The following is a 72,089-nucleotide window of genomic DNA, read 5'->3' as shown; positions in this document are numbered from 1 at the left end:
GTTGTAGTTATTATTGTTGTCGTTGTTGGATAGGACAGAGAGAAATGGAGAGAGGAGGGAAAGACAGAGAGAGGGAGAGAAAGATAGACACCTGCAGACCTGCTTCACCACCTGTGAAGCGACTCCCCTGCAGGTGGGGAGCCGGGGTTCGAACCGGGATCCTTATGCCAGTCCTTGTGCTTTGCGCCACCTGCACTTAACCCGCTGCGCTACAGCCCGACTCCCAGGTGACACATTTATATATGAATGTGGGCTCATCTCAGCCCAGTGAGGGCTTAAAATTAGATAGATGATAGACAGATGGATGAGAGTGGAGTTGTACTACCTGGGGTAGTAACTATACATCTGGTCTGTTTATGATAGCTTTCATTTCATTTCATTTATTTTTACTATTAAACCAGAGCACTGCTCAGCTCTGGTTTATGGTGGTACTGAGGGTTAAACCTGACTTCAGAGCCTGGCATGAGAATCTTTTGCATAATCATTATGCTGTCTCCCCAGCCCTTATGGCAGAATTTTAAAAGATAACTGTTATTGAGTCTATTATCCATGTGTCTCTAGTGGATTTTGCACTGAAGGTTCTCCAGTGGTCTGACTCAGAGATGGTGCGGCTCCAACTGTGGGATATTGCAGGTAAGCCAAGAGACTGGACATGGGCAAGGGGAGGGAAATCTGATTTAATCCAGAGGCTCTCAGAGAAAAAAGGAAGCTTGTTTGTTTGTTTTCTGAACCTAGCTGCTCTGAGGCGATGAGAGCTGAATAGATGTGTTTTTGTTGTTGTTGTCTTAATGTAGTTACAGTGGTAGGGGAGCAGAGGCTCATGTGGTGCTGGGGTTTGAACTCAAAACCTCATGCTTGAGAATTTAGTGCTTTATCCATTGCTACCTCCCAGGCCATGTTCAACAGATGATGTATAGGTGCTTTGCCTTATATGTTATAGAGTACACTGGTGGAGGGCTGACATCACAGCACTAATAGATGCCCCCACAGGAAGTATGGGTATGTTTTTTCCAGAATTTCAGCTAACTTTGGTGAGAAATATGATTCTCTAGGAAACACAGACAACAGTAATAAGGACAAGGGACACAGTGCACCAGGTTTTCATGCCTGAGGCTTGGATGTTTTAGGTTCAATCCCACTACCATTAGCCACTATAATCTCTGCTCTGGTCACACTTTCATAAAAAAATTTTTAAAAAGCAATAAATCTTTGTTATTTTTCAATAATTTTTAAGGACAACAACCCTTACTATGTATCAATTTTTTTTTCCAGAGCACTACTCAGCTCTGGCTTATGGTGCTGTAGAGGATTGAACCTGGGACTTTGGAGCCTCAGGCATGAGAGTCTGTTTGCATAACCGTTATGCTGTCTACCATTCACCCCCAAATGCTTTTCTAAGCAGTTTTAAACTTACTTCACAACTATATGATAAAACCCATAGTTTTTGCATACCAGGGCTTTGCACCTGCTTGATTCCACTACCCCTGGCAGGTAATATATATATATATATAATTTCCCTTTTGTTGCCCTTGTTTTTTTATTTTGTTGTAGTGTTTATTGTTGTTATTGATGTCATTGTTGTTACATAGGACAGAGAGAAATAGAGAGAAGAGGGGAGACAGAGAGGGAGAGAGAAAGACTCCTTCGAACCTGCTTCACTGCCTGTGAAGCAATTCCCCTGCAGATGGGGAGCCTGGGGGCTCAAACCAGGACCTTTACACTAGTCCTTGCACTTCACGACACGTGCGCATAACCTGCTGCACTACCACCCGACTCACCCTCCCCCTTTTTTTAATGTTTATTTTAATGAGAGATACAAAGTGAAAAACCAGAGCACTGCTTAGCTCTGGCTTATGGTAGTGGTAGGGACCTTTGGGGCCTCAGGCAAGAAAGTCATTTTGCATAATCATTATGCTGTCCCCCAGTCTTTTTTTTCTTCCAGGCTTATCATTGGGGCTCAGTGCCAGCAGGGATTGAACTGAGGATCTCATGCTTTATCTGATGCACCATCTCTTGGGTTTGTTTTGGTTTTTGGTTTTTCTTTTTAATTTCAGATAGATCCAGAGAGGGAGGGAAGGAGAGAGAGAGAGACCGAGAGAGAGAAGAGACTCCACTGCTCATGAAGCTTCCCAAAGTGCAAAGAGTACCAGGGTCCTCTCTCATGCTAAAGTTTATCTACTGGGGGAGCTCTCTCCCAGATCCCAAATCAGCAGCTTTTGAAAATAAGAAGCCTGAAGCACTAAAACCTTGACTTGGCCAAAGTTTGGAGAGTAAATAACAGAACAAAGATTTATTTTTAAATCAAGTATCATTGCTTTCTGAGGAAGAGTAGGGATTTAGAGCTGGGCACTCTTGGTGCTGACTGTGGACTGTCCACTTGTACACAACAAAGGGCAGTTGTCAAATAGGGTTCTGACCCTGGTTTCCATGGTCACCTTTTAAAAACCCTCTTAGATCCAGTGAGAAGTGCTGGACTTGGAAGCATGAGGTCTGAGTTCAATCCCCAGCATATACCAGTGGTTCTTTCTCTTATTCTCTAGCTGGTATTAGTAAATAAAAATAAGAAGGCTAGGTGGTGGTGTACCTGGTGAAACATACATAGTACTAAGTTCAAGGACCCATCCAAGGATGGGTCAAACACCCAGCTTCCAACCTACAGGTGGGGATGCTTCACAAGTGGCCAAGCAGGTCTTCAGGTATATATCTTTCTATCTTTCTCTTCCCCTCCTATCTCCCCCCTTTTCTCTCAGTTTCTCTCTGTTCTATCAAAAAAAAAAAAAGACTGCCAGGAGCAGTGCATTTATAGTACCAGTACTTAGCCCCAGCAATAACCCTGGATGCCAAAAAAATTAAAAGAACTCTCTCTTCTCAGGACAGGAGCGTTTCACCTCTATGACACGACTATACTATCGAGATGCCTCTGCCTGTGTCATTATGTTTGATGTCACCAATGCCACTACCTTTAGCAACAGCCAGAGATGGAAGCAGGACCTGGACAGTAAGCTCACGCTGCCTAATGGAGAACCTGTGCCCTGCCTGCTTTTGGCCAACAAGGTAGGTAGGCATTATAGGAAAATGCCCCAACTTCTTTCTGTTTAGTTTTCTTACTTTTTTCTTAGTTATTTCTAATTCATCCTCGATCTTGGCTAATTCTGTTTTCTGCCTTAGGTATTCTGCTCTCTCTCCCCTCTGCTGTTTTTCTGTAAGTCAACTATTCTGCTACCCTGTTCAGATACTGTGTTGTTCAACTAGTTGTGCTCTTAACTCAGCTATTTCAGCTTTTAGCTCTCTAATTACCTTGAAATAGAATTTTCTTTCAGAATCTCATTTGTTGTTTCCCCATTTCTAATGATATTACTTTCCAAAGCTTTGGAATTATTGCATTGATGGGGTTTTGGATATTGTACTCATTCTTATGTGCTTCCACCTTTTTGGGACTTTTATATAGGCTTTTGTCCTAGTTCATTTCTCCAATGTTTCTTCTTGGTTTCACCATTGTATTTGGTGTGTTATGAGGTCCCTTCTTCACTACTTTTCAATCCACTGATCACACTTGCCTGGATTGATATGTGTCTAAATAAGTACTTAAGAGTACGCAGTTGCAAACTTAATAATTGTTTCAATGTTATTTCTTTTTAAAAAAATTATTTATTTATTCTCTTTTGTTGCCCTTGTTGTTTTTATTGTTGTAGTTCAATGTTATTTCTTTTTTTAAAGATTTTATTTATTTATTAATGAGAAACATAGGAGGAGAGAGAAAGAACCAGGCATCACCCTGGTACATGTGCTGCCAGGAACTGAAATCAGGACCTTATGCTTGAGAGTCTGATGCTTTATCCACTGCGCCACCTCCTGGACCACTCAATGTTATTTCTATCCCTGAGGTGAAGCACGGTGTCTGTTAAACTTTCTTATGCTGTTATGTTATTTATCTTCCCTGCAGGCTATGGGAGCCTGAGGGCTTTTTAACTATAAGTAGATTTTTTTTATCTTAATCACTCACTTGTGACCAAGAGTTAAAACAGGGTGGAGGATTGATAGTACAGTGGTTATGCAAAGAGACTCTCACACCTAAGGGTCCAAAATTTTGGGCCAGTCTCCCACTCCACTACTAGCCAAAGCTGAGCCAAGCAGTGCTCTTTGGCATTATGTGTTTCTTTCTTTAAAAAAAAAAATCTTTATTTATAAAGACATTCAGAAATCAAGAGGGAAGGGGAGATAGAGAGGAAGAGAGACAGAAAGACACCTACAGCCCTGCTTCACTGCTTGAAAAGCTTTCCCCCTGCAGGTGGGGACCAGGAGCTTGAACCTAGGTCCTTGCACATTGTAACATGTGCTCTTAACCAGGTTTACCACCACCTGGCCACAACTGTGAGTTTCTGAAGGCAGTTATTCACCATGTTTCCTAATTTTTTTTCGTGTTTCCTAATTTTTAGGAGAACAATGTGGAAAGGCTCCTACTATATAGTCATACCTCAGGACCACCGGGAGTATAGATTTTCTCCTGAATCACCTGCCAGTTCTCTGAGCCCTGCCCCCCTACACACACCCCATATTAGTATAGGGTTTCCCTGCTGCTGTTCCAGCCTCTGAGGGGAACATCAGTGGAGACTCACAGTTGTAAATTGTTGCTTTATGGTGACTTTCTCCTTACTTCAGCAGTCTTTTTGTTGATAAAACTCAGACCGGAGGTGATATGTCAACTGGCAAACTGCTGGACTGGTACCAGCCACTCCTGAGTATGTATAGGCTTTTAGCCCCAGGAATCTCTCTTTAAGCCCCTTTCTGCCTGTGAGCCACATGTGTTTGTGCTCACTTGTGGTTTGATGAGTTCCTGAAGTGATCTTAATCTTACCTTGTTGCGTTTTCAGGTGATCCTCTTTGCTATTCCTAGTTGATCCCGGACAGCAAAATGCAGCAGCTGCTACTCCATAGCCATGCCTCCAGAAGTCTGCCCTAACCTTTCTGGAGTTAAAGGGTAGCCATATCTGTCTGATTCTGAATGTCCACCTTCCTTCTCACCTCTATTCCCTTTCAAGGAATGTTGAGACTTTTTTTGGAATAAATGTTTATAGTAGATTTCAGCACACAGGAAAATGTTCTTTACCACAGGAGGTGCATGGTGTTACCTCCTCTCTCATTCTCTTTGCCAGTGTGACCTCTCCCCTTGGGCAGTGAGCCGAGAACAGGTTGACCGATTCAGTAAAGAGAATGGCTTCACAGGCTGGACTGAAACATCAGTCAAGGAGAACAAAAACATTAATGAGGCCATGAGGTGAGTGGGTAGCTCATGCTGTTCTTAGGGTAGACATGCAGAATTACCCACATTCCCATGTGGTCCCTTAAGCCCTTTGACTTGTTTCTGAGTGTACAAGAACAGAGTGAGCCATAGGAGTGCCAGCTTCTGCCCATCAGGGATGTTGTCTTTTCTCCAGAGATGACTGGTGGCAGAGCTATTTAAACCTTAACCTTGTCATGTTACCAGATGGTGATAGGACAAACAATGTCTGCAATTGCTCACTTTCCTCCATCCAGCTTCTCATGTGGCATATTTTGTCGATTTGTTTTCTAGAGTCCTCATTGAAAAGATGATGAATAATTCCAAAGAAGATGCTTTATCTTTGTCCACCCAAGGGAGCTACATCAACCTGGAAGCCAAGCGCTCCACTGGATGGACCTGCTGTTGAGTGTTTGGTTTCTTTTACCTCCTGGTTCTAGGTTCCATCTCTTTTCTTTGGCAGCCCTCCCCCTGCCATTTTACTAAGCACACTAGGGACAGTTTCCTAGCATTTAGAAGAGACACATGGGGCCACATGCATTTTTGCACCTCCTAGAGGTCGGTTCTCACTTGCTGCTGCTTCACTGATCCAGCCAGTGCCTTCTGGATGAGAAAGGTCATCTCCTCCCTCTATTGGTTGTCTGGGATTTTCTGGGAAGAATTGGAAGACAGCATCTATGTTTTAAGGATCCTCAATCTCACCTGCTTTTGAACTTACTTTTGCATATCATGTATGTTGGTAGTATAATCTGATGTGACTTCAGGTTGTAAGGAAAGTGAGATGAAAGGTCATTTCCCAAATTGTAGATGTCATTCCTTTCTGTCTTCTCGGACTTCAAATTAAAAACTTCAGCTTCTCAGGTGCAGAACGACAGGGGATTGGATGTCTATAAGTTTTGGACTATTGGAAGAAATTCTCAAGTCACAAACTTTATTTTTTTTAATTTATTATTATATTTTTTTGGTCTTGGTTTCAAGAATTGTCAAGGCATTAATCTTGTATATTGAAAGTATTTCTTCCAAGAGATTAATTCTCACATTAGGATTATTTTTAAAGTGGTTCCCTACCATTGGGGTGCAGAGTGGGAAGATTTTCAGATTCCTGGGTTTATGTTTTACTGCAAGTGACATCAGTTTGTGGGGTATCAGGAATCTGAATGGGAGAGGTTAACAGAGCAAACTCCTATGGGCAGCTTGCTAATGAGCACTTTGGGGACCTTACATACTTAACCACAGCCATAAGAAATAGATATTATTATGTCGTCCAGGAGGTGGCGCAGTGGATAAAGCATTGGACTCTCAAGCATGAGGTCCTGAGTTCAATCCCCGGTAGCACATGTACCTGTATGATGCCTGGTTCTTTCTCTCTCCTCCTATGTTTATAATCAATAAATAAATAAAATCTTTAAATAAAAAAAGAAAGAGATATTGTGTACAGACCATGACCTAGGGGTGGGAGGTGGCACAGTGAGTAAGGAATTAGACTCACAAGCAGGAGGTCACAGGTTTAAACCATGGCATTGCATGTGCCAAAGATTTCTGGTCCTTTCTCCTTTTTTTTATTAATAAAATATTTTAATAAATTTTAAATAAAACATTTTAAGATTTCTGAGTCCCGATCTCAAATCAACTGAATAAAAATATCCAGGGATAAGGCCTGGGAATGTGCTGGTTTTCTGATCAGTCTGGTTTAGAAACCACTGTTGGAGGGCATGGTGGGCAGTGGCTCACCTGTTTAAGTTCATATAAAACCATACACAAGGAGTCAGCATATCAAAGACTCAGCCTATGGTCTGTGCACTAAAAAGTTTGAGACATTCAATCAATTTTTCCCCTCTCATATTAATTAAATAGTGATTTATATGACTATAAATTAATGGGAATGTACATAAACACCATTCCCACCACCAAAAGACTGTCCCACCTCACCCCTCCATCCCCCGCTGCCCCCATGAAGCTGAACATCCACGCTCACCCTCAACCCAGGGTTTTTACTGTGGTGCCCTACTCCAAATTCAGTCAAATCCCGCTTTGAGTTTCCCTCTCTGTTCTTCTTTCTCAACTTCTGTTGATGAGTGAGATCATCACATACTCATCTTTATCTTTCTGACTTAGCTCACTTAACATAATTCCTTTGCTGCCCTTGTTGTTGTCATCCTTATTGTTATTTTTACGTTGTTGTTGTTGGATAGGACAGAGAAACTGAGAGAGGAGGGGAGACAAAGACAGAGAGGGGGAGAGAAAGACACCTGCAGACTTGCTTCACCACTTGTGAAGCGACTCCCCTGCAAGTGGGGAGCCAGGTGTTCAAACCAGATACTTACAGCAGTCCTTGTGCTTCAAGCCATGTGTGCTTGACCTGCTGTGCTACCAGCCGTGGAAATGTGACCATTTATAAAATTCAAATATGCTGGGGGTGGGGGGTGGGTGGTAGCACAGCAGGTTAGGGTGGGGGGTGGGTGGTAGCACAGCAGGTTAGGGTGGGGGGTGGGTGGTAGCACAGCAGGTTAGGGTGGGGGGTGGGTGGTAGCACAGCAGGTTAGGGTGGGGGGTGGGTGGTAGCACAGCAGGTTAGGGTGGGGGGTGGGTGGTAGCACAGCAGGTTAAGCGCACATGGTGCAAAGCACAAGGACCGGCTTAAGGATCCTGGTTCAAGCCCCCAGCTCCCCGCCTGTAGGGGAGTCACTTCACTGCCTGTAGTGTCTTTCTCTCCCCCTCTGTTGTCTTCCCCTCCTCGCTCCATTTCTCTCTGTCCAGGAAGTGGCACATCAGATTTTCAAGCATGAGGTCCCAAGTTCAATCCCTATATCACATGTACCATAATGATGCTCCGGTTCTCTTTATCTCTTTCATAATAAAATAAATGAAATATTTTTTAAAAAATTCAAATATGAGGGGGTCGGACAGTAGCTCAGCAGGTTAAGTGCTGGTGGTGCACAAGGACCAGCATAAGGATCCTGGTTCCAGCTCCTGGCTCCCCACCTGCATGGGGGTCACTTCCTAAGCGGTGAAGCAGGTCTGCAGGTGTCTTTTTCTCCCCGTCTCTGTCTCTGTGTCCCCTCCTCTCTCAATTTATTTCTGTCCTATCCAACAACAACAACATAAATGGCAAAAAATAACAATAAGGATGACAACAAGGGCAACAAAATGGGGAAAAATGGCCTCCAGGAGCAGTGGATTCATAGTGCAGGCACTGAGCCCCAGCAATAACCCTGGAGGCAAAAAAAAAATTCAAATATGGTGGCTTAGGAAATGTGTTGAACTTAAAAGGATATATATAGTCCTGAGTTTGGTCCCTAATGTCACATGTGCTAGAGTGATGCTCTGAGCTCTGGTTCTATCAGTCTCTTCCTCTCTATCTCCTTCCTTGTCTCTTTCATGTTAATAAATACATATATATATGTTTTTTTTTAATGAATATATTTTCTCTTCTAATTTGCTGACTAAGAATTTATCTGTATTTTCAAGCATTGCTCAAGGCTAACCTGCCAGCCATTCTGGGTTTTTCTCTCCCAGTTTCTGAATACTGGACCTAATTAGAGAAGAAATTAATAAAAAGAATTAATAAAATTAATTCCCCCTTGTTGTCCCTATCCACTAAGAAAAGGGAAGGCAATTAAGGGAGAAGAAAATATTTATCTGATTATAAGTGTGATTATTCTAACAATAATTAGAAATTATTATTTGGATGCCTCCTCTGGGTAATATGGCTTGGAGCATGGATAATGTTGTAGCCCTCCCCTAGAGAAGTTTCTGTATTTGAAATAAGATGCTCCTCCAAATCACTTGGCTAGTCTTTGGCTAAAAAGAAAATACACTCCCTATACAGTGTTCTAAGATACTAAAGGGAACATTGAGAACGGAACTGGGATCCTAACTGCCCTGACTTTCTGCTTTGAGTAGAATAACTGAGTGACCAAACAAGGAGAGGCCCCTTAGGAATAAGTAATGATGGTTCTGATCTTTTTTCTCTTAATTTTATTTTTAAGATTTTTATTATTTGTCTACTTATTTATTGCCTTCAGGGTTATCATTGGGGCCCAGTGCTAGCACTTTGAATCCATTGCTCCTAGACACCATTTTTTTCTGTTTTTACTGGACAGGACAGAAATTGAGAGAGGTAGGGAAGACAGAGGGGGAGGGAAAGACAGACACCTGCAGACCTGCTTCACCTATTGTGAAGTGATCCCCTGCATATGGGAAGTCAGGGTACTGAACCGGTATCCTTTCACAGGTCCTTGTGCTTCGTACTATGTATGTTTAACCCCGTGTGCCACTGCCCAGCCCCAAGATTTTATTTATTTATTTATTTATTTATTTATTTATTTATTTATTTAGGATAGAGGCAGAAATTGAGTAGGAAGGAGGATAGATAGACACTTGCAGAACTCCTTCACCACTCAGGAAGGAATTTGCCTGCTGCAAATGGGGACCAGGGCCTTGAACCAGGGTCCTTGAGCACTATGATGTGTGTGCTCAACCAGGTGTATTAGCCCCAGCTAACCAATGTCGTTACTACTGATGAATCAAAATTACTCTGATATTTTTTTTCTTTATTGACTCCCTAGCTATTGCTAATGAATTACTGGGCTTCTCTTTTTTTTATTCCTGTTAACCTTATATATACTTTAAAGATTTGTTTGTGAGATAGAGAAGGGAGAGAACCAGAGCATCACTCTGGCACATGTGATACTGGGGATCAAACTTAGAACCTCATGCATTTAAGTCCAGCAACTTTAGCCATTTAGCAACTTGTGCCACCTCTCTGGTTACCCTACTAAATCTAGATTTAATTCTGTGTTTTTAAAAAATATTTATTAATGAGAGGGATAGACGGAGAAAAAGAACCAGACATCGCTCTAACACATGTGCTTCCAGGGCCTCAGGACCTCATGCTTGAGAGTCCAACACTTTTTGCACTGCGCCACCTCTCGGACCACTTAATTCTGTTTGTAAAGTGACCTGTCCTTCCATCCACGTGACACTGCCCCATTTAACATGCTGTTTTTTCCTGTCTGTCATTCTCCTTTTGTAGGCAGTGACCTACTTTTGACCACGACCTAAGGTCATGATTAGAAGGTATAGAAAACTCCATGCTGTTGCTTCACAGGCAGTGAAGCAGGTCTGCAGGTGTCTATCTTTCTCTCGCCCTCTCTGCCTTCTCCTCTCTCCATTTCTCTCTCTCCTATGTAACAATGATGATGACATCAATAACAACAACAATAACTACCACAACAATAAAAACCAACAAAGGCAACAAAAGAGAAAAGAAATAAAATAAAATATTTTGAAAATTAAAAAAAAAAACAAACTCCATGCTGGCAAGCGGGTGGTAGCGCAGCAGGTTAAGCACAGGTGGTGAAGGGAGTCGGGCTGTAGCACAGCGGGTTAAGCGCAGGTGGCGTAAAGCACAAGGACCGGCATAAGGATCCCAGTTCGAACCCCGGCTCCCCACCTGCAGGGGAGTCGCTTCACAGGTGGTGAAGCAGGTCTGCAGGTGTCTATCTTTCTCTCCCCCTCTCTGTCTTCCCCTCCTCTCTCCATTTATCTCTGTCCTATCCAACAACAGCGACATCAATAACAACAACAGTGAAACAAGGGCAAAAAAAAGGGAATAAATTAAAAAAAAAAAAAGGAAAAGAAAAGAAAACTCCATGGTAAGGGGTTGGGTGGTGGCACACCTAGTTGAGCTCACACACTACAGTGCTCAAGGACCAAGGTTCCAGCCCCCAGTTCCTACCTGCAGTTGAAAGCTTCACTAGTTATAAAGCAGGTATCTCCCTTTCTCTCTCCTCCTATCTCCTTTCCATCTCTCAATTTCTGTCTCATCAAATAGATATTCTAAAAAATATTTTAAAATCCTCCATGATATTCAAGGATATAACCTTCCTGAGTTATTGTGCCCTGGGTATTTGGGGGCGGTGCCCTTTTCCTCTCCTTTCCTCTTGGTCCACTTTTTATAGGAAGAGCTCTCAGATATCTAAAGGGCTTACTCAATAAAAACCGAGATCCCCAGACCGCAAGCTAGAATACGGTAAGACACCGTATAATAATGTGTTGGGAAGAAGTCTACATGGATTTTTTAAATTTTATTTATTTATTTATTTTTATATTTATTTTATTCCCTTTTGTTGCCCTTGTTGTTTTATTGTTGTAGTTATTATTGTTGTTGTTGTCGTTGTTGGATAGGACAGAGAGAAATGGAGAGAGGAGGGGAAGACAGAGAGGGGGAGAGAAAGACAGACACCTGCAGACCTGCTTCACCGCCTGTGAAGCGACTCCCCTGCAGGTGGGGAGCCGGGGTTCGAACCGGGATCCTTATGCCGGTCCTTGCGCTTTGCACCACCTGCGCTTAACCCGCTGCGCTACAGCCCGACTCCCTAAATTTTATTTATTTATTTTTGCAGATGTGGGGCTTTGCACATGCCCAGTTTAATCCTTCACAGCATGACTTTTTCATCCAGATAGAGAAACCACAGCATCAGAGTTTTACCATCCCCCACCACACAACCACGGCAAGATACACGCTCTACCAATGAGCTGTCTCTACATGGTTCTTTTTTTTAAAACTCAGCCATAAATACCAGAGCCCTGAAAATATATCACATATAACCTTTGTTCTTGTTAAAGAAAAAAAGAAAGAAAAACCTGTCATCTCTTTTACTTTTGTAAGCTTTATTTATTTATTTTTAATAAAAATATTCCTTTTTTAAATTTTATTTTATTTATTAGATATAGACAGAAATCCAGAGGGACGGGGAGATAGAGAGGGAGAGAGGAAGAGAGGGATACCATCAACCCTGCTTCACTGCTCATGAAGCTTTCCTCCTGTAGGTAGGGGCCAGAAGTTTGAACCTGGATCCTTGTGCATTGCAACATGTGCACTCAGCCAGGTGCACCTGGCCCTTAAGGTTTATTTATTAATGGGGGAAGGTGGGAACGAGAGCATCACTTTTGCACATTCCATTCCAAGAGCTGAACTGAGGACTTCATACTTGAGAGTTCCATATTTTATCCACTATACTACCTCCTGGGTCATTTCTCTTTGACTTTACAGTGTAATGCAATTCTCTTGTTTTATCTGCAGTTTTAGTAGATTAATGACAATGCTCTGTATTATGGTTCTCCAGGGAAAGGGATAACTAGAAGAGACAGATAGGTAGATGATAGGTAGAACAGAGGCTAACCTGCCAGCTTGTCTTCCCTATGACTGTAGAGTTGTCAAGTCTAGAATCTGCAGAGCTGATGTCCCAGCTCAAGTACCCAAGACTGTCAGGCTGGAAGAGTGAAACTCCAGTTTGAAGGTCTCAAAGCAGAATTCTTTCCTCCTCATGACTCTTGTTCTCTTTAAACCTTCAACTAATTGGATGAAACCCAACCACAATAAGGAGAACAATCTGCTTTTGCCTGTTCATTTCAGCCAAAATTATCTTCAGAGAAACGTTGATTAATATTTGACCAAATACCAGGATCCTGGTGACCAAGTCAAGTTGACACTCATAATTAAGCATTATATGGGGGCTGGGCATTGGTGCACCTGGTTGCGGCTTCAAAGCCCCAGTCCCCACCTGCAGAGAGGAAGCTTCACAAGTAGTGAAACAGTGCTGCAGGTGTCTCTCTCCTTATCTCTCCTTCCCTTCACTTTCTATCTATCCAATACATAGTAAGTAAATTAATTAAATAAGTAAAATTAGTACTCATTGGAAATGATACTATTAAAAAATTAAAGCATTATGTTTGCTTAATAGTACCTTTCTTTTTAGAAAGACTTATTTACTATTTAAAAATAAAAAAACATTGCTCAACAAATTGTTTGGCTTTGTATGTTAACCCTCTTTTCAGCCACCAAGTTCCAGATGCCATCAGGATGCCGGCCAGGCTTCCCTGGACTGAAGACCCCACCAATGTGTCCTGGAGCTCCGCTTCCCCAGAGCCACACCCTACTAGGGAAAGAGAGAGGCAGACTGGGAGTATGGACCGACCAGTCAACGCCCATGTTCAGCGAGGAAGCAATTACAGAAGCCAGACCTTCCACCCTCTGCAACCCACAATAACCCTGGGTCCATGCTCCCAGAGGGATGGAGAATGGGAAAGCTATCAGGGGAGGGGGTGGGATATGGAGATTGGGTGGTGGGAATTGTGTGGAGTTGTACCCCTCCTACCCTATGGTTTTGTTGATTTATCCTTTCTTAAATAAATAAATAAATAAATAACACATTGGGGAGTCAGGCAGTAGCGCAGTGGGTTAAGAACACATGGCGCAAAGCGCAAGGACCGGCATAAGGATCCCAGTTCGAGTCTCCGGCTCCCCACATACATAGAAATCACGTCACAGGAAGTGAAGCAGGTCTGTAGGTGTCTGTCTTTCTCTCCCCCTCTCTGTCTTCCCCTCCTCTCTCGATTTCTCTCTGTCCTATCTAACAATGAGGACATCAATAACAACAATAATAACTACAACAACAATAAAAAACAACAAGGTCAACAAAAGGGAAAATAAATAAGTATAAAAAATTTTTAAAAATAAGATAAAATAAAACACTGATTGGGAGTTGGGTGGTAACGCAGTGGGGTAAGCGCAGGTGGCGCAAAGTGCAAGGACCACAAAGTGCAAGGACCGGCATAAGGATCCCAGTTCGAGCCCCTGGCTCCCCATCTGCAGGGGAGTCACTTCACAAGCAGTGAAGCAGGTCTACAGGTGTCTTTCTCTCCTCCTCTCTCTCTTCCCCTCCTCTCTCCATTTCTCTCTGTGCTACCCAACAACGACGACATCAATAACTACAACAATAAAAGAAGGGCAACAAAAGGGAATAAATAAATATTTAAAAAAAACATTGATTTATTTATTCCAGAGTGGGGAGGGCAAGAACCTGAAATCTAGTATGTTCAGTCCAGGGTCGGGGGTCAAACTCAGATCCTCATGATTGCAAGTTGGACACTATGCCCATGGCACCTCTCTGATTGCCTAAGGGAGAAACAGAGACCAGAGCTATGCTTATGCAGTACCTGAGATCATATCTTGGGCCGTAAGCATGGAAATCCTGCACACCACCCACTCCACTTCTTGATACCTTCTCTTCACAGTCCTAGTATTTTTGACTCATAGTTAATAGTAATAAAGAGGAGAAAGCAAATGGGAAATGCAAGAAGGTAAATAAAGTTGTTTTTCTTCCTTCCTTCCTTCCTTTCTTTCTTTTTTTCACCAGAGCACTACTGCTCAGCTCTGATTTATGGTGGTATGGGAGATTGAACCTGGAACTTCAGAGCCTCAGGCATGACAGTCTATTTGCATAAACATTATGCTATCTTCCCCAACCCAATATTGTTATCTATTGTCTTCCTCTTACCATAAAAACCTACTTTATACTCTCGTGCCTGAGACTCTAAGGTTCCAGGTTCAATCACCACCATAAGCCAAAGCTGAGTAGTGCTCTGGTAAAAAAAAAAAAAAAAAGAAAAGAAAAGAAAAAGAAAGAAAAACTACTTTATTTACCACTTTATTTTTATTTTTCAAATAAAAAAATAAATAAGCCAGGGAGTTGAGCTAGCACAGTGGGTTAAGCACACGTGGCACAAAGCACAAGGATGTAAGGATACCAGATCCTCACCTGCAGAGGAGTCACTTCACAGGCGGTGAAGCAGGTCTGCAGGTGTCTCTCTTTCTCTCCCCCTCTCTGTCTTCCCCTCCTCTCTCCAGTACTCTCTGTCCTATCCAACAATGATAACATCAATAACTACAACAGTAATAAAACAACAAGGGCAACAAAAGGGAATAAATAATAATGATAATAATAATAATATGAGATGAAGTGAAGACACTAACTACAGCACTTCTTCACCTTTAAAGGAGCTCGTCTGGTGCTGTGTATGACATTCCGACATGGTGGCAGCTTAACCAAGCCCATAACCTAATGCCAGGATAAGACATCTTCTGGGGCAGAGGTAGATAGCAAAATGCAAAGAGACTCTCTTGCCTGAGGCTCCACAGTCCCAGATTCAATCCCTTGCACCACTATAAACCAGAGATGAGCAGTGCTCTGGGGGGGATACACACACACACACACACACACACACACACACACACACACACACACACACATAATTTATGCTTCCAGGTTTGATCTCCAGCACCACCATAAACTAGAGCTTAACAGTACAGTGATTGGTAAATAAATAAATAAATACATAAAAGATGTGTGTGGTCTGGGAGGTGGTGGTGTCAGGTTCCTTGGGGGAATGAGCCAACCTGGCTCCCACTTCTCAGTCTGGCCTGTTGGCCACCAGGAAAAAGATGGAGAGTGGGGAATCTCGGGGCAGCAGAGGCAGGGGTGAGTTCGCTGAGGGGGTCTTCCAGCATACTGTGGCTGCAGACGATACAACAAACCTCTTCAGGGTACTGTGGTGGAGGACGGGACCTTTTATTGTCACAGTTACAAGTTTATAAAGGGGTAGCTGTGCAGGGGAAGTAGCCAAGCTGGCCAATGAGACCAATATCTCCTTATAAGGGAAAAGAGAGCAAGGCGATGAGAAGATATGGATGGTGATGCAGGAACAGGGAAATAGAAATTTAAAGAAGGTGAAGCCCACCAGAGGTGTGTGTGTGTGGGGGGGGGGTGATGCGGTGAGGCTGATAGGAAGGTTGGAATTCCCCCACATACTCTGGCCACATATTTCTTGACCACAAGGCTGGCATGCCAAAGGGAGTCTGATAGACGAGCTTCCAGGGTTCAACCATCCATGCTCAAACATGCATTAGTCCCACAATTTCCCCTTTTTTCTTTTGTTAAAGAAGGTTTGCCATGATTTCCAAGTTAGTCATGGTGATAGGAGAATAGGGTTTAACCGAGACTCTCTGGATTGTCACTCAGACCATGTCCTGGAAGCAGTTCTTTAGGAACTACAGGATGCATGGGGCAACAAGGAGCAGCATGCCAATAGCAAAGAGGGAAAGAATCCAAGATAACATGGGGGAGGATATCCAAGAGTCCAGAGCTGAGGGAGCAAGCCATTTTTTTAAAGTATTTATTTATTCATGAGAAAGATAGGAGGAAAGAAAGAACCAGACATCACTCTGGTACATATGCTGCCAGGGATGGAACTCAGGACCTCATGCTTGAGAGTCTAGTGCCTTAGCCACTGCGCTACCCCCTGGACCACACAAGCCATTTTTTGAAATCATGACTGAGTTCATGGAGAGTCTTAACATTTTGTTCTACCAGTCCTGATTCATTTACAAAAAAACAGCACTCTTCTTGCAGGGCCAGGCATGTACCCCTCTTCCTGCTGTCAGAAGATCTAGGGCATGCCGGTTCTGAAGAGTCACCCTCACAAAGGAAGTGATCTGTCATTATAAGGACTCGAGCCTCTCTGCCGTGAAGTCTAGGGACTGCTGAAGTTATTCTTCTAGGAGTCCAGCAGTGTGAGGGGAGTGGCCGAAGGCATCACCAACAAGTCTGATAGAGGTGGTCAGCCCAATGCCGATGACCAGAAGAAGGAACACCACTTGTTTTATTCTGGTGAGGGAGGTCAGCCACTGGAACTCACCTTGTTCATATAAAGTGAGCTGTGGAATGAGAGAGACTAGAAAGCAGGGGCCTGATGATGAGGAGTTGACATGGAAGGACAAGGTGAAGTTACACCAGAACATAAAGAGGGGGGCATACACATAAGAGGATAGGGAGAGGTTCTTTGAACAATGGAAGATGTTGGGAGAGGAGGAGGAGGTCAATAGACATACAAGGGTGAAGTCAGGGCTGATAGCTTTCGTGTAGAGAGGAATAGAAGTGAGAGGGGGCAGTTCAGCAGAGGAGGAGGACTTAGGTAAACTAGCAAGATCCAATGGAGTGGAGTGAAGGCAAGGAGAGGTCTGTTGAGGGAAGTGCATAGGAAGCAGCTGGAAGTATTGGGAAGGATGGAGGATTGGTGCAGGAGAGTGATAGCATAGCACAGATATGCAGGCCAAGATGAAAGGTCAAGGCTGGGTGGTGAGATGAGAGCACAAGACAGGACTTGTTCTTGTTGGGTTATGTTATTCTGGGTCTGGACGGCTCTGGGGATGGGGATCAGCTGTCAGGAGATAAAAATACTGGCTATGCGGTGTAAGGATCCTAGTTTGAGCCCCCAGCTGGCTCCCCACCTGCAGGGGAGTCACTTCACAGGCGGTGAAGCAGGTCTGCAGGTGTCTGTCTTTCTCTCCCCCTCTCTGTCTTCCCCTCCTCTCTCCATTTCTCTCTGTCCTATCCAACAACGATGACAACAACAACTACTACAACAGTAAAACAACAAGGGCAACAAAAGGGAATAAATAAATAAATAGATAAATAAATAAATAAAAAGTTAAAAAAATTTTAAATACTGGCTATGGAAAAGGAGGAAAATGTGTTATAGTATATTTTTCTGGTAACTCCATTAGCCATCTGTTATACCATGGGTCATGGATGGTGAACTTGAGGGAGGCTAGGCCAGAGAAATACTGTTTCTTGGCCTGAATGAGCTATAATATTGGTTGTAAGCATCGGGGACCCCATGAATATTACATGACCAATAGCAGCATCCTCCATAGTAGTTGACCCACTCTAGGCAGCTCCCAGTATTGTCAAAGGGGAAGCAGACATAGGGACATCCTTGGGCACAGTGGGAGCAAGGTGTTGTAGAGGCAGGGTTGACTAGGGTGATGATGGCCGACTGGCACCCTTGGATGGAACAGTTCCCAGTTCCTATAATCTTGTTAACCCCATTGTAGGTCTCCCGCTGAAGCTTGAAGCTGCCAGAGAGTAGCAGGTGCAGCAGAGGTGGGAAGAGTGGATATTAAGACAAGATATACTGAAAGAGCAAGGGGTAAAAGGGGGGGCCATAGGGGAGATTTGTCCCTGGGCTCTGCGGATTAGGCCCTTCACGTCATGCCATGTTATAAGTCCCGGGGGGCATTGTCCTGTGGCAGGTCTTCTAGCATCTCCTGCTCTTTATCAGGGAGAGTCGTGCCATCCTGTGGGCAATTCCAGACATGACAGGCAGGGACCCAGATGGGTTTTGGAGAGTCCTGTGGAAAAATACATGCAAGTCCCCTTCCCATGGTTAGCAGGGGGTCTGGTCCCCTCCAAAGGCCATCTAAGGGGTACTTCCATCTGACCTGTATAGCAGGGAGGGAGAGGGGAGCTTGCCAGTGGTTAACTGTAGGGGTTTTCTTTTTCAGAATTTTGATAAATATTAAAGAGATTAAGTGTAGCGAGAGCCATGGCCAGCTGGACATTTGGGGAGGGAGTGTATTCCCCCTTTTTCTTTTATTAATTGATTTTTTAGCATTTGGTGAGCTCTCTCAATAATACCTTGGCCTTGTGGATTGTAAGGAATACCTGTGGTATGAGTAATACCCCCAAAGTGAGCAAAAGGTTTTGAATTGTTGGCTAGTAAATGCATAACCATTATCAGTTTTGACCTATAAGGGGAGGCCCATAATGGCAAAACAAGATATCATATGGGATACAAGTTTCTTGGTATTTTCACCAGTTTGGGCTGTAGTCCAGATGAATTTAGAGTATGTGTCTATTGTTATAAAGACATGCTTTTGCCTGCCAAGCTGTGGGATGTGGGTGACATCGATCTGCCACAGAGCATTGGCCTTAAGGCCACGGGGGTTAACACCAGGAGTTTGGATCCCAGTTCTTCTAATAAGGGAGGTGCAGGAGGAGCAGGTATTAATAATGCATTTAAACTGGGCTATAGGAATGTCTGGAAAATGCGCTTATAAGCCTTTAAGTTTGGTATGGGTCAGCTTATGGAAATATTCAGCAGCCTTAGTGGACATAGTCATTGCCCCAGTAGAGGCAACTCTGTCAGCGAGAGTGTTTCCCTCGGAAAGGGGACCAGGGAGGGGGCTATGGGAGCGGATACGCTGAATATAAATTGGTGATTTTCGGGAATCCATAGTGAAAGCTACCTGTATCAAGATGGGGGAGAGAGGGTTGTCTCTAATTTAATAAAGGAGTGAAAGAGCCAGGGGAGGTTAGTGACATACAGGCTATCAGATTGAAAGGATCTCTGACATGGTGAAGAGTGAGATAGACGGTATATAATTCTTTAAATTGAAGGGAACTGTTGGGGAGTTCCTCAAAGAGAATCTGGGGGTATGGTAAGGGTCTTAATAAATGACCAAGGCAGCTCCCTGAGTACCACCATCTGTGAAGACGGTAGTGGCATTAGGGATAGGGGAGTCCTGGAAGAGTCTGGGGCCCAACCAGGGCAGATGAGGGATAGCCGAAGTCCATCTGTCTTGAGGGTAGTGGTTGTCTAATTGTTCTGGGAATCCCTCCAGGCTGATGGCAATGCGGGTGTGGTTATGTATTAACCATTGCATGTCAGAGAGGGAGAAGGCAATGGTGATGCCGTCAGGCTCTTTTCCCAATACTTGGATTGCTTGCTCTCTGCCCAAGGGAATCATAGAGGCAGGAGCTACTAGTTCTGTTAAAAGGCGGGGAATGTTTAAGGGTCCGTGCCTTTAGTATAGCATGCCAACCATGGTGGGGGAGGTGTTGAAGATCAGCAGCTGGAGAGGCAGGGAGGGATCATATCTGGCCCGCTCCATATCTCATAGGGCCTGATTAACCTGTCTGAGGTCTTCAGAGGCACTGGGTGTCAGATGCCTTCAGGAGGCAGGATTCTTATCGCCTTTGAGCATATTAAAGAGGGATTGGAGAGTGCATGTGGGCAGTGATAGCCAGGGATGCAGCTAATTAAGATTACCTAAGAAGCTTTGTAGGGAAGATAGTGAGAAAATGGGTGGACAGGAAAGAACAGGTTTCAGAGGACATACATTGGTCAGAGTGATCTCTTTACCCTGGAATTGGATGGGTGGGATAAACTGAACCTTATCTGGAGCAACCTTAAGGCCTACAATGCAAAATCAGGGATAAGTCTGCCATGGAGGGAGATAGGATTGGTATGAGGTCCCTCCCATAAAAGAATGTCATCCATAAAATGGTAAATGTAAAGTCCCTTCTTTAATGTGGGAGTGGGGCAGCTTTCATTGCCTCTTGGAAAATGGTAGGGCCATGCCCTGAGGCAGGACCACCCACTCAAACCAGTCCACTAGGCTGGAGTTATTGAGCACTAGAACAGAGAAAGCAAAGCGTTTGCAATTGCGGGGATGTAGGGGGATGAAGAAGAAACAATCCCGAATGTCCATAGTGATGATAGGAACCCTGGTCAGTATGGCTGAAGTAAGAGGTAAGCCTCTCTGGGGGAAGCCCCAGATGTACATCGTCTTATTGACTGCATGGAGATCTTGAAGTAACCGGCATTTTCCGAATTTTTTCTGGATGGTAAATACTAGGGTATTCCAAGGGCTATGAGAATGGTGGATGTGCCCAGAGCAAGTTGCTCTTGCAACAGCTCTTTAAGAGCAGACAATTTCTCCCTAGATAAAGCTACTGCTTGACCCAGACTGGGTCATTGGAGATCCAGTGGAGGCAGGGAGTTTAAAGCTAAAAGGATTGGAGGTGACCGCTGGATAGAGGGGGGTGAGGTGGATCTCAGTTAAGGAGGTCCTCAGTAGTTGTCACAATGACATCAAGGGCCTCAAGGATGTCTCTGCCCAAGAGATTAGTGGCTATATCGGCCAACTAGCAGTGAATGTGCCCTGTGGTACCATCTGGGTCCTCCCAAGTGAGGGTGTCCTGAGTGATAAAAGCTTGGTATGCCCTGCCTAATCCCATTAGACGGGGTCCCAGGGCCAGTTCCTGCTGGGGGGGGGCACCTCTTGCTGTCTTAGGGTGGTTTTATCTGTACCGGTATCTATTAGGCACTTGACGGATCTATCTCCTATTTTGATTCTGATGGTGGGTTGGTAACCCTCTTATATGGTGGTTACCCAGTAAGTCTTGGCTTTAGTTGCTGGCCCTCTTGGTGGTGGGGCTGAGGGTAACCCCTTAACTAGTTTAAAGGTGACAGAAGCATGCCATTTTTATGGTATTTGGCACGGCAGTCCCTTTTCCAGTGATAGCCCTTCTGACATCTCAGACATAGTGAGGGTGTGGCTTTAGGACCCCTTTTTGGGCTGGGATTGGTACAATTCTTCCATCAATGATCTGAGTTCCCACACTGGAAACAACCCTCTTTTTCTTTCTGTTCCCCTAATGCCGCTGCAAATGCCTGGAGCCTATGTCCTGTGTAGCCACAATCCAGTGTTCTACGTGCTCATCCTTAAGATCCTGGCAAGCTTGTTGAAAGTCTGGTAATATCCCTTCCCATACTAAGGAGTGCAGGAGGAGGTCCCGTGCATCTGGGTCGAGAATTTTACCCTCAAGTGTGGACCAAACTTTGGTAATGAATTTTGTCAAAGACTCATCAGGCTCCTGCCTAAGGGAGGCCAAAGAAGAGGGAGCTGCACCCTGAGGAGGGCTAAGGTGGTCCCTTGGAGGGCACAAAGTTGGACTTGGGCAAAATAACCAGGAAGGAATCTAGCCCCAGCCTGCTGGAGGCCGGTCTCCCATTGTCCTGTTCCAAAAAGGGCCTCAAAATCCTAATTGGGCTGTTTGTCCATTTCTTTGGCCCTGCTAGAGACATTTGTCTCTAAAGAATGCTTCCCATTGTAAAAATAGGGGCCCAGAAGGGTGGCTCAGGCCACATCTTGCCAGTCCTGGGGGGTGTTCAGATTTTGGACTAGGCCCTGAAGGATGGAGCAGGTCCAAGGGGCATGAAATCCATCTTCCTTTATAGCCTGAAGGAGTTTCCTAAGATCTCCGGGTCTGTAGGGGTACCAGGGGAGGGGTCTCTGGTGATTAGGAGTCACATTAACAGGCATAGTCAGAATGGGATCACCACGAAGGTTCTGATCGTGGAGGTGGTACAGGCACTCTGTGTCAGAGGTGGAGCAGCAGGCAAATATGGGGACCACAAGAGGGGGTGGAAGGTTTGGCATAAGGTGGCAAGAGGGGATATTTTGATTCAGATTGAGGGGGGTCCAGGGGGTTCTGAGGTGCCTTATAGGCCTCCACAAGACAATCGATCTGATCTTTAATTTCATGGATCTCTGCCTCTATCATGATCCTCCTCATCAGAGTCTGATTTAACTTTTCCACTAGTGGGGGAAGGCTTGGTGTCTGGGGCAGGAAGCTTTGATTCAGCGGGGTTGGTGCATTTACGGAGAGCCAGAACAATGACCATAAATTGTAAATGGAGTTCAAGAATTCCCTCTGTTTCCTCCTTGCAGGCTAAGTAAGCTACCCTGGACCCAGCAGTCAGATTCTTATCTGCGGATAGCCAGGGGGCAACTAGGATGACAACATCCCAGAAAGAAAGGGCTTGTTTTCTAGAGAGCTTAATACCATGGGTTTCTAGGAGGGCATGAAGGCATCTAAGTTGGGGGTCCCGTTGGTTTATGTGAAGATTGCTCATAATGGAGAGGCACTTTGGGCCTGGCTAACATACAGTCCCTACATGCAAACCTGACCTCCGAATTTAAGAGGAGAGGTGAGGAAGGGTCTGACACCCGTACAGGTAGTTGGGGACAGGACAGAGGGGACACGAACTTCAAATCACGCCAGGGAGTGCCCTGGTAAAAGATCCCCAATTATCGAGTCCCATGTCCCACCCCTCACGAAGGTTCCCTTACCTCAGAAATAAAAGGGATAGAAAATAAAAGATCTGTAGCACCTAGACAGACCGGGGCCTCTGAGGGCTCAGGAGCCCATTATCCTGAGTCCAGATCTCGGGTAGTTGTCGGGTTCATGTGGAACGTTTAGGCACCAGATGTCAGCTTCCTCGGAGGAACAAGCCAGCCCAGCTCCCACTTCTCCATCTGGCCTGTTGGCCACCAGGAGACAGATGGAGATTGGGGAATCTCGGGGCAGCAGAGGCAGGGGTGAGTTCACTGAGGGGGTCTTCCAGCATACCGTGGTGGTGGACGATACAACAAACCTCTTCAGGATACAGTGGTGGAGGATGGGACCTTTTATTGTTGCAGTTACAAGTTTATAAAGGGGTAGCTGTGCAGGGGAAGTAGCCAAGCTAGCCAATGAGACCAAGGTGAAGCCCATCAGATGTTGGTATGCTTCTAATTCTGCTTCTAAAACCCCTTCTGTTTCATTGGTTTAATCCCCCCTGCTTAACACTGTATTCTATTTACGTAACCACTGTTAATGCTATCGAACAGGCCATGGCCAGTGCGCCGCTATGTTCCATCGCTGGGGAGCCAGAGAGGACCCAAACTGCCCCTTCGGCTACAGACAGACTATGACCCACATAGTCAACGACTGCCACCTCTCCAGATTCAAAGGAGGTCTCTAAACTTTACATCAGGCTCAACCTGATGCTGTTGACTGGCTACGGAAGAAGGGCAAACGCTAGAAGAAGAACCACTGTTAACTAAGCACTACCCTGCCTGCAGGGCATTGGTTTAATCCCCACTGGTTCATGATGTCTTTTTGCTCCACCCCCTCTCGTAGTACACACTGATTTGCACCAGTCACTTTTTGCTCCACCCTCTCTACATCACATCCTGTTTACACCCTACTTGGCAAGTATATATATAAGGACAGGATTGTGAGTTGAGTTGAGTTGAGTTGAGTTGAGTTGACTTGAGTTGACTTGAGTTGAGTTGAGTTTGGCTTAGATTGTTCTGTGTTTGCATGAATAAAGAGATACTGTGTACAGCTCAGCCATGAGTCCCTGGTCATCTGTCTCTGCCCATGAAGCTAGTCCGGCAACCAGAGAAAGGAGGGGTGGGCTGATAGGAAGGTTGGAATTCTCCCACGTACTCTAGCCACATCTCGCTGGACCACAAGGCTGGCATGCCAAGGGAAGTCTGATAGACAAGCTTCAGGGAGTTCAACTATCCATGCTCAAACACGCTTAGTCCTACAGTGTACAGTGGATAAAGCATTGGACCCTCAAGCATGAGGGAGAGTTCAGTCCCCAGCAGCACTTGTACCAGAGAAATTCTCTGGTTCTCTTTCTCTCTCTCTTCCTATCTCTCTTATTAATAAATAAACAAAACTTAAAAAAAAGATTTGGAATCATTGTGCTCTGGTAGTTGTGTAAAATGTTATAGCTGTTGTGACAGTGTGAAGACTACTTAAAAAATTAAAAATAGGATGACTACTATATGATCTACCAATTCTACTTCTGGGTGTATATTCTGGAGAATTTAAACCAGGTATTCAAAAAGGCATTTTGAGTACACCCAAGTTCATAGCAGTATTGTTCACATTTGTAAGCAAACCAAGTGTTCATGACAGCTGAGTGGATAAACAAAAGACACTGTGACAGATAGTAAATTACTGTTCATTCTTGGGACCCAGAGGTAGTTCACACACACACTCCCTCTATGCACATCTGTGGAGCACACATTTTACCATGCATGAGGACCTGGGCTTGAGTCCCCAGCCACCATATGGGAGCATCAAGCAAAAAGAGAAATGTCACAAGTGGTTCATCCATGTTGTTATGCCTGTCCTTATTGCTTTCTCACCCCCAAGAATGTCTGTTCTCTAGTGGCTCTAGAAGGTAATGCAGTGGATACAATGTTGAACTCTTTTTTTTTTTTTACTGTTGTAGTTATTATTGTTGTTATTGATGTCGTCATCGTCAGATAGGACAGAGAGAAATGGAGAGAGGAGGGGAAGACAGAGAGGGGGAGAGAAAGATAGACACCTGTAGACCTGCTTCACCATCTATGAAGTAACTCCCCTGCAGGTGGGGAGCCGAGGGCTCTAACAGGGATTATCATGCCAGTCCTTGAGCTTTGTGCCACCTGCGCTTAACTGCTGCGCTATCGCCCCACTCCCCAAATATTGACCTCTTATGCACGAGGTTCAGAGTTTGATCCACAGCATCACATGTGCCAAAGCGATACTCTAGTTCTTTATCTTCTTTCCTTTATCTTTCAAAAAAAAAAACCAAACAAATAAACAAATTTGCAAGCCCAGAAGGTGGCACAGTGAGTAAGGGACTGGACTTGGAAACACGAGGTCCCCAGTTAAATCTCTGGTATTCCATGTACCACTGTGATGCTTTGGTGTTCTCCCTCCTCCTTCCCACATGTGTTAATACATAAATTTTTTAAAATCTTATATATAAACAATGGACTACTACTCAGCTATTAAACATGGGGAATTCATCTTCTTCATTTCATCTTGGATGGAGCTTGAAGGAATCATGTTAAGTGAGTTGTAAGAAGCAGAAAGATGAATATGGGATGATCCCACTCATAGACAGAAGTTGAAAAACAAGATCAGAAGGGAAAACACAAAGCAGAACTTGGACTGGAGTTGGTGTATTGAACCAAAGTAACAGACTCTGGGGTGGGAGCTTAGGTCCTGGAACATGATGGTAAAGGAGGATCTAGTGAGGAAATTGAATTGTTATGATTCCATCCTGACTTTTCTGGGCAGTCAGCCTCACCACTGAGTCCTGGAACCTCACCTCTCCAAAGCTCTACCTAACCAGGGAAAGATAGAAAAAGGTTAGGGGTATGGATTGACCTGCCAAAGCCCATGTCCAGTGGAGAAACAAATACAAAAGTCAGAACTCCCACCTTCTGCATTCCCAAAATAATTTTTTGAACTTTATATTTTTACTATTATTATTTACTTAGTTATAAAAAGGAAACATGGACAAACATAGGATAAGAGAGGTACAACTCCACACAATTCCTACCACCACAACTCCATATCCCATCCCCTCCCTTGATAGCTTTCCTATTCTTTAACCCCATGAAAGTATGGACCCAAGGTCATTGTGGGATGCAGAAGGTGGAAGGTCTGGCTTCTGTAATTGCTTCCCTGCTGAACATGGGCATTGACAGGTTGATCCATACTCCCAACCTGCCTCTCTCTCCCTAATGGGGTAGGGTTCTGGGGAATCAGAGCTCCGGGACACATTGGTGGGGTTGTCTGCCCAGGGAAATCCAGTTGGCATCATGCTAGCATCTGGAACTTGGTGGCTGAAAAGAGAGTTAATATATAAAGCCAAACAAGTTGTTGACTAATCAGGAACCTAAAGGCTGGAGTAGTGCAGATGAGGAGTTGGGGTGGCCTCCATTCTGTAGATAGCTAGTAGGCATATTTTAATTATATTCCAAAGGGCCTGTGGCTATACTAGTTTTTTTTTGTTGTTGTTTTCCCTGAGCCTGAAATCTGATATGCAGGTGGATCCTAGTTATTGTCTGGGGAGATTATGTCATGGCTGGAAAAAGGACCAGAAAGCTGGATCAGGGAAGAGAGTAGCTCCCAAATATAAGAAAGGTGTATAAATATTCTTGACTGTAAACCCCATTGATTTGATGTGATCTGGGGCCCATATTCAGCTTAGGAGCCTATGTGACCTCTGCATCGCTGTAGATCTGAGCTCACATTCTGTGGTCATTAGTAAGAACATTCCAAGCTGCCCCAATATCAGGACCCCTCTTCTTCAGGTGTAGCATCCTTCAGAGGACGGAACATTCTCTACCATTGTTGATCCAAGTTGAGGGCAGTGTCCTATGGGGGCCCACAAAGGGGTCTATTGTTGTTCCCCAAAAATAATTTTTATTCATACTCCCAGTTGGAGAGAAGTGGTAGGAGGAAGAAGATCAGAGGGCTCTAAACTTCAACTACATCACGACCTGAAGAGAGAAAAGGAAAAAGAGAGGGACATTTGGATGTAGTAATACAGTTATGGGTAACTTGGAAAGGAAGAGAAGATGGGACCTTAAAAGGGGGGGGATAGCAATAATTATATACAAATGTAGACAGACTGTTGTAGAGATAATAGTTAACTGATATCTGCAACCTTTGGAAAATTACTCGAGCTTACAATAGAGGGATTGGGGATTCAGAACTCTGGTGTTGGGAATGGTGTGGAACTATACCTCTCTTGACGTAATTTTGTAAATCAATGTTAAATCACCAATTAAAAAAAAAGAAAGAGAGAAAAGAGGGGTTGGGCAAAGAGGGGTTTGGCAAGTTATTTTAATTATGTATTCATTTCATTACTTTTTGGTCATCACTGACCAAAAGTTGTCTGGGACAACTTTTTCAAACAGAAAAAAAGAGAGAGAAACAAAGAAACAGAGAGACTGGGAGGAAAGACACCATAACTCAGAAGCTTTCCCCAGGCAGCCTCCACACTGAGTTGTCCTGACAGTACTATTTTTTTTTAATTATTTATTTATTATTGGATAGATACAGAGAGAAATTGAGAGGGTTGGCAAAGATTTAGAGGAAGAGAGACAGAGTGACACCTGCAGCCTTGCTTCACCACTTGTGAAGCTTTCCCCCTGCAGGTGGCAACTAGGGGCTTGAAGTTGGGTCCTTGTGCACTGTAATGTGTGTGCTTATTTGGGTGCACCACCACTTGGTCCCTCTGTTTTCTTTCTTTAAAGAAGTAAGGTTTTGGCGAACTTCTGGAGGCGGAGCTACGAGCAGCAACAGATCCCTTTCTCTCCTCTCCTCTCCTCTTCTGGATCAACTAGGAATACCAAAGGAGACCACCCGGGACCGAAACAAGACAGGACTAGAATGACCACAGGAACCCAGTAAATCACCGGTGAGTACAAACGTGTGGCTGGTGACAGAGAGGAGAGAGGAGCATAAGGAGAGATTAAGTGACTGCTAACAGTTCAGCAGTTTATCAGTTGAGACACCACCTCCAGTCTGCTCCACTAACAAGGGGACAGCTGAAGGGATGAGAGGACTCCCCAGAGTCTCACCAAGTGCAACTCTGAGTCTCCATTGCTACTACCCTCAGAATCTGGAGCAGTGACAGGGCGGGACACCAGGGGACAGAGATATAACCAGGGAACTCAGGAGAAAACCTATACCTTGGTGGCATAGCTGAGGGGCTGTGAAAGTCTCTTTGCATAACCACTGGATTATCTCTGCCACACCCTGCTTTATCTCTTGGTCAGGAGTCAGTGATTAAGCTGAAGCCTATTGATAGTTTAAAAGCCCTCAGACTCCCATAGCCTACAGGGAAGAAAAAAAAAAGAGGCTTTTAAACCACTGAGTTCCAACTCAGGGATTAAAATACTATTGAAACAACTGTTAACTTCCACCACTGTGAACCCTTTAATGAACTTACTTAGACACAAGTCAATCCAGGCAATAGTGATCAGTAATTTGAAAAGTACTGATAAAGGGAACTCATAACATATAAAATGGTTAAAACAACAAGAAGGAATATTGGAGAATCGAACCAGGATAAGAGTCCAGCTAAAAGTCCTCCAGAGGGTGAAGCACAAAATAATGAGTTCAACATCCAAACATTAGCTAAGGAAATAATAACAGGAGTTAGTAAAGAATTTGAAAAAGTTGTAATCAGAAATACAGGAACAACAAATGAGACTATGGAAGAAAATACTAATTATCTCATGGTTATTAGAGAGCTGAAAGCTGAAATTGCTGAGCTAAGATTGCAACTAGCTGAACAAGCTAAAACAGTATCAGAGCACGGCAACAAAATAGATGAACTCCAGAAAACAGTAGAGGGCAGAGAGAATAGAATCAATGAGGCTGAAGACAGAATTAGAAAGATTGAGGATGAATTAGAGACAACTAAAAAAGAAGTAAGAGATCTCAAAAAGAGATTAATAGATGCTGAAAACAACAACAGAGTCCTATGGGATGACTTCAAAAGAAACAATATACGCATTATTGGCATACCAGAGGAAGAAAGAGAAGGAGAGGAAGAAAGCATTCTTTGGGCCATAATAGCTGAAAACTTCTCTAGTCTAGACAACATCAAAGACATAAAGATTCAAGAAGCCCAGAGGGTCCCAAACAGAATTAACCCAGACCTAAGACACCAAGACATATCATACTTAGAATGAAAAGGAATAAGGATAAAGAAAGGATGCTGAAGGCTGAAAGAGAAAAACAAAGAGTCACCTACAGAGGAAAACCCATAAGATTAGCAACAGACTTTTCCATACAAACACTACAGACCAGAAGAGAATGGCAAGATATCTATCGAGTACTCAATGAGAAAGGCTTTCAGCCAAGAATACTATATCCTGCCAGACTGTCATTCAGACTAGATGGAGGCATCAAAACCTTCTCAGACAAGCAACAGTTGAAGGAATTAATTATCACCAAGCCTGCCCTGAAAGAAGTTCTGAAAGGTCTCCTATAAACAATCAGACCACAAATAAGACATATATCAAAACACTCTAAAACTTTACAAGAATGGCATTAAAATATCTTCAATCTTTGATATCAATAAATGTCAATGGCCTGAATTCACCTATTAAAAGACACAGAGTAGGAAGATGGATCAGAAAACACAACCCAACAATATGCTGTCTACAGGAAACCCACCTAACTCAACAAGACAAACACAGACTTAAAGTGAAAGGATGGAAAACTATCATACAAGCCAATGGCCCACAAAAAGGGCAGCAATAGCTATTCTCATATCTGACATGATAGACTTTAAAATAGATAAGATTAAAAAAGATAGGAATGGACACTACTTAATGCTCAGAGGATCAGTCAATTAAGAAGACTTAACAATTATTAACATCTATGCACCCAATGAGAAGCCATCTAAATACATCAAACTTCTACTGAAAGAGCTACAGCAATATATTAACAGCAACACAATCACAGTTGGGGACTTCAACACCCCACTCTCTCAACTTGACAGATCATCCAGGCAGAAAATCAATAAAGACATAAGGGAGCTAAATTAAGAGATAGATAAACTGGAACTATTGGACATTTTCAGAGTCATTCATGCCAAGAAACTGGAATACACATTTTACTCAAAACCACATGGGTCATTCTCAAGGATAGACCATATATTAGGCCACAGAGACAGCATCAGCCAATTCAAGAGCATTGAAATCATCCCAAGCATCTTCTCAGACCACAGTGGAATTAAACTAACACTTAACAATCAACAAAAGATTAGTAACAGTACCAAAATGTGGAAGCTCAACAGTACACTTCTTAACAACTTCTGGGTCAAAGAGGAAATCAAGGAAGAAATCAAAATGTTTCAAGAGTTCAACGAAAATGAAGACACAAGTAATCAAAAGATTTGGGACACAGCTAAAGCAGTCCTAAGAGGGAAGTTCATAGCTATACAAGTACACATTAGGAAACAAGAAAAAGCACAAATAAACAGCCTGATTGCACATCTTAAAGACCTAGAAGAACAAAGGAACCCTAAAGCAACCAGAAGGACAGAAATCACTAAAGTTAGGGCAGAAATAAATGACATTGAGAATAAGAAAACCATACAAAAGATCAATGAAAGTAAATGTTGGTTCTTCGAAAGAGTAAACAAAATCGACAAACCTTTAGCCAGACTCACAAAACAAAAAAGGGAGAAGACCCAAATAAATCGGATAGTAAATGAAAGAGGAGATATCACAACAGACACCACAGAAATTCAACATATCATGCGAGGCTTCTATGAACAACTATATGCCACCAAGCTAGAGAACCTGGAAGAAATGGAAGATTTCCTAGATACCTACCAACTTCCAAAACTAATTAAAGAGGAAGTGGATAACATGAACAGGCCCATCACAGCTAATGAAATTAAAAACAGTTATCAAAAATCTCCCCAAAAATAAAAGTCTTGGACCAGATGGTTTTACAAATGAATTCTACAAAACCTTCAAAGAGGAACTAATACCTCTACTTTTAAAAGTCTTCCAGAAGATTGAAGACACTGGAATACTCCCTGCCAGCTTCTATGTAGCCAACATCACTCTGATACCAAAAGCAGACAGGGACACAACCAAAAAAGAAAACTACAGACCAATATCTCTGATGAACATAGATGCTAAAATATTGAACAAAATTCTGGCCAACCGGATACAGCAGTATATCAAAAAGATTGTTCATCATGACCAAGTGGGGTTTATCCCAGGCATGCAAGGTTGGTTTAATATGCGTAAGTCAATTAATGTGATCCACCACATCAACAAAAGCAAGACCAAAAACCACATGGTCATATCAATAGATGCCGAGAAAGCCTTTGACAAAATACAACATCCCTTTATGATCAAAACACTACAAAAAATGGGAATAGATGGAAAATTCCTCAAGATAGTGGAGTCTATATATAGCAAACCTACAGCCAAAATCATACTCAATGGTGAAAAGCTGGAAGCATTTCCCCTCAGATTAGATACTAGACAGGGCTGCCCACTATCACTATTACTATTATTCAACATAGTGTTGGAAATTCTTGCCATAGCAATCAGGCAGGAGCAAGGAATTAAAGGGATACAGATTGGAAGAGAAGAAGTCAAACTCTCCTTATTTGCAGATGACATCATAGTATACATGGAAAAATCTAAGGAATCCAGCAAGAAGCTTTTGGAAATCATTAGGCAATACAGTAAGGTGTCAGGCTATAAAATTAACATTTAAAAGTCAGTGGCATTCCTTTATGCAAACACTAAGTTTGAAGAAATTGAAATCCAGAAATCAATTCCTTTTACTATAGCAACAAAAACATTCAAATATCTAGGAGTAAATCTAACCAAGGAAGTGAAAGACTTGTATACTGAAAATTATGAGTCACTACTCAAAGAAATTGAAAAAGACACAAAGAAGTGGAAAGATATTCCATGTTCATGGGTTGGAAGAATTAACATCATCAAAATGAATATATTACCCAGAGACATCTACAAATTTAATGCTATCCCCATCAAGATCCCAAGCACATTTTTTAGGAGAATAGAAAAAACGCTACAAATGTTTATCTGGAACCAGAAAAGACCTAGAATTGCCAAAAAAATCTTTAGGAAAAAGAACAGAACTGGAGGCATCACACTCCCAGATTTCAAACTGTATTATAGTGCCATTGTCATCAAAACTGCTTGGTACTGGAACATGAATAGACACACTGACCAGTGGAATAGAATTGAGAGCCCAGAAATGAGGCCCCACACCTATGGACATCTAATCTTTGACAAAGGTGCCCAGACTATTACATGGGGAAAACAGAGTCTCTTCAACAAATGGTGTTGGAAACAATGGGTTGAAACATGCAGAAGAATGAAACGGAATCACGGTATTTCACCAAATACAAAAATAAATTCCAAGTGAATCAAGAACTTGGATGTTAGACCACAAACTATCAAATACTTAGAGGAAAATATTGGCAGAACTCTTTTCCGCATAAATTTTAAAGACATTTTCAATGAAACGAATCCAATTACAAAGAAGACTAAGGCAAGTATAAACCTATGGGACTACATCAAATTAAAAAGCTTCTTTACAGTAAAAGAAACCACTACCCAAACCAAGAGACCCCTCACAGAATGGGAGAAGATCTTTACATGCCATACATCAGATAAGAGGCTAATAACCAACATATATAAAGAGCTTGCCAAACTCAACAACAAGACAACAAATAACTCCATCCAAAAATGGGGGGAGGACTTGGACAAAATATTCACCACAGAAGAGATCCAAAAGGCCGAGAAACATATGAAAAAATGCTCCAAGTCTCTGATTGTCAGAGAAATGCAAATAAAGACAACAATGAGATACCTTTTCACTCCTGTGAGAATGTCATACATCAGAAAAGGTAACAGTAGCAAATGCTGGAGAGGGTGTGGGGTCAAAGCAACCCTCCTACACTGCTGGTGGGAATGTCAATTGGTCCAACCTCTGTAGAGAACAGTCGGGAGAACACTCCGAAGGCTAGAAATGGACCTACTCTGCGACCCCGCAATTCGTCTCCTGGGGATATAGCCTAAGGAACCCAACACATCCATACAAAAAGATCTGTGTACACATATGTTCTTGGCAGCACAATTTGTAATAGCCAAAACCTGGAAGCAACCCAGGTGTCCAACAACAGATGAGTGGCTGAGCAAGTTGTGGTATATATATATATACAATTGAATACTACTCAACTGTAAAAAATGGTGACTTCACCGTTTTCAGCCGATCTTGATGGACCTTGAAAAAATCATGTTGAGTGAAATAAGTCAGAAACAGAAGGATGAATATGGGATGATCTCACTCTCAGGCAGAAGTTGAAAAACAAGCTCGGAAAAGAAAACACAAGTAGAACCTGAAATGGAATTGGCATATCGCACCAAAGTAAAAGACTCTGAGATGGGTGGGTGGGGAGAATATAGGTCCATGAAGGATGATAAATGACATAGTGGGGGTTGTATTGTTAAATGGGAAACTGGGGAATGTTATGCATGTACAAACTATTGTATTTATTGTTGAATGTAAAACATTAATTCCCCAATAAAGAAATTTTAAAATTAAAAAATAAAAATAAATAAATAAATCCAGTGCATGATGATAAGAAAGATTTCAGCTGGTAATGGGAGTGGTGTGATTGATTAAGGGGAAACATGAAAAAGTACCCATGTCTTGTAACCATTATTTCCCCCAATAAAATGTTTTTGAAAAATGAAAAAAAAAAAAAAGAAATACGGTTTTGGGAGTCTGGCGGTAGCATAGCAGGTTAAGTGCACATGGCTGCAAAGCACAAGGACTGGAGTAAGGATCCTGGTTCGAGCCCCCTCCCCACCTGCAGGGGAGATGCTGGTGAAGCAGGTTTGCAGGTGTCTTTCTCTCCCTGTCCCCGTCTCTGTCTTCCTTTCCTCTCTCCATTTCTCTGTCCTATCCAACAACGATGAGAACAATAATAACTACAACAATAAAGCAAGGGCAACAAAAGGGAAAATAAGTATTTTTAAAAAGAAGCACGGTTTTATAAAGAAAGACTTTTTGGAGTTACGGCTTTGCTTGTGGAGTGTCTCTTCAGCTGCTTATTAACAGAGTGCCTGTGACAGGCACTGGTCTACTTTACAAGGGTAAAATGAGTCTCAGATGGCCCTTTAGGGATTCTGGACTCTGCCTGACAGTTTTAGATACCCAGCAAATGTTCGTGTATTTAAATAAGATGTTCTGGTTGAGGAAATGACTCAAATGCTAGAATGTTTGCCTTGCATGCTCCAGGTTCCCAGTTCCATTCCCGGTGCAACAGAGTGCTAAGCTGGTCTCTCCATGTCTCATGTAAAAACTCTCAGATGTAATAAAGTTTTACAAATTATTAAAAACAATAAATAGAATAATCTGAGTTACCCTTAGTTATTTGACTTGAATATTTTGAGCCAACGTCATCTAACCTACATATCTGATCAGCTTTTAAAAATTGAATTTAGAGGCAGTGTAGTGACTAGATAATTGGACTTGAGGTTCCAGGTTCAATTCCTGGCATCACATGTGCCAGATGATGTTCTGGTTTTCTCCGATTTCTTGTGTAAATAAAAAAAAAGATACTTAAAAAAATAAACTTGTAAGTTATACATCATTTACTGCGTGCCAAAGACTTATATAAATACTTTTCATATCTTAACTTATTTAATCCTAGTACATTTACGAGTAGGTACTATTTGATACCCATTTTACATATGAGAAGACTGAGGCACAAAAAGGTACGTTATATAATTAACAATAAAACTTGGCCCCAGAGTTTATGGTCCTAATCATTACACCCATTCTTCTGTGAATTCTGAGACTGTTATGCTAATGACCCTGAAGTGGATTTCAAGGTCCTGAATGGAAATGTTGAAGCTGAGCAAGGACTTAAAATCATATTTTTTGAATCTATAGAATTTCCCTCCAATTCTGAAACAGCCCCTTAGTGACGAATCAGCCGTTTATGACACAGATCTTGCAATTTGTGTCGTTTCTAGATGATCAAGCCAGATGAAAGGAAACGTCATCAAATTAACACTCAAGGACATTTAACGCTTTATAAATATTTCCTTCCTACTCGTTCCAAGTTGCGATCTAACACGAATCTGCAAGTAGAAATCGGGGGCGGAGTGAAAACCTAGCAGCAACCATTTTTGTTTTGCGGCCGTGCGCTCTCAAGCCATCTTGACCAACAGGACCCCGGGAGGGGCGGGGCCTGTGGGAGGTGGGCGGGGCCTTGGAGACGATGATTCAAACAAACCAATGAGCTCGTCGCATCTGGCAGAAGCCGCCAATAGCCGGGCGTGTTGGGGCGGGGCCCGTAAGTTCTAGTGCGCTTGGTTGCACGGCGGCTTTGGCGCATTTTCGGCTGGTTTGATTCATCCATTTTGAAGAGACGGGGGAGAGGGGGGCTCGTCAGGATAAGGGACCCTGAACCAAGAAGCGGCGGAGTTTGAGAAGCCAGCAACTCGGGGTTCGGCGGCAGCGGCTCCATCGGCCGAAGTTGGGGGGGGTGGGGCGCCGAGCGCGCGGGGTGGGGGGGGTCGTGGTCTTTGGCGTCTCTGCTCGGTCCTGTTTCGACAGCGAACATGTCTCGGCCTGTCAGGTCAGTGCGGAGCCCGAGGCCTGGAGCGGGTGGAGGGGGTTGGGGTGCCTGATGAGAACGTGGGGGGACAGCGGCCCCGGGCCGGCCTCCCCCATGCGGGCCCGCGCGCCCTTGAGCGTGGGGGGGGCCTTGCGGGCGCGGGGGTGGCTGCTGCGCGCCCGGGCGCGCTCTCCCCGCCGCTAGCCGCAGGCCCGGGGCTGCCGCGGCCTACGCCGCCCTCCCTGCGGGCCGCTGGGCCACTGGGCCCGGCGGGGTGTTTCCCGAACCGCCCGCGGCCGAGGGGGAGGGGTGTGGAGTCAGCGTTGCGACCAGGCCCCACCTCTTAGGGGCAGGCCCCTGGCAGCCCGGGCACCCGGCGGACTCGGCTTCCCGCCTTCGGGAGGGGGCGACGCCCGCGCGGCCCCTGGCCCGCAGGCCTCGCGTGGGTGGGGGTGGGGGCTCTCCCGCCGAGGCGTCCCGAGGGGGAGGGGCAGCCCCGCCTCTGGCCCGTGGTCCCCACAGCGCCCCGCCTCCCTGATCGGGCGGGCGTGGGCGGAACCCGTTCTTTCCCCCGCGGGCCAAAGTGAGAGTTCGGGACCGGGCAGAGGTCGACCCTGCCTGCCGTCCCCCTGCGGTTCGGCTCTGTGGGCGGTTAACCCCTGGTTGGCGGTTTTCCGTGGAGCGGAGACGTCCTTCCTCGGGGATGTGGCACGCTCGGGGCCGCGCGGGTTAACTACACGACCCAGATGCCCGTGCGCGCGGGCCCGAGGCCGCTGTAAACCCCCCCCCCCCGTAAGTTGAGTGTGAGGGGCTCTAGTGCACCGGCGGACTGGCTTTTGCAAACGCCAACTAGTTTGCTGACCCCCGCGGGGACGATGGAGTCGCCCTTGCCGTCCTCCAGGCCGTAGGATGGAATGTGCCATTTGTGGAGGGGTGTGGCTTGATCCCCTCGGCTGAGGCCTGCAGTGGGAGAGCCTTTGCAAATAAATGCTGTAGTACTTTTAAGGTCTGGGACACTTTCAACTTTAGGTGTCGCTTACTTTGCATAAGACAAGACAGATCGCGGATGATTTAAGCTAAAAATGTTTCAGCAGTTGTTGATTTCCCAAATTTATTCCAAATTTTGTGAGTAAGTCTTTTGACCTGGCGCTCTAAAGCAAGGTTGGGAGGAAAGGTGGTTTTTCACCTTCCATCTCCTGACTGGGCCATCCCATTGGAGGCGGTAGGGGACCTACACTCCTGCCAGGAGGCGAGTGCTAGCCTGAGGGGCCGGGCAGTGGCGCACCTGGTTGACCGCACATGCTACAATGCGCAAGGCCCAAGTTCAAGCCCCTGGTCCCCACCTGCAGGGGGAAAGCTTCATGAGTAGTGAAGCCAGGCTGTCTGTCTCTCTCTTTTTAATTATCTTTATTTATTGGATAGAGACAGCCAGAAATTAGAAGGGGGTGATAGAGAGGGAAAGTCAGAGAGAGACCTGCAACAAACACTGCTTTACCACTTGTGAAGCTTTTTTCTTGCAGGTGGGGATCAGGGACTTGAACTTGAGTCCTTGTACATTGAAGCATGTGCACTCAACCAAGTGCGCTACCACCTGGTCCCTCTGTCTCTGTCTTTTTTTCTTTTATTGTCTATTTACTTATTAGAGACAGTCAAGAACTTGAGAGGAGAGAGGGAGATAGACATCTGCAGCTCTGTTTCACCACTCGTGAAGCTTTCTCCCTACAGATAGGGACCAGGGCCTTGAACCTGGGCCCTTACGCTCTGCAGTGTGTGTGCTCAAATCAGGTGCACCACCGTCTAGCCCCCTCACTTTCCTTCTCTATCCCTGCTCCCTTCTCGTTTTCTGTCGTTATCTAGTACTAAATAAACGAGGGTGTTAAAGAGTGCGCTGACTTGATCGCTTTTCCTCTCTAATTCCAACCCTCACCTCTCATAACTCACCTTCGCTACTGGGAAGATTTGCATGGACTTTGGGATAAGGATTTTGAGTAGATGTTTTAAGTTTATAGTATATGCATACTTTTTTGGTATGGTATCCCAACCACTTACATAGAATATTTTATTGCAGAACAAATCAAATAGACAGTATAATAGAGGTTTTATGTTACTGTATTGTACTCATCTGCCAGAATTTGTGTTCCTAGATTTAGATACAGGAGCACAAACACAACTTAAATTTTTTTTCTGAATATTGAATATATCAAGGTGAGGATAAATATATTGACTGTTCTCTTTGTGGGGTTTTATTTTTGTTGTTGTTTTGTCATTGGGATTTGTGCAAACTATTTTCTCTCTTGCTTATTGTAGTGTTGATCATTTTAACGATGTTTAATGTGTCCCTAATTGAAGATTGTGCACTTGGGGGGAGATACTTTAAATTTTTTTTTTTCAAATTAACTTGGTTTCTGGTTATATTTTAGCGGTAAAGTCTGTAACATACTCATGACCATTAATAAAGAAGAAACAAACTTGAGTTTGGTGGTTTGTTAAGGTTTTCAATAAAAACACCCTATTTCAGAGAGATGCTTTTGTTTCAAAGTGTAATTGAAGAACCTATGTACCTTAGGGCACCTAACATTGATGGGCTAGCAGATTGATCAGACATGTTTAAAACCAAACTCTCCACGTTGGAAAATATCAGCTTCCCAGTTCATTTTTAAGGATGTAGTTCTGCCCTTAGGCCTGCATTTTTTTTTTTTTTTTGGGTTGTTAACCTAAGCACTTAATAAGTATTTTAATGAGTGAGACACAGAAAGACTAGAGCACTGTTCAGCTCAGCTGAGCTGGGGACTGAGCTTGGGACTGAACGGGAGACCTTGGAGCCTCAAGCATGAAAGTTATTTACATAAACATCATGCTGCCTCCCTGGCCCTTAACCTAAGCATTTTTAAAAGGTGTAGAGATGCATTATTAGCCCCATGACACTGACTTCCAAATGGAAGGGAGTGGTTACCTACAGCACAGCTTTCCGTAAGACACCAGGTGGTGTTGTATCTTAACTCCACAGTATCTGACTCATTGTATATATGTGAGAGTACAAATATTTTAGACTTCTGATTCAATTTTGTAGAGTAAAGTCAGTGTTAGAGCTAGGACTTAAAGGCAAATTAGTCCTGCAAATGCCATAATGTTGTCCCACACAAATGAAGTGCCTCACACATCACACATTAATAAATGCCAAGCTTTAAACTAGAACCTGGACTTGTTGGTTCCCATTCTTGCTCACCTTCCCCTCCTCCCTTTCTACGTATTACTGTGCCTTCTGCCTGAGAAGTACAAATATTGTCAGATGTGGCACTTTACACTTTTAAAGGTACTTCCATGACTGAGGAAGTAAGGAAAAACTATGACTTAGAGAAAAAGATGACTTACCCAGACCAGATGCCAGTTTTGCTTGGTAAATGTTTCAGTGATCTTCCTGCCTCTGCTATTGAAAATGATCAAAGCTACTTTGAGCAATCTCTTTGCTCTTACCTCTGTAACAAGACTATTTGATATCTTCTCTGTTTAGTACTTGAGATTGCAAGAATTCTTTAACATTGTATGTGAAAGCCTAAACTTACAGGTTGATGCATTTTTTTAAAAAAATTATTAATGGATAGAACCAGAGAACTTGAGAAAGGAGGGGAGATAGAGAGGGAGAGAGACCTGCAGCCCTGCTTCACCACTCATGAAGCTTTCCCCCTGTAGGTGGGGACCAGGTGCCTGAACCTGGGTCCTTGTGCATTGTAACGTGCTCAACCAGATGTACCACCACCTGGCTCCTGCAAATTTACTTGTTTAGGTTATGTTGATAACCAGCATTTGAAATTTCATACTGTTTATTTACAAAGGATTTTATTTGGGCTGTTTGTATTCTAAAATTTGATTTTGTCTCACAATATAGTTAGAAAAAATTAGGGAGTTAACTTAGTGGGTGGATTGTACACCTTACCCACTCAAGACCTGGGTACCACCTAGTGGAGTGGTGCTGTGATGTCTCCTCTTGTTTCTCTTCTAAGAATGTAGGCTAAAGATTTGGGGGGGGGTATAGAATTTTTTCAATTTTTTTTTATTTTAATGAGATAGATCAGACACACAGAAAGAGACACTGAGACACTAGAACATTTCGTAGCTCTGGCATATGGTGGTCCTGGGGATTGAACCTGGGGCCTCAGAGCCTCAGGCATGAAAGTCTTTTGCATAACAATTATGCTGTCTCCCCACCCTGGTTATAGAATTTTTAAATAATAGGTCAAGGAAGCTACTCCACAGTGTTGTGTGTACACAAGCCCCATGTGCAAGCCCCTTGCTTTATTCCTCTGCGTCATAAAAAAGATGAAAGGGCTCCACCATGCACTGGCTTCTCAAGCATGAGGTCCTGGTATTACATGTTCCAGAGTGATAACTCCAGTTCTCTCCCTCTAACTCCCCCTCCTCCCAATTAATAGATGAACCTTTTAAAAAAATAGATAAAAGATTAAAAAGGAAAGCTTGGAAACCTGAAATGCTGTGATAGTTTGGAATTTATGGCACCAAGAATGTACAAGAGGACACTTAAAAGTTGAACTGAATGTGCTTGTAGGTAAGCCTGACTGCTTATCCCTCAGAACTTTACTTCCAGGTAGTACATGTGTGACAGTATATGGGGGGGAGGAAGTGTGATTCATATTATATAAACCTGTTCAGTTTATTATTAGCTGCATGTCACTTTCCATTAAAAGATGACTTTCCCTTCAAAGATAGTTCATATAATTGTAAAGACTGAATAATGGGAGGAATTAATTTTATGATGGTATTAAAAGTATTCAATATTCCCCATTATACAGTATACCTGTATTTAAGCCATAAACTGTTTACAGTATGGTTTTTAGAGTAATTTACTGAGAATAGAGGAATTAAGCTCTAAGTAGGAAAGCTGAATTTAAAGTACATGAGTCTTAGCCATTCTCATATAATATATTTGATTCCGCATATTACAGTCTTATTCATGGTCCTTAGTTTGAAACCCCTGGGGTGACAAGTGCTTGACAGTTAAAATTTTCTAAAAAGTAGGTGGGCTGGGCAATGAAGCACCAGGTTGAATGAGTTGGTGGTTTTGTTTGTTTGTTTTTTTAACCAGAGCACTGTTCAACTCTGGCTTATCATCATTCAGGGGTCGAATTTAGGACTTCGGAGCACCAGGCATGAGAGCTTTTTTGCATAACCATATGCTGTCTCCCCCCTTCGCTGTGCACTTGTTACTATGTACAAGGTACCTGGGTTCAAGCCCCTGGCCCCCACCTGCAGGAGGGAAGCTTCACCAGTGCTTTTTCTCTCCCTGCTTCCCCCTTCCCCTCAGTTTCTCTCTGTCCTATCAAAAGGAGGGAAAAAAGGCCACTGGGAGTGGTGGATTCATTATGCAGACTTCGATCCCCAGCAATAACCTGGTGACATTTTTATCTTGATATTTAAACAGTATCTCTATTGTAAAACAATTTTAACATTAAAAAAACAAACTCAAAATATAGCTCTCATTGTTCATTTCAAGTTCAGTTTTATCACTTGGCAACTTGTGAGAAATAGAGCCAAGAAGACAGCTCAGGATTTACATGCCTGAGGCTCCAGGGATCAGAACCCCAGTCTCCAGCACTACCTTACACTGGACCTTGGTGGTGCTCTGGTCTCTGCCTCTCTTTGTATCTCTCTCAAAAACAGTTTTTTTAAAAGTTATATTTATTTATTGGATAGAGACAGCCTGAAATTGAGAGGGAAGGGGGTGATAAAGAGGGAGACAGAGACACCTGTAGCCCTGCTTCACCACTCATGAAGCTTCCCTCCTACAGGGAGGACTGTGGGCTCAAACTTGGGTCCTTGCGCACTGTAACATGTGTGTTCAGCCAGGTGCACCACCTGGTTTTAATAGAGTGGTGAAAAATCATTAGTAAATAAAATGTTTAAAAAGTCTACAGGTGGTGGCGTACCTGCTTAAGTGCAAACATTACAGTGTGCGAGGACCTGAGTTCAATCCTGGTCCTTGCTTGCAGGAGGAAAGCTTCACAAGTGGTGAAGCCGGGCTGCACGTGTCTCTCTCTCACTCTCCCTCTCTCAACTTCTGTCTCTATCCAATAATAATAAATAAGTAAAACTTAAAAAAAGTCCAAATGACCAGCTTGAAACCAGTAAGACACACTTGTTGGGGATTAAAGATAAAACGGAGTGGAAAGGGGGACACATGAAGTGGTTAGCTTGAAACTTTTGTGGGGGAGAAATGCATTTCTTCAAGTGTATCTCATAATACAAGGACAAAGGACACTTTCCCCTGACTAAACCAAGTGAATAGATAGATTCCAGAGCCATTTAAAGGTCATTGCAAGAAAATTAGATTTATTTGACGTGTAAGTATAAAATATAATATTGACTGAATTCAGTGTGTATTAAAATATATGTGGTAGAAATGCACTTTTTTTTCTAGGACCAAAGTTTTAAATATTAACACATTCATCATATAAAAAGACTAAAAGATAGAAATCATGGCATTTGGAGGCCAGATGGTGGCACACCTAGTAGAGCATACATGTTAGCATGCCCAAGGACCCAGGTTCAAGCCAGGTTCCCACCTGAGGTGGGAGGGGAGCGTCATGAACAGGAAGCAGTGCTGCAGGGTTTCCCCCCCCCTTCTTTCCCTCTACCGCAGTTTCTGTCTCTCTAATAAGCAAATAAAATGCTAAAAAAAATTGAAAAGATGACATTTTGAGAACAGTCAACACCTATTTATTATATATTAAAATTAAGGAAATTGAGACAAATGCAAATTTCAGGTTGATTTAATTTGGTAGAAATTATAAAGTAAGTGGTTAATTTATTTTTCTGAAGATTTCTGAGTGATCCAGAGCATCCCTATGGCATATGTGGTGCCAGAGATAGAATTCACAGGGCTCAGACTTGAGAGCCCAGTCCTTTATCTAGTCTGCCACCTCCCAGTCCTCAGTGGTTGGGTTTTATCAATATACTGCTTACTGGGGAGAGGTAACTGGGCACAGCAAAAGGAACCTTGGCTATCAGGATACTTGGCTCCAATTGCTGCTTAGGTGTATCTAGTGGAGACCCAGAGTTGGCGCTAAGAGGATAATAATGCTTCACATTTTCAAAGGTTTTTCTCATGGATTTTTTTTTCTGGTTCTGAACATTAATGAAGAACTAATTTTGGGGGCCGGTGGTAGCATACCTGGTTGAGAGCACATGTTGCAGTGCTCAAGGACCTGGGTTTGAGCCCCCAGTCCCCACCTGCGGTGTGTGTGGGGGGAGCTTTGCAAGTGTTAAAGCAGTGCTACAGGTGTCTCTGTCTCTTTCCCTCTCTGTCTCCCCCTTCCTCTCGACTTCCAGCAGTCTCTACCCAATATCCAATAAAGAAAATTTTTTTAAAAAGTAAATCTTAAAAAAAAAAAACTAATTTTGAATAAAGGGAAATTGGTTTTATTTATGTGGTTGGCTTTTCCCAGGAACATGAAACAACGTCATCGTACTCCAAGACACTCCAAGAGCATGGCTCAGCTTCAGCGTTCCTCATTTCCTAGTTTGGCATTACCATTAATTCTTTAACCCATTTAATTTAATAATTGATACAAATCAAAATCTATGTGAAGGTTTTTTAATTTAAAATTATTTAATTTAGGATAGACACAAATTGAGAAGGGAAGGAGAGATAAACATCTTCTGTACTGCATCACCATTCGTGAAGCTTTCACCCATACAGGTGGGAACTAGGGTCTTGAACCTGGGACTTTGAACACTGTAAATGTGGGCTCTACCGGGTGCACCACCACCCAGCTCTGGTTTTTTTTTTCTTTTTAAACAATTAGAGAATATGGCAGAACAATGTATTTAGAGAGTAAAGTGTACAAGTTGATAACTAAAGATTAATGGGGAGTTGTGATTATCTTAATAAAAAGATGTGCCTGGCTCATTCAGAACTCCTTTATGGAAATTAGAAACATTTGCATTATTATTTTTACCAGCGCATTGCTCAGATCTGCTTTACAGTAGTGCATGGGGACTTTGGAACCTTGGGCATGAGGGTCTCTTTGCATCATAACCATTATGCTATCTACCCCCACCCTTATAATTTTTTTTACTTATTTTAGTAAATATTTATTATTAGAGACAGAGAAATTGGGGTGGGGTAGAGATAAAGGGAAAGAGATAGACACCTGCAGATAGGCACCAGGGACTTGAACTCAGTTCCTTGCACACTGTAATGTGTGTGCTTAACCAGGTGTGCCACCATCTGGCCCCCTAATTTTTTTTTATTAATTATAAGGGCAATTTTTTTCTAGAAAAACTAATGAACTCTGTAGTGCTATTTTTTTTTTATTTTTTTAAAAATATTTTATTTATTCCCTTTTGTTGCCCTTGTTTTATTTTTGTAGTTATTATTGTTGTTGTCGTTGTTGTTGGATAGGACAGAGAGAAATGGAGAGAGGAGGGGAAGACAGAGAGGAGGAGAGAAAGATAGACATCTGCAGACCTGCTTCACCGCCTGTGAAGCGACTCCCCTGCAGGTGGGGAGCCAGGGTTCGAACCGGGATCCTTATGCTGGTCCTTGTGCTTTGCGCCACCTGCGCTTAACCCACTGCGCTACAGCCCGACTCCCAATTTTTTTCATTTTTATGTTCAGCTTTCTTGTAGCTTGTGACTTTTTTTGAACTTTCTTAAATACTGATAATGTAAGATACAAAGTAATTATTTTAAGCTCTAAAGAGAACTTGAAGCCAAAGATAGTGAAGCAGTTGTAAGAAATTATCTTGAATTCTGAGTTTGGGTATCTTGTTTTTATGAACAGTCATACATTCTGGAAAAATGAGCATATGAATATTTTTTGAGGAACAAGAAATATCCTACATTTTAAAGGGTATTGTCAGAAAAGTGGAAAAGTCATGATGTATTTATTTTTTTGTTTTTCTGTGCAAAAATATCTTACAACTTTTCCAACAAGCCAATAGCTGATACACAGAAAACAATTTATTAATTAGAAAGAGCCAAAATATATCACTCTGGCACATACTGTGCTAGAGCTCAAAATCTGTACCATATTTATTTATTTTTCCCCTTTTGTTGCCCTTGTTGCTGCTGTTGTCAGTAGGACAGAGAGAAATCAAGAGAGGAGAGTAAGACAGGGGAGAGAAAGGTAGACACCCACAGACCTGCTTCACCCTCCTATGAAGCAACCCCTCTGCAGGTGGGGAGTTGGGCTCAAACCGGGATCCTTAACGCTGCTTCAGTGTGCTTTGCACCATGTGCACTTAACCCGCTGAGCTACCGTCCACCCCCTATTTATTTATTTTCTAAAATCTGGACATTGTGCTTGAGAATCTGATGCATTACCCACTGTGCCACCTCCAAGCCATGATAGATGGAATGTCATTAGTTTATAGAAAAGTTGGATTTGTGAACCCTTAGAGAGGGTAGATTTGAGAGGCAGCAGGCATCAAGAATGCCTTGTGAGTTACAGAATTATATGGTTTGATTTGGAAAATTGGCTTTACCATTTAATGACATTTTTTAAAAAAGATATTTATGAATGGGGATAGTCATGCTTAAGACTCCAAAGTCCCAGGTTCAGTTCCCCACACCATCATAAGCCAGAGCTGAACAGTGCTCTGATTTAAAAAAAAAAAAAAAAAGTTATTGAGAAAGACTGCAGTGGAGGAGAAAGAAAAAACCAGACATCACTCTGGTACATGTGCTGCTGGGGACATCATTCTTGAGAGTACAGTGCTTTGCCCACTGCACCACTTCCCAGACCACTTAATGACTTTTTTTAAAAAAAACCTTATTTTAATGAAAGAGATACAGACAGAAAGACAGAACACTGCTCAGTTCTGACTTACGGTAGTGCTGGGGACTAAACTTGGAAACTTGGAGTATTAGGCATCAAAGTCTTTAGCATAACCATTCTGTCTCACCACGGTACAGTTTATTTAGTGTTTTATTTATAGTTGTGTCCTTTCTGAGTATTGGGTTTTTCTGATATGACTGAATTGTTAATTATTTCTTCTGGGGAAATTAAATGGAATTTAGGTGAACTATTTGGCACTTGTGTTGTTCTTTTGTAATTGAAGTCAGCATGGATTATGGATTCCCTAAAAATTGGAATAGTTCTGTGGTATTTAGTGTTGGCGCTTAGGATCTCTCTAGTCTTTGATTCAAATTTTGTTTTTGAAATTTGTAAAAGTAAGAAAACATACTAAAACACACATAAAGTTAACATTTAGATGCATTTAGGGCTTACAGCAGGGTTCCTTAATGCAGGATTTTGAACTCAAGGCTTCTAATGTGTTCAGGGGAGTGATGATAATACAAACTGATTTATCCAGCAAACTTCAAAACATTTTGACAGAACACAGTTCTGTAATAAAAACATTTTTAAAACAAAAGATTAGTAGGGGTAGATAGCATAATGGTTATACAAAGAGACTCTCATGCCCGAGACTCCAATATCCTCTGCAGCCAGAGCTGAGCAATGCTCTGGTGTAAAACAAAACAAAACAAAACTTAAAAGATAACTACTAACCACCACCACCCCCCACTTTAGAAATCTCTTAATGTAAATCCACTTTAAATTCTAGATTAGTAACTCTCAAACTCCTGATAAGCTTTCAGTAAGAATCATATTTTGGGAGTTGGGTGATAGTGCAGCGTGTTAAGTGCAGGTGGCACAAAGAGCAAGGACCAGCGTAAGGATCACGGTTTGAGGCCCTAGCTCCCCACCAGCAGGGTAGTCGCTTCACAGGCGGTGAAGCAGCTCTGCAGGCATCTTTCCCCCTCTGTCTTCCCCATCTCTCTCCATTTCTCTCTGTCCTACAACAACATCAATAACAATAATAATTACAATAAAACAAGGGGAATAAATAAGTATAAAAATATTTTTTAAAGGAATTATATTTTACAGACTAGTTTGTTACACAAAACACCTAATAGAGACAGAAAATACCATGATTAAGGACCCAGGCTCAAGCCCCTCATTCCTACCTGTAGTGGAGGAAGCTTCACAAGGGTGGAAGCAGTGCTGCTGGTGTCTATCTCTGTCTCTTCCCCTTCCCTCTCAATTCCTTTTTCTCTCTAGCAACATATAAAGCAAAAGGAAACAAATGGCCTCTAGGAGTGATAGATTCCTCATGCAGGCACCAAACCCAGCAATAACCCTGGTAGCAATTTAGGAAAAAAAAAAAAAACAGCAAACGTACAGATAGGTTTCAGAAACTTAGTATTATTTGAGTCTAGTGGTTTCCCCTGCTATTTGCTTTTTCCTTTTAGATTTTGGTTAAACACCAGTACATTGTCTAATAGTGGGTCGTGACTAGCTTGAAAAGCAGTGGCGGGGGGGTAGTAGCATAATGTTTATGCAAAGAGACTCATGCCTGAGGCTCCCAAGTTCAGTCTCTTCACCCCCCCCCCCCCATAAGCTAGAGCTGTTCAATGCTTTGGTTTTTTTTAAAAAGTTTGATTTCATATGCATCTTTTGTGCCTAGTAAGGCATTTGATTCTTTTTCTTGTTTTTCTTTTCCTTTTTTTTTTTTTTTTTTTTGCCTCCAGGGGATTGATGACTGCACTACGAATCCACTGCTCCTAGAGGCTATGTTTTCCCTTTGATGCCCTTGTTTATTATTGTTGTTGTTATTGCTGTTATTGGGTAGGATAGAGAGAAATTGAGAGAAGAGGGTGAAAGAAAGATAGATACTTGCAGACCTGCTTCATTGCGTGTGAAGTGAACCCCTTCAGGTAGGGGAGGAGGGGTTAGAACTAGGATCCTTAACTTAGGCCGTTCAGGTCTGTATGCTTTGTGCCGTGTGAGCTTAACGTGCTGCACTACCACCTGACTCCCAAGGCATTTAGTTCTTGGCTGGGGAGATGGCTCAGTGGTAAGCCACTACCACCACCCTTCCTTGCCTTGAATGTGAGCAACTGGGTTCTATCCCATGTACCATGTAACAAAAACAAAAAGTAGGCGGAGCTACATGGATAGTGGATCGGTCTTTGCATCTTTCAGTAAAAATAAACAATTGAGCTGGGGACCAAGCTCAGCAGTAGAGTATATACTACATATGACCTAGTGAGATGTCCAGCACCCCACTAAAATGAATGCAAAGGTAAACAGCTGAAAACAGGCAGTGGCCTGCCTGGTTAAGTGCTCACATTACAATGCATAAGGACCCAGGTTCAAGCCCCTGGTACCCACCTACAAGGGGAAATCTTCAAGATTTCTGAAGCAGTGCTGCAGGTGTTTCTCTGTCTCTTCTCCTCTCTCTCATCCTCTTTCCCTTCTGAATTTCTCTCTTTATCCAATAATAAATAAATATTTTTAAAAATTATTAAAATTTAGGGGTAGACGTGTTACTTTTGAATAGAAGTTAATGTTAGAGTAGGGGGAAAAGATTACCGTGTAGGATGGGAAAATTAGTATAATGGTTAGGCAAAAAGACTTTAAAGTTCTGTTTGTTTCCCCAGCACCACTCTAAACCAGAGCTAAGCAGGACTCTGGTATGTAAAGACAAAACAACATTGTTACTTTAATTTTTTTTTAATCTTACTTATTACTGGACAGAGACAGAAATTGAAGGGGGAAATAGAGTGAGAGAGACAAAGAGACACCTGCAGACTTGCTTCACCACTTGAGAAGCTTTTTTTTTTTTTTTTTTTTTTTTTTTTACCAGCAGGTGGGGACTGGGAACTTGAACCTGGGTATTTGCACACTGTAATGTGAGCTCTTAACCAGGTAAGTGTGCTACCTACCGCCTGCCCCCCCCATTACTTTTAAGTTGACATATTTAGTGTCAAAAACAGGTCTTTTGGTTTTTTTTTATTTAGCTTTTCATTTTGTCTTGTCCATTCTTTTCTTTCTAATGATGAGTGTGAATGATAACACCACCCTGGCATATGTGATGCTAGGGATCAAACTTGGGATTTCATGCTTTTGAGTCAGGAAATGCACACTTCCTCTGGCCCTCTTACTTTCAATTTTCGCAGTTGGAACAGTTACAAAAGTGGGGTTTTTTTTTATTTGTGAGAACATCAGAAATCTAGGGTTTGATCAACATTTACAGTTTAGATACAGAGACTTTTATCAACTGTTAAGAATAAGAATAATCATGCTTGTAAATTTATTTGCTGGCTTCTAGTGGTGCGGAGAATTGAACCTGGGACTTTGGAGCCCAGGCATGAGAGTCTGTTGCGCTCGCGTGCACGTGTGTGTGTGTGTGTGTGTGTGTGTGTGTGTGTGTGTGTGTGTGTGTGTACACACATTCACATGGTACCACCAGGATTATCACTAGGGTTCATTCCCTACATGATGACTTGACTGCTCTAGGTGGCAGATCCATCCCCACCTTCTTTTTCCCCAGAGAAATAGAAAGGGGACACACATACCTGCAGTACTACTCCACCAGTCATGAAGCTTCCCTCCTGCAGGTGGATATGAGGGGTTTGAACCTCAGCTCTCTCTTACAGGAATATATGGTGTACTGTGCACTCTACTGGGTGTGCCACTGCCTGGCCCTCTCATATTTTGCATTAAAACACTTTTCTCTCTACAGTATCCTCCCTCTTTGTGTCTGTTCTTGGGGCCTTGTACATGGAGGCAGGTGCCACCACAAAATGGTGGAAAGGTCAGGTGCTGTAAGGTCCACCATCTTTGCCCCACCCAGTGTGCTATTTCTTTGACTCTCCTTCAGGTTTTCTGCTGCAGACTTTCACATTCATGTCAATGGAACTCAAGGATAAAATTTTTTTTTCTGTCTCCAGGGTTATTGCTGGGGTGCCTGCACTATGAATCCACTGCTCCTGGAGGCCATTTCCCCCATTTTGTTGCCCTTGTTGGTAATTGTTGCAATTGTTGTTGGATAGGATAGAGAGTCATGGAGAGAGGGGGAGAGAAAGAAAGATAAACACTTGCAGACTTGCTTCACTGCTTGTGAATTGAACCCACAGCAGGTGGGGAGACAACAGGAGGCTCGAACTGGGATCCCTACCCTGGTCCTTGAGCTTTGCATCATGTACACTTAACCCGCTGTGCTACTGCATGGCCCCTCAAAATTATTGTTTTTTCTTTTTTTCTTTTTTTACATTTTTAAAAAATATTTTATTTTATTTATTTATTCCCTTTTGTTGCCCTTGTTGTTTTATTGTTGTAGTTATTATTGTTGTTGTCATCGTTGTTGGATAGGACAGAGAGAAATGGAGAGAGGAGGGGAAGACAGAGAGGAGGAGAGAAAGATAGACACCTGCAGACCTGCTTCACCGCCTGTGAAGCCACTCCCCTGCAGGTGGGGAGCCGGGGTTCGAACCGGGATCCTTATGCCGGTCCTTGTGCTTTGCGCCACCTGTGCTTAACCCGCTGCGCTACAGCCCGACTCCCGTCAAAATTAATTTTTTGTGGTGACTTTAAAAGTAGCTACAATTATACTGTTGCTTTCTCTAGCTTAAGTGACAACCTGAGATTTTATCATAAAGCTGGAAATAGCATCAAGGAGGGAAGTAGTTTAAATATAAAACACTTGTAGCAGCATCTCAGGTATTTTAGTTTTATGAGAGAAGTCTCAGAGCACTGCTTGGCGCATATCAGGCTGTGATATATAAGCCATTATGCATACGAATCCTGTGCTCTTCTACTAAGATAAGGAATGATTTTGCTATTCCATTTTAATGAAATAAGAATGTTTAAAGATAAGTCTTTCTAAAGGGTGCTAAGACCAACCACTCTCTAAGACATCCATGTGTTTGAAAACAATGGCTTACTCATCAACCTAGGAAGAGCATTACTTGTGACTGTTCATGTGGTAGGTATTCTGGGTGGAACAGGTTTGTGCTTAGAAGTTAGTGGCTGCTGTTTGTAGTATGTGGTACTCAAAATAATCTTGAGATAGGTGTTACCCCTATCTCACAAGTGAGGTAACTGAAGTTCAGTGAGGGGAAATATGTTGATCAAGGACATATAACTAGAAAGTGGGAAAGCCAGTTGCAAAAATCTTTTTGTAGGAAGGGGGGGACAACTCAGCATTAGAGCAAAATAATTTGCACACCTGAGCCCAGGTTCCATCCCTGGCACCACCACTACATTCCTAGAATTGCTCAGTATTCTGGTCTCTCATAAAATAAACCTTTTAAAAATCCCTTTCTTTTTAATATCTCACTGATTTTATTTTATTTTAGAGGGAGAGAAAAGCGAGTAAGATACACAGATACACTTCCCCCCATGCAGTGGTAGTCAAGCTTGAACCTTCATCACGTGTGTCAAAGGTCCACTGTCCAGGCGAACTATCTTTTAGGCCCCCTTTACTTAAAGCTCTAAAGTAGCTAACATGTTAATTATCTTTTTGCAGTTTCTATATCCCAACATTTCATTGATTTTCATGGAACAGCCTTTACCATCCTGGTTAGCTCTCCTTTATATCCTCATAGACTATTTATATTAATATATGGAACCTAGAATTAGTACTAGTATTTTGGAGATTAAGATTTAAGATTGGGGGTGGGGGTAGATAGCACAATGGTTATGCAAACAGACTCATGCCTGAGGCTCCAAAGTCCCACGTTCAGTCGCCTATGCCACCATAAACCAGAGCTGAACAGCGCTCTGGTAAAAATAAATAAATAAAAATTAAAAATGCATATTAATTTATACAACTGGTAATTAAAATCCCTTAAAACCTATCCATAAATTGCAAAGTTAGCCAAAACCATTATATCCCCTACAACTTCAGCTGTGGCAGATGGATGGGTAGTGTGACTGGTACAAGCGGCTCCTGGGTACCCTCCAGCTGCAGTGTAGGCATCACAGAGAGGGCCCGTTTCCTGGGCAGCTTTTTCCTTTTGGCTTTTTTTTTTCTCTTTTATTTTTTTAATTTAATTAATTTATTTTAAAAAGGAGACATTAACAAAACCATAGGACAAGAGGGGTACAACTCCGCACGATTCCCACCACCAGATCTCCGTATCCCATCCCCTCCCCTGCTAGCTTTCCTATTCTTTATCCCTCTGGGAGTATGGACTCAAGGTCATTGTGGGATACAGAAGGTGGAAGGTCTGGCTTCTGTAATTGCTTCCCCGCTGAACGCAGGGGTTGATCCATACTCCCAGCCTGCCTCTCTTTCCCTAGTAGTGTGGGGCTCTGGGGAAGTGGAGCTCCAGGACACATTGGTGAGGTCGTCCAGGGAAGTTTGGTCATCCTGTTGGTTTTTTATGGTATAAGTGCAGTCGATGTTCTGTCTTAGCCAGAAAAGAATGCAAAATTCTCTGAAGAGTGTAAGGTCTAAAGTTACACACACAGGGGTGGGGGTAGGTAATATAATGTTTGTGCAAAGAGACTTGTGCCTGAGGCTCCAAAGTCCCAGGCTCAATAACCCCCTCCCACCACCCCACCATAAGCCAGAGCGGAGCTCCATTAAAACAAAATTGTGTGTTGTACACACAGTGTTATGCTTCCTTCACAACAATGATAGTAACCCAGGAGGATCCTCTTTAGCCTGAACTTTAAACATTTCTTCTTTTGGGTTAGTTCACTTGTGGGTCTCGTAAATATACATTTGTGAGGCTTTGTGTTTGATCCCTGACATCCCATTAAAAAGGGGAGGGATTGTCGGGCAGTAGTACAGTGGGTTAAACACACATGGCGTGAAGCGCAAGGACCAGAGTAAGGATCTGGGTTGACCCTGCGGCCTCCCACCTACAGGGGGAGTCACCTCACAGGCAGTGAAACAAGTCTGCAAGTGTTTGTCTTTCTCTGCTCCTCTCTGTCTTCCCCTGCTCTCTTAATTTCTCTCTGTCCTATCCAACAACAGCAAGGGCAACAACAGCTAGGGCAACAAAACGAGAAAAATGGCCTACAGGAGCCGTGGATTTGTAGTGCAGGGACTAAGCCCCAGAATAATCCTGGAGGCAATAAAATAAAATACTTTGTCTTGAAAAAAAGCTCATTTTGCCAGATACACAAGTATAAGTATATATAGTAGTGAGAATAAACACATTATGCTTATAGTAAAAGCAAGATAATTCTGGCTAGTGGGCCTGTTTTTGTTAAGCATGCCATACAGGTTCAGCCCTGGCCCCCAGTACACTGGGGGAAGATTCAGTACTGTGGTATCTTTCTCTCAGCTTGTATCTTTCTTTGTATGAAAAAGCACCTATCGATAAAACCCTTGTGACAAGAAAAAGGAGGAAACAATAAAAGTATTTGCGATTTCCCCTGTGCACTTATATAATAAGCACATGTTATAGTTTGACTTATTTTGCTGTCTTAGGTATTTTGTTCATGAAAGTAGTAGGTGGATGTTTTGTGGGAAAGAGTAACACTGGAATGATCACTATCACTTTAGTTAACTTCAATGATGACAATTGTAGTCTGTCTTAAATAGCCCTTTCCTGTGAAGTGTTTTTTCTGAGGTTGAGGGGGTCTGATGATAATTTTCAGAGAGCTAGCTATGAAGTAGAATATATGTTCTTATAGCTTAGAAAAGTCCTACATTTTAATGATCTTAATTAGACATTCTTTTTTCTACAGGAATAGGAAGGTCGTAGATTATTCACAGTTTCAGGAATCTGATGATGCTGGTAAGTTGTGACTAATAACTTTTAAGTTGGATGGACAGTAAAGTTGCTACTTTATGTATCTTTTTGTCATGCCTTTGAACTAAGTTTTGTTTTTTTATGTTTAAAATGCTTACTGTTAAATTATCGTAACCTGTTGTCACCTAAAGTCAAAAGTTTGTGTAATAATTCTGATGCAATGGTTATTTGCTAATACATCGTGCTATAATCACAGTAAAACTTTATCTCATAGAGAATATTTATGTTTTTTGAATACTAAAGTCACTATAATGAGACTATTTTCTGAAACAATTTTCAATTATGAACTGATTCATCATAAGATCAATTAACTAGTCTGTTAAATTTTTTCATCTCTATATTGGGGGGTTAGTGGTTTACAGTTGTTGACACAGTGTCTTTTGTGTGTGTGTGTGGTTTTTCTTTCTTTTTTTTTTTTTTTAACAGAGCATTGCTCAGCACTGGCTTATGGTGGTGCTGAGGACTAAACCTGGGACCTTTGGTGTCTAGGACCTGAAAATCTTTTTTGCATAGCCATTATGCTGTCCTCCTAGCCCAAGTTTTTTTTTTTTTTTTTAAAGGACAAAACCAGAGACTCATTCTGGTACATAGTGTGCCAAGATTGAACCTGGGATGGGACCTTATGCTTGAGAGTCCAACACTTCACCTACTGAGCCACCTCTCAGGTTACAAATGTTAAGGTTTCTTCTCTCTATCCTTCCTGCCTTCCTTCCCTCCCTCCTTCCTCTTTTCTCTCCCTTTTTCCCCCCACAGCCTCCCCATAGCACTGCTCAGCTCTGGTTATAGTAGTGCTAGGGATTGAATCCAGCAACCTCATTTATAAGCATGAAAGCGTTTTTTAAAATACTTATTTATTCCCTTTTGTTGTCCTTGTTGTTTTATTGTTGTAGTTATTGTTGTTACTAATGCCGTTGTTGTTGGATAGGACAGAGAAATGGAGAGAGGAGAGGAAGATGGGGGAGGCGGGGGGAGAGATAGACAGACACCTGCAGACCTGCTTCACCGCCTGTGAAGTGACTCCCCTGCAGGTGGGGAGCTGGGGACTCGAACTGGGATCCTTACACTGTCCTTGCACTTTGTGCCACCTGCGCTTAACCCGCTGTGCTACCGCCCGACTCCCGAACTTTTTTTTTTTAGTTGATTATTATGCTATCTTTACAGTCCTCTCTTCATATGTGTGTGATATTAAACGGTTTCAGAAATGATTACTTTTTTTTAACATTTTTTTAAATTTACTCTTTTTAAATGCCTTTATTGGATAGAGAGCCAGAAATTGAGAGAAAGGGGGTGATAGGAAGAGAGATACCTATAGCACTGCTTCACCACTCGTGAAGCTTTCCTCCTGCAGGGTCTTGAACCCATGTCCTTGTGCATTGTAATGTGCTCTTAACCAGGTACACCACTACCTGGCCCCAAATGAGAGTCATTGTCAGAGGTTTACATCAGGAGAATAAGTCTAAGTAGTCACTCAAGTGACATTTTTCTTCTATTACTGGCTCCTATTTAGTTATCAAAATCAACAGCTGAAATGCATAAAGCAATAAGGCTAGTCTTTTTAAATGTTTGTTTATTTATTTATTCCCTTTTTGTTGTCCTTGTTTTTTCACTGTTGTAGTTATTATTGTTGTTCTTACTGATGCCGTCGTTGTTGGATAGGACAGAGAGAAATGGAGAGGAGGGGAAGACAGAGAGGGGCGAGAAAGACACCTGAAGACCTGCTTCACCGCCTGTGAAGTGATTCCCCTGCAGGTGGGGAGCCGGGAGCTGGAACCAGGATCTCCTTGTGCTTTGCGCCACCTGCGTTTAACCCGCTGCGTTACTGCCCAACTCCCCAAGGCTAGTCTTAAGTGGCAGACAGATGTTAGTTCTTCCTCTTTTTATTGGTTTGAGCTTAAATGATTATCTTTTAAAATATTTTTTATTTATTCCCTTTTGTTGTCCTTGTTTTATTGTTGTAGTTATTATTGATGTTGTTGTTGGATAGGACAGAGAGAAATGGAGAGAGGAGGGGAAGACGGGGAGAGAAAGATAGACACCTGCAGACCTGCTTCACTACCTATGAAGTGACTCCCCTGCAGGTGGGGAGCTGGGGCTCGAACTGAAATTATTATCTTTTAAGGTTCATTACTTTTCATTAATTTTATAGACCTTTAAAATTGGAAGTAGTTTTCTCAAATGAAAAGTAATTTACTTGACATTTTATTTATTTTATTATTATTTATTTTGGGTAGACACAAAGAGAACTTGAGAGGGGAGAGGGAACCAGAGAGGAGAGAGACCTGCAGCACTGCTTCACCATTTATGAGGCTTCTCCCTCATAGGCGGGAATGGGGGCTTGAACCCAGATCTTTACACACTGTAATGTGTACAGTCAACCTGGTGTGCCACCAGTTGGCACCAGAGTAATTTACTTGAAGGGATGGGAGATCACTCTTCTAGTAGAAGTTTTCTATACCTGAGGTTCTTGGTTTAATCCTTGGGATACCCTGTGGGGGTGTCTTGAATGGCACCAGAGAAGCTTGTAGGTGGTGCAGTGGTGCTGTAGTGTCTCCGCTCTCAATAAAGAGGAGAAGGAGAAGATGAAGAAGAATGGGAAACTTGGGCTGGTACATACATGTACATGAGGGCTAGAGGATACTATGCAGAATTGGAAGTGGTTGAAATAAGGTAATAAGACTGGGGTAGAAAATGATTTACTTTTTAAAAGTGAAAAGAAAAAACAGTTTGGGAAATCTTCACCATTTAATGTGAGGAAAATGATTATCTCAGTAAATACTGATAATTTCTACAAGTAAAAAAAAAATCTCAATATAGCTTGAATTTGATACATTTCTATTTAGATGAAGATTATGGAAGAGATTCAGGCCCTCCAGCTAAGAAGATTCGATCATCTCCCCGAGAGGCTAAAAACAAGAGACGATCTGGAAAGAATTCACAGGAAGATAGGTAAGAGGCATTGCTAATCTGTTCCTCTATATACTGTGATAACTGTGAAATGAGTTTGTTATCTCTAATAAGTAGAATCTGCATTTATTTTGTGAAGTGTTTAAGATTTATTATTTTTTAAATTCCCTTTTGTTGCCCTTTTTATTGTTATTGATGTCATCATTGTTGGATAAGACAGAGAGAAATGGAGAGAGGAGGGGAAGACAGGGGGAGTGAAAGATAGACACCTGCAGACCTACTTCACCTACTTCACTTATGAAGTGACTCCCTTGCAGGTGGGAAGCTGGGGGCTGGAACCAGGATCCTTAGGCCAGTCCTTGTGCTTTGCGCCACCTGCACTTAACCTGCTGCACTACCGCCCAACTCCCAATATTTATTTATTAATGAGAGAAGAGAGAAAGAAATCACCAGGCATACTATCTATGCTGGTGATCAAACTTGGAATATCGTGCTTGTAAATCCAGAGTCCCTAGAGAAGAAATGAGTTGGTGGAAGCAAGCACTTGGAGACAGAACTGGCTGCCAGCTCCTACCTGTGGCAGTTCTCATATCTTCTTGTCAGGAGCTAGTGGGATGCATGCCTGGGGCTCTTGGTTTGACTCTTGAAACTATATATACTGAGGTAGTGTTCTGGCTTCTTTATTTCATGTGAAATTCTGTCTCGTGTTGAGAAAATAACTCAACTGGGAGAGAATCAGCCTTGCATGCCTGAGGTTCTCAGTTCCATTCCTGGCACCCCATGTGCCAAAGTGATATCTTGGCTTTATCTCTGCCTCATGTAAAATTGTCTCTGTGTGTAATAAGTAGAATTAAATTTAATTAGATTTCTTTCAGTAAATGGGAAAAAAAAAATCTAGAGCCTCAGCACCTGTGACACCTCCTGTGCTGCCCCACACTTTTTTTTTTTTTTCATATTATCACAGGCAGTGCTTTTGGGTCTAGAGGTTAGTCTCTAAGGTCACAAGGCTTGCTTGAACTCAACCTGGACCTCTTGTTCTCCCAGTATGCTTTTGTTGCTACCTCAAACTTGAACACATAGCAGGATTATATAATGTGTAACCTAAGGCAAGTATTGACATTCTCATAGTAATGATAGCAAAGAATAAATAACCTCTTTCATTCGGTCACAAGTCCTGCAGAATCATAACTAACATGTATCGATTAAATATTATGGACTAAATTACTATTCCTTTACTTTAGCTTAAAAATTTGTTCAAGCAAGTTGTAGTTTTAGCTATAATTAGCCTCTGAGTCCAGAATATTGTAGCTCTTTTTTTTTTTTTCGTTCTTCAAGTAGAGACACATACGCTTACACTTGTTGAAACATAACTTTAAGATCTCTATGATGAAGATAATAGCTACTGTTTTTGGTTATTATGTGCCAGTCTTTTTACCAGAGCATTGCTCAACTCTGTCTTATAGTGGTGCAGGGGTTTGAACCTGGGGCTTTGGAACCTGAAGCATGAAGAATCTCTGCATACCATACCCATTATGTTATCTCCCCGACCATAACTTTTCCATTTAATTCACACCTTTAGTAGAGTAAGTAATATTAACTTAGACTCTTATTTATCCAAGACTACCTAACAAATGGGCCTGGCACATTTTGAAACCATGTCTGTTGGATTCTAGAGTACATTTTTTAAAAAAATATTTATTTTCTCTTTTGTTGCCCTTGTTTTTTTTTTTTTTTTCCACTGTTGTTTAGTTATTATTGTTGTTGCTATTGATGTCATTGTTGTTGGGTAGGACAGAGAGAGATGGAGAAAGGAGAGGAAGACAGAGAAGGGGAGAGAAAGAGGGACACCTTCAGACCTGCTACACTGCCTGTGAAGCGATTCCCCTGCAGGTGGGGAGCCGGGGGCTCGAACCGGGATCCTTAACGCCGGTCCTTGTGCTTCAGAGTACATCTTTTAAAAATTTGTTTATTTTCCCTTATTTTTTTTTATTGTTGTTGTAGTTTTTATTGTTGTTATTGATGTTGTTGGATAGGACAGAGAAATGAAGAGAGGGGAAGACAGAAAAATAGACACCTGCAGACCTGCTAAACTCTATTCCCCTTTACATTTTTTTTTCAGCTGTATTAAGTGGAGATCATTTATTTTCCTACTTCTATACCATTGACAATTATATAATTTGTTTTTAGTGTTTCTACACTCTGCCTCTGACAGTAGAGGCCTTTATTTAAATCTTTAATTACACACACACACACACACACACACACCTTATTTATTTATTCATGAGAAAGGTAGGAGGAAAGAGAGAAAGAACCAGACATCACTCTGGTACATGTGCTACTGGGGACTGAAATCGGGATCTCATGGTTGAGAATACAATGCTTTATCCACTGCACCACCTCTCAGACCACTAATGAGAGATATTGAGAGACCAGAGCACTGCTCTATCCTAATAGTGCTGGGAGGTTCAAACTTGAGCCTCATGCTTGCCAAGCACGCACTGTGCTGCTAGCCTATCCTTCCAGATGACAGAGGGCCTTGCTCATTAAATGTTTTTTGTGATTCAGCTCTTATCCATAGGTGAAATATTTTCAGGTTTGCTATAGGCACTTCCCCCCCGTGCCTTTATTAGCAGTACTTTCCCAGAAGTAGATAAAATTGTGTTTTATACAATTTACACAATTTGTCTCTGTAGACAGTTTAGTGGAAGAGCTTTTAACTTATGTCAGCATCTGCATGTTTTACATATGAGATTTCAGATGTCTTCACATTACTTCAGTGTTCTGTTCTAATGAAATGTTAGAGAATATTCACTTTAATTTTTCTTCTTTCTTAACCAGAGCACTGCTTAACTCTGGGTTATTAATGGTCAGGGATTGAACCTGACTTCTGGGGCTCAGACATGGAAGTCTGGTGTACAACCATTGTGCTACCTTCCTAAGGAGAAAGATCACAAAAGTGTGCACACACAAAGCACTGTTTCACCATCCATGGAGTTCTTTTCATTTTGTCTGTATTGCTGTTGCCTAGTTTAGGGTCACCCAGACACTCAAATGACAGACAGATTCTCTGCCGCTAGCCACCTTCTTAGCCCTTCAATTTGGACCAAAGAGTCTTAAGCATTTGCTTTTTCCTTTTTAGTGAGGACTCAGAAGAAAAAGATGTGAAGACCAAGAAGGACGATTCTCATTCAGCAGGTAGTAAACCGTTTCTAATATAATAAGTGTGATTTTTTTTTTTTTTTTTAAAGATTTTTATTTATTTTGTGAGAAGTCAAAGGACAGCTCTACACTGCTGGCAATTACAGTTTCAGGTTATTAAACCTGAGGCCTTTCTTGAAAGTCCTGTGGTCTGATTTTGATTGAGCCACCTTCCTGGCCACAAGTATAGTTCTATTTATGTATTTATTCACTGATTATTTTAATAAGACAGTTTCATAGTAATACAAGACACCTGCATGTAATTGGCTTTGCAAAGGTGTTTCCATCTTCAAATAAGATATCAAACTGAATAGAATAGAATAAGTATATGATACTAAAAGAAATGGAGATGTGCAAAGGGAAGAGTGATATATTCTTTGAAAAACATAGATGAGCTTTAATTTGTAAGAATTAAAAAAAAATAGTGATTTCCTTATCATGGAGAGATGAGAAATTATAAACGTGTCAACAACTCATGATTTGAGAAGAAAAAAAATAATGATAGGACTATGGCCAAATAAAATAATGCTGGCTTCATTTTTTAGTGAAGATTTGTTTAACAAGAGCACAGTTCATTTCTGGCTTTTGGTAGTGGAGTTTGAATCTGGGACCTTGAAGCCTTAGACGTGAAAGTCTTTTGCATAATATTATGTTAGCTCCTCAGCCCTTGACTAACTTTTTTAAAATCTTAAGAATCAAGGGGCTGGCAAAATAGCTTACTTGGGTAAGTTGCTCCCTTGTCAAGTGTGTAACCCAGGTTCAAACCCAGCCCTTGCTATATTTAAGGAAACTTTGGTGCTGTAGTTCCTACCTCCCCATCTCTGCTCTATCTTTAAAAAAAAAAAAAAATGAGGGGGTGCACGATGGGGAGGCAGTGTAATTATAGTCCTGCAAAAGACTTTCATGCTTGAGGCTCCAAGGTTTCAGGTTCAATTCCCCCCCAATACCAACATAAGCCAGAGCCAAGCAGTGTTCTGGTCTTTCTTTGTGTATTTCATAGAATAAAATAAATAAAATTTTAACAATTTGAGAATTTCAGTCCATATTGCTCTAATATCTTTAGCTTTGACATGCGTTCCCCCCATTTCTGCCTTTTTGGTTTCCCTTTAAATTGCTATTTAGCTAATATGTGGAGGTTATTGAGTTCCAGTGAACTCACCCCCCACTGAACTCTTTTTTTTCTGTTTCTTCAGTGCTGCTGTCTGACTGCCTACACTGAAGTCATATTAGTCCTTTGTTCATTTGCCTTATAAATCCTATGTTTATATCTTTACATTTACTATTTTACTTAACATTGCAAGATAAATATCTCTACATTAGTGATAGGCACAGCTCCTACCCAAAACCATCTTAGTACTCTGTATCTACTTGCCTCTAGATGTGATTTTTAGCAGTGAAAATGATGACTTAAACACTGACTGTTGCAAGGCTTAAAAGGCCATCAGTGTTTGCAGAAGAGTAACAGCTATAAAAGTACTTTCACAGTTCAGGAAAAGCACTGTAGTTAAGAGACTTTGGCCAGTAAGCTGGAAGCCTGCGCTTGAACCAGATTTACTCATAATGTTGAAATAGTTTTAATGTAACCTAATAGATATATGAAAGTAATTTTTATTATAGATTTATATTGAGTTCTAATTGATGTTTTAAAGTTCTCTTTCAACCCTCTAAATTGACAGTTGTCATACCTCATTTATTATAAGGTAGCAGCTTATATATTTTAGGATCTATGTGCTTTGTATTTTAGAGACAGTGTCATTGAAAAACTTAAACTTTTTCATTTTTAGCTATTAAAATTTGAGAATTTAGATTTTAATGTAATCTGTTACGGGAAACATTCACTTCCTAATTAACTTCCTAACATTATGTTATTACTTAGTACATACCTAAGCTATCTAATATGAATAGTGTGTAGTCTTATTCAAGTCCGTTATCTGAATTTTGGCTCCTCTTGTTGTATATTTTGTCAGGATTCCTTATTACCATTCATAGTTAAAAGTTTATCTTGTGATGAGAATTTTTAGGATCTACACTTTGGTTACTTCAAACATTTAATAGGGTGTCACTATTAGTCACTAGGCTGTACATTATATACTTATGACTTTGTTGACAGCTGTACCTTTTGATTACCTTGTACCTTTCTTGGAAATTTTAAAAGGTCAAAGTTATTTTTTTTTAATGAGAAGTGGAGAAAGAAAGCTAGAGAGAGAAAGAGAATGATGACGAGATGAGCACTGCTCAGCACTGAGTGCTAGGGATTGAACTTGGGCCGGCCCTCAGAGCCTCAGGCATGAATGTCTTCTGCATAACCATTATGCTACCCCCCAACCCCAAATTTACGATTTTCAAGTCAGCTTTCCAGTGTACAACTCTTTGATCATTACATAACTTTGATATTCCAGAAGACAGTGAAGATGAAAAAGAAGATCATAAAAATGTGCGCCAACAACGGCAGGCAGCCTCTAAAGCAGCTTCTAAACAGAGAGAGATGCTCATGGAAGATGTGGGCAGTGAGGAAGAACAAGAGGAAGAAGATGAGGCACCATTCCAGGAAAGTATGTGAAGATGCTTTTGTCATGATTATAGGGTCTTGTTTACTTTGGTATTTTTATGGATGTTAAATGTTAATAGCCAATCCCTGAAATTAGATAATTATTAGAAAGGGTGTTTATTTAATAACATTATTTTGCAGTGTCAAGACTGCACACAAATGATTTTACTGATTCTGGAGCTGATGCTCTTATTTATTTCTTTTTTAATCTTATTCTTATGATAGAATTTGCATGAGAAAGAGAGAGGGAAAGAAAGACACCTGCTGCACTGCTTCACTTCTCATGAAGCTTTTCCCTGCATGTGAGGAGTGGGAGATCAAGCCAGGGTCCTTCACATGACAATGTTGTGCTCAACCAAATGCACTACTGCCTCCTAAAGGTAGATACTAAAAAGTCTCATGATTTTGATAATTCATCATTTGTATTCAAATACTGAATGGACAGTTTGAGAGTCCAACACTTTATCCACTGCGCTACCTCCTGCATCACAACAGTTTAGTAACATGCATTTATTTATTTTATTGGATAGAGAAATTGAGAGGGAGGAGGAGATGGAGAGGGAGAGAGACCCATGCAGCCCTGCTTCACCACTAGTGAAGCTTTTCCCCTACAGGTGGGTACCAGAAGCTTAAACCTGGGTCCTTGCTCATAGTAATGTGAGCACTTAACCATATGCACTACCACCTGGCCTCTTTGACAGTTGTTAGAGTGGGTGTTGTGATGAAGGTTTGTATTTTGAACTGGTAAAACAAAGATAGACCTTTTCCTCGTAAAAATGTTAATGAGGGACCGGGCAGTGGTGTACTGGGTTAAGCACACATAGCATGAAGCACAAGGATCTCGGTCTGAGTCCCCAGCTCCACATCTGCAGGGCGCTTGCTTCGATATTGGTGAAGCAGGTCTACTTGTGTCTTATCTTCCCCTCCCCTCTCAGTTTCTCTCTGCCCTATCCAATAAAGGGGGGGGGGGAGTGGCCTACCAGGAGCAGTGGATACATAGTGCAGGCACTGAGCCTCAGCGATAACCCTAGAGGCCAAAAAAAAGAAGGGGCAGAGTATAGTTCACTGGTGTGCATCTGACCCAAGTTTGGGCCCAAGCACACATTACATGGGAACTGTCATATCCCAGGGGTAAACCCCCTTTTTCTCTGCCTCTGTCTCTACCTGAATGAAAAAGTTATCTCAGATAGTAAAATCACATGTTCATAAGACCCATGCTCTGTCACAAAGAGAGTGTTATTTGGATAACTGACTGACATGTATGTTTTCATTCTGTATTTTTAAATTTATTCACAGCTGAACCAAATACATAACATCTATTCAGGTCACAGCTGAACCAAATACATAAAATCTATTCAGTTTGATTTTTCTTAGTATCACCAATACTATATGCAATAGTAAAAATAGCTGGCTTCAATTAGGTCATTTTTTAAAATTGGATAGAGACAGAGGAAATGAGAGGAAGGGGGGAGATGGAGAAGGAAACACCTGCAGTACTACTTTACCACTCATAAAGCTTTCCTCTTACAAATGGGGACTAAGAGGTTGAACCCAGGTCTTTGCACATTGTAACACCTGTGTTCAACCAGGTGCACCATCTCTGGGCCCCTTCAATTGATTTTTAATCTGCTAATCTGCTTCTTCTCTCCCCCCGCCCCCAGCAGGGTTATTGCTGGGGCTCGGTGCCTGCACTGTGAATCCACTGCTCCTGGGGGCTTTTTTTCCTCCCCTTTTGCCCTTGCTGTTTGTTTTTATTGTTGTTGCTGTTGTTGTTGGATAGGACAGAGAGAAATCAAGAGAGATGGGGAAGACAGGAACAGAGAAAGACACCTGCAGACCTGCTTCACTGCCTGTGAAGTGACCCCCTCTGCAGGTGGGGAGCCAAAGGCTCAAACCAGGATCCTTAAGCCAGTTCCTGCGCTTCGTGCCATGTGCGCTTAACCCGCTGTGCTGCCACCTGCCCCCCTTTCTGTTTTCTTTCTTTATCTCTCTTTCTCTCTCTCTCTTTATCTTTCTGTTTTCAAGTTACTCTTTCAACAAGTCAATCATACACTTGCAAATAGAATCCGAGAGTGTTTGATTCCCAAATCCCATCTGCCAATCATTCATAGCACTCTTTCCCTTTGTTCACTTGGAAGGATGTTTACATTTAAGTTGGACGTTGAAATTCTTCTTTCCTCTCAGAAGATTCTGGCAGCGATGAAGATTTTCTAATGGAAGATGATGATGACAGTGACTATGGCAGTTCAAAAAAGAAAAATAAGAAGATGGTGAAAAAGTCCAAACCTGAGCGAAAAGAAAAGAAAATGCCAAAGCCCAGGCTAAAGGCTACAGGTGAGCTCTGTAGAAGTGAAATTAAGTTGATGCTTTGAAATCTGGGAAAAGCCAGTAATTTTTCTCTAAAACAAGTCATCTTGCCTTGTCACTATCCACATACTTATGAAAAGTAACAGACTTCTGATAGGATCCCATTATCTGAACCTGGAAGTGTTACTTGTGAACCAAGGGCTTACCTCTCCAGGAGCATGATGGCTTTTAGCTTTTTTGCTTGCTGTCATACACAACCATGATTTGGGAATGACTTGTGTCAGGCATAGTAATAGAAACATTGCACCATGGTCCAGGAGTTGGCACAGTGGATAAAGCGTTAGACTCTTAAGCATGAAGTCCTGAGTTCAATCCCTGGCAGCACATGTACCAGAGTAATGTCTGGTGTGTGTGTGTGTGTGTGTGTGTTTCTTTCTCTCCGCCCCCCTTTCCCCTCCCTCTCCTAACCCTCATAAATACAAATATTTTAAAAAGTAGAAACATTGCACCTATATTTATTTCTGACATTTTTATCTTTGTAGGTCACAGTCCTACCAGCTAATAAAGACTTCAAACTGTGAAATGCATATCTCCAGCAATATGTTTAAAAATTCTGTGTTCAGGCCCATGTACCATTCATTCTCTGCTAACAAATACCACCATATGAATCCATTTTCTTTGAGCCATTATGTTTTATTTCAGATAGTTTTTTAAACATCCCCTGTTTGTTCTTAAATCAGAAAACTGGGGTTTAGGGTTTATAGGTGGTGGTGGATCTGGTTGAGCACACATACTACAATGTGCAAGGACCCTGGTTCAAACCACAGTTACCACTTGTATTATAGAAGCTTCACAAGTGATGAAACAGTACTACAGATGTCTCTCTTTCCCCCCATCTGCCCCATCCCTCTCAATTTCTCTGTCTTATTCAGTAAATAAAGAGGAAAATGAGTTTGCCTTTATTATTTTTTTAATACTTATTCTGTTTTGTTGCCCTTGTTTTTTTATTGTTGTGGTTATTATTGTTGTTGTTGTTGATGTCGTCATTGTTGGCTAGGACAGAGAGAAATGGAGAGAGAAGGGGAAGACAGGGCGAGAGAAAGAGAGACACCTGCAGACCTGTTTCATAGAATGATAGGACTATCAAAAATTATTAACTCTGTTGTGTTTTTCCTTTTTTTTTTTCTTCCCTCCAGGGTTATTGCTGGGCTCGGTGCCTGCACCATGAATCCACTGCTCCTGGAGGCCATTTTTTCCCCCTTTTGTTGCCCTTGTTGTTGTAGCCTCGTTGTGGTTATTATTATTGCCATTGTTGATGTTGTTCGTCGTTGAATAGGACAGAGAGAAATGGAGAGAGGAGGGGAAGACAGAGAAGGCGAGAGAAAGATGGACACCTGCAGACCTGCTTCACCGCCTGTGAAGCGACTCCCCTGCAGGTGGGGAGTCGGGGGCTCACACATGCTCTTAACCCACTGCACCACCGCCTGACCCCCTGTGTTTTTCCTTTTATTTGCTTTTTTAAACACAACTTTTGTTATTAACTTTCAGTTTCCTAAGCCACTAAGAATGGTAAATGAATTTTTTGTAGTATCTTTATAAAAAATTTTATCTGAAGCATTATTGCTAACATAGCTTAACAGTGGTAAAGTGACTAGAAATAACACTAACAAAGTGCAGTAATTCTCTTGATCAGTTTAGAAACTGCAATAGTTATATCTAGGGATGATATAGTTTTAGTAAGTTGGTGAGTCACCTTGGTGGTAAATTTTACTATTCTAGATGGATTGATTTTTAGTAAAGACGTTTTGTTTTCTTGCTTCCCTACCCATCCCAATTATTTTTCCTTCTTTTAGTGACACCAAGTCCAGTGAAAGGCAAAGGGAAAGTGGGTCGTCCCACAGCTTCAAAGGTATCAAAGGAAAAGACTCCTTCTCCCAAAGAAGAAGATGAAGAGCCAGAAAGCCCCCCCGAAAAGAAAACATCTGCTAGTCCCCCGCCCGAGAAATCTGGGGATGAAGGGTCTGAAGACGAAGCCCAGTCTGGGGAAGACTAGAAGTGATGATGGTTTGGGGAGAGATTTTATTAAGAAAGAAAAGAAAAGAAAAAGAGGAAAAAAGAAAACGAGGGGAAAGAAAATCTACTTAAAATAGAACATGGTTTTGGCTATGGTGTGACTCATGGGCTTTCAATGCTTTTTTTTCCCCCCCCTTTGTTGAAAATAACATCTCTCTCTGTCTTTTAAAGAAAACCATTGTATGTTTAATTACTTTTTGTCTACTGGTCTTTTCTTTGCCACTACCCCCTTTTACCCCTCTTTCCCATGTCAGATTAATCACTGGATTGACTGCTTCATCTTTCCATTTTTAAATGAAAAATATACTGCACTTGTAAAGCAATAAGATCTGAAATGAACCCTATGGAAATTTTGCTTTTTGCTAAACAGTAGCAGGTTGAGCTGTAATCAGAATATGTAAAAACCATTTTTGTTAAAAATGATTGCTTCTTTCTCTACCTGAACTTGAATCAGTTGTCATCTAATACAAGTTTATATATCTACACAAGTATAAATGTCTAAAAAATAATCATGACGTTAAACTTCCATTGATGGAACAGGTAGGAGATAAAGATGAAATCTGAATTGTTACTAAAAGGTTTTTTTTCCAGTCTCTGCCCTGCCCCCCATGTTCTTAGATATTAGAAGAGCCAGTGATCCTTTTATCCTGCTATAGTCTTTAAGGAGCTTAAACAAACAAACAAAAAAAGCAAGGGGCTGCCAAAACAAAATCACTCTTTCCTATTTCATTTTCTAATGGTTCATGTTTTTAAAAATATATATGTATTGTATCTATACTGCTTCTTGGGTAAAATTTTATCAAGGATCCAAAAAACTAAAACAAACAAAACATACTTCAGATTTATTGGCAAGATTGATAAATCACAGTGGATTTCTTTTCAAAACTGACAATGTTTAGGTTGTTCGAAAATAAAGTACCAGTTAATGTGAAACTCAATCACAAAGACTTGAGATTTTTCCTTTCTGAAAACAATTGAAATTATTTTCTGCCATAAATGTTCAGATCCCATGAATCAAACTTTTAATTTGGGAATAGAATATTTTCCTTTTCATCCAAAAATCTCCATTTCTTTGTAGAAACATGAAGTGCATTTCTTGGCTTCCTGCTACCTTGTAGGATCCTACTGCACCCCCCCCCCCCCCATCCGCCAGCTCTGCTTTAGGGCATGATTTCTTCTGACTGTTCTTCACTTAACTTCAGATCCTATCCTTGGTAGGAGTACATTAAAATTACTATTCCCACATTGAATACTGTCTTACTGCTCATGTTGCTTAAATCAAGAGTATAAGAAATTAAGCAGAATGAGAGAAACTGCATTTGGAGGCCTCTGCTCTGTGCAGTTGATAAGACTAAATACTAGCCTTATGAAAGCAGTTCAAGTTGTAGCTGTAGGTTTGAACCTCTGCATCATGATCCAGGAGCTACTCAGAGCAGAATTTGGAGGTCTTGGTGTGCTAATGAACTGGGAAGTTAATGAAATATAACTCTTACCTAAATATGCTTCTTCGATACCCAGTGTGGTTTGATTTTTGTCAATGTTGCTTTCTTACAAATGTTTGTAGGTCATGTGGTTATCTAAACTCATAGACTTTTAAGACACTTTAAGGAATATCCTTAATTTCATGATGTTTAAAGCACCTAGAGACAGTCATTTCACTGTGCACTCTTAAACATTTTTTTTTTTGCACTCTTAAAAATTTAATTTGGAGATTTTAATACTTGGTACTAAACAGAGAACTTGAGCATCAACAGTAATTGGATTATTACCTTTCATGATGGTAGACTTTATTGTTGTGAATTTTGTCATGAGGATTTTAAAAGATTACACCAGTTGCTTTATTGTATATGTCCAGGCATCCAATTTTAACAAGATTTGTGTGCATATAGTAAATGGCCTGCCAGTGTTCCCATCATGCACTTATGCTTTTAGGAATTTTTAACTTTTGAGTCATTCCTAGTAAAGTTTGGGTTTATGTTAAGACCCTATTTCATGAAACAGTAGAAGGGTCTTTAAAAACTTTAAGCCTTTGTATTTACAGTCTCCGGTGTAGTCAGTCGTCTGACCTGACATCTCTGTGATAAGTGCACATATGTCGTGGGAATCCTGTTTTCTAGGTTACTTGTGTTCATTGGTTAGACATTTTGTTTGGGATCCCTTTTTAGAACATTTATTTGCAGATTGAAAGTGTAATATATATATTCCTAGTAGGCTGGCCATAGACATGGGATCTGTGTCCCAATTGAGACAGGCTCTGAATAACTTGGCCCCATTTTTTTAGTTGATGATTTAAAACACATTAGTCTTCCCCCACGTGCGTGCAGCTGTGGTGTCTCAACTGGAAATAGGTGCTCAATAGTCGGGCTGGCCTGTGATGGCAGGACATGTTACACGCTGGAAGCTGAGAGAGTGACTGGCCATTGGCACCATTCCTGACTGCACTCCCTCTTTGTCTCTTGTGTGTGCCTGGGGTGAAATGGCAATAGCATTCACTGTCTTTATTTTGCAGTGCTCAGGAAGTGGGATATTAACCTTGAAGGTGCTTGTTAGTATTAATCTGAATTCTCTTAACTCTGTTAGGTTTACCTCTAAAACATATTCCTGCAGCTGTGCTGACTGACACTACATTCTAAATTTTAAGAATTTTTCCAGACTCCCCTACACCTAACACAGCTATTGATAGAAATGGGTAGCTTGTGTTGTGTTAAATCTAACATGCTGCTGCTTTTAGCCCTCCTCACCTCAGATTGAAATGAATGGTGTGGACCCAAAGGACACCTTTTAAGTATAATAATGGCAGATTGTCCTCCCTAAAACATTTTTCTTTCTCCATATCCAACTGAATCCAGGAAAAAAAAAATTAATGGATATACCCTCCTTTAGGAAGGTAGAATAGAGATCTTTTTGTCTAGAAGAATAGAGGTAGCTTTCCTATGGAGTTTAGATACTGGTTTTTGGCTTAATCCCCCCCCACACACACACAATAAATGCACTGCTCTAGGTTCATTTTTTAGTTCAGTACTTAGTACTAATTGAGACAGCATTTTCTACTAGGTAAACTAATCACAAGTGAAATTTGAAGATAAAATCCCTTGAAGTTTTTTCTTTTAAACATTTAGTATTTAAATCAGCTAAATTTATTGTGAGTTTTTTTTTCTTATTTCTTTGTTTCTTTATATTCTGGTAACAAGTGGATTTGCATTGTTGAGGTCAGGGGAATACTGCTCTTTAAACCAGTTTAAGAGATGCTTTTAGAGTATTAGGCAAGAGCAGAGTCTCATACCAGGAGCAACAGGTACAGTTTTATAAGATTCCCCTGGCCATTGCTGATGTTCCAAAGAACAGTTTGGATGGTTCTTTCTGTGCCTGTATCACCAGTAGCTGTTCTGTGAACAGACTTTCACCTTAAGGGTTTGGAAATCACATGGCCTGGGCTCTGGTTGTTAGCATTCAGATTTAGATACCTAAATAGAACAAATAACATGTTTCCTTTCAGTGGATAGGGAGAATATAACAAACTGATTGCTCTTGAGGGTAAAATAATTGTCCTTTTCGCTGCATGAAACTGGATTTATTTGAAAGGGAGCTTTTTCCTTGAATATTGAGACATCAAATTTTCCAACATGTTTAATTTTCTCCGTCTTAGGATAAACTTGATACAGAATGGTTCTTTTTGAACCCCACATCCCTAAGTCGTTTTTTTTTTTTCAAAGCCTAATTCACAGTGGTGCTGACTGTATTAACCACTATTGGGAAAAGTCCCTCAACCTGCCTGTTGCCATGCCAATGAATGACTGGACTGTGACATCTGTCTTGAGCATGCTTAGCGTGGCTGGTGGGTGCCACCATTGTGCATACACTTTGTACATCAGGGTGAAGGGAGGGTTTTCTAGATAAATGGGGGGAGGGTCGTTTTTTTTCTTCTTTTTTCAATGGGATGTAAGGGTATAGTACTCTGCTTATGCCCTAAATAACGTATGAAATAAAAAAAAAAAACCTGAAGTATTGTGTGGATGTGTGTGTGAATGTGTTTGTATATGTCTGGCAATTAAACCTTTTGTCTTCTGGTAATTAGTGAATTCTTTTTTTAATTTTCCTCCAGAAGTATTTGTTACAAGATTTGTAAATAAGAGCTCTACTTAGTTTGTTTACCATGAACATGTTGCAGCAGACTATAGATATCTAATTCCTGCAGGATTTAGTGAAAGACTTCCAAAATTTGCCAGGTTAAAGCAACCACCAAGTTCTCAGTAATTGTTTGCCTTGATTCATCTTTCAGACTTCATTGTGCCAGCTCTAAAACTCCCAGCCTAACTTAATTTTAGTCCTTAAACGTTTGCATTCTACACAGGGAGAGTTTTTAAAAAAATAAATAAATAAAAGAAATCTGTTTAATTAGTCTGGGCTGACGCCAAGGATCCCTTCATACTTCAGTATTGCTTGATGTGTGATCAGACTAGAGGGTTGGGCATTCTTGCAATACCTTAACAGTGCTGGTATCTACAGCATGGTACTAAGGAAATTAAAGATTGAATGTAACCACTTTATTTAAAAGGTCTTTTTTTTTTAATTTAAATGAAATGGGGTTAAAGTGAACATGATTTTGTTGACCATGCACATGAATTATAGACGCAACATGCATTGGTAGACATGTAATGATCTTTGTGATACTTAATTTTTACACGTCCCAGTCTCTGTATGTATCTGCATAGATAACTTAAACCCCTGCTTTCTTTTATCAAAGGGTTTCCAGGACTGTGTCTGCTCCTGAGCTCTGTTTTTAGTATGTGTAGCCTTTGCTTGTATTTTGTATTAAAAAAAAAATAAAAAGAACCCTTTATCGTTCAGCATGTTGGCATTGTCCCTTCCCCCTCTCTTTTGGGACATAATGAAGCAAGTTACATTTTTCTGTATTTTTTTTCTTTTGTAAGACTTTTTGTTTTGTTTAAAAATGGCTTTATAAAAGGGCTTTTATAACCCAGATGTGTGCTCTGTGTACTTCTTACAATATTCTAAAACAAATACATTGATTACCCACACAGCCCATCAGCTTGACCTATTGACTCCATCCTCTCTCACTTGTGGTGGGAGGATGTACTTTGTGAATGAATGAAGCGACTCAGCCCTGTTCTGGTAACAAAATAAGCAATTGTCTCAAGTCAGAAGGAGTAATACTTTTTTTGTAGAATGGAATCAAGAGACAGTAGATGGACTAACTTTGAATAAGAGACACTTGATGTGTGATAATCCCAAGGTTATAAAATATGGAGGACAAAATCAATTTCAACAGTTGTAACTATATACATACTAAATAGTAATGCTTGTAATCTGTATGCAATTCCAAATAACTCATGAATATTCTATCCTGCAATTTAGAATTGTTTCTTCTTAGATAAAAGCAATACAGGAAGCGATACAAGTAGAATTCTAGGCTTCTGAGCTTGAGCTCCCAAGTTTGATCCCTGGCATCACATGTGCCATAGAGATACTCTGGTTCTCCCAATAAGTAAAACAAATACTTTTTTTAAAAAGTACTTATTTATTTCCTTTTGTTGCCCTTGCTGTTTCATTGTTCTAGTTATTATCGTTATTGATGTTGTCACTGTTGGGTAGGACAGAGAAATGGGAAGAGGAGAGGGGGAGAGAAAGATAGACACATGCAGACCTGCGACTCCCCTGCAGCGGGGGGGGGGGGGGGGGGGCTTGAACGGGAATCCTCATGCTAGTCTTTGCACTTAACCTGCTGCATTACCACTCAACTCCCCCCCCCCTTTTAAGTGGTATTAAAGTTTCCTTCCCCCTGCATTTTTTTCATTGCTCAAATGTAATTAACATGCATATTCACCTTGGCTTAGAACTTCAATTTTTACGTGCTGTTAGCCTTCTGATTAGCTCAGTGTTTGTCCTAAGTCAAAATTGAATTTAGAAGAACTTAACCACCCACTTTGATTGTCTGTA

General features: G+C 41.8%; 2 protein-coding genes across 5 annotated transcripts in view; both read left to right on the top strand.

Moving 5' to 3' along the window:
- Positions 1-6,890, top strand: part of RAB29 (RAB29, member RAS oncogene family) — a 12,576-nt gene extending 5,686 nt beyond the window's left edge. Inside the window, exons 2-5 of one of the 2 annotated variants that reach the window (XM_007523125.3) lie at positions 562-633; positions 2,873-3,054; positions 5,154-5,275; positions 5,573-6,890. In XM_007523125.3, coding sequence (XP_007523187.1) covers positions 562-633; positions 2,873-3,054; positions 5,154-5,275; positions 5,573-5,687 — 491 coding nt within the window. In that variant the 3' untranslated portion in view covers positions 5,688-6,890. Of the gene's footprint in view, positions 1-561; positions 634-1,895; positions 2,018-2,872; positions 3,055-5,153; positions 5,276-5,572 lie in introns of those variants that run through there. The other variant, XM_060178729.1, reaches the window with a different exon arrangement.
- A 28,439-nt stretch (positions 6,891-35,329) lies between these two features.
- Positions 35,330-66,182, top strand: NUCKS1 (nuclear casein kinase and cyclin dependent kinase substrate 1). 3 transcript variants are annotated; one of them, XM_016188154.2, is made up of 7 exons: positions 35,330-35,545; positions 53,037-53,086; positions 55,942-56,047; positions 59,145-59,200; positions 61,603-61,755; positions 63,939-64,085; positions 65,912-66,182. In XM_016188154.2, exons 1-7 carry the CDS (start codon positions 35,529-35,531, stop codon positions 66,109-66,111), a joined length of 729 nt encoding a protein of 242 aa, XP_016043640.1. In that variant the 5' UTR covers positions 35,330-35,528; the 3' UTR covers positions 66,112-66,182. The 3 variants fall into 3 exon arrangements, with proteins under 3 accessions (XP_016043640.1, XP_007523189.1, XP_060034703.1); XM_007523127.3 differs by having other exon boundaries at positions 63,936-64,085; XM_060178720.1 differs by having other exon boundaries at positions 35,390-35,545; positions 61,606-61,755; positions 63,936-64,085.
- Positions 66,183-72,089: the final 5,907 nt, after the last annotated feature.

The sequence above is a fragment of the Erinaceus europaeus genome, chromosome 19, assembly GCF_950295315.1.
Source record: "Erinaceus europaeus chromosome 19, mEriEur2.1, whole genome shotgun sequence".
NCBI lineage: Eukaryota > Metazoa > Chordata > Mammalia > Eulipotyphla > Erinaceidae > Erinaceus > Erinaceus europaeus.
This window is presented reverse-complemented; position numbering and strand designations above follow the sequence as displayed.

Bases quoted from the DNA above. Each gene is read 5' to 3' on its own strand.
- NUCKS1 (XM_007523127.3), top strand. The intron at 53,087-55,941 runs GTAAGTTGTGAC...ATTTCTATTTAG, and splicing joins TCAGGAATCTGATGATGCTG to ATGAAGATTATGGAAGAGAT. The intron at 61,756-63,935 runs GTATGTGAAGAT...CTTTCCTCTCAG, and splicing joins TGAGGCACCATTCCAGGAAA to AAGATTCTGGCAGCGATGAA.